We start from the raw sequence: 72,089 nt of genomic DNA, 5'->3' as shown, positions 1-72,089 counted from the left end.
CTTTTGAGACCTTGAGACATAGATTGTGTGAGGCGTCGATTCTGACCCTGTTGGAGGTTGTTGAGGATTTTGTGGTGTATTTTGATGCGTTGATCACGGGTTTGGGTGAATTTTTGATGCAGTGGGGTCATGTGATTACTTACGCTTCAAGGTAGTTGAAGCGTCATGAGGTGAATTACCCTACGCACAATTTGGAGTTGGGGGTAGTGGTATTTCCCCTCAAGATTTGGCTACATTACCTCTATGGGGTCCACTGTACTATCTACACGGATCACAAGAGCCTGATGTATTTGATGGATCAGTCGAATCTGAACATGAGGCAGCGTAGATGGTTGGATGTGGTAAATGATTATCATTGTGAGATCCTTTATCACCCGGGGAAGGCCAACATCGTGGCCGATGCTCTCAGCCGCAAGGCGGTCGTAGCTCCAATCAGGGATATGTGTTTGAGGATGACAGTGATTACCCCAATCTTAGAGCAGATCCGAGAGGCTCAGGTTGAGGCTACGAAGGAAGAGCACCAGAAGAGTGAGCTTATACTGGGTCAGGTGGCTTCCTTCGATTATGATAGCTGGGGGTTATTGACCCTTCATCGGATTGTGTGGGTTCCATATTGGGGTGGTGCGCCCTAGGTTTTAATGGAGGAGGCGTACAAGTCTAGGTTCTCTATTCATCATGGAGAAACAAAGATGTATAGAGATCTATGACTCGACTATCGGTGGCCATTCATGAAGTTAGATGTGGCCTAGTATGTGGAGAGGTGCATGACTTGCACGTAAGTCAAGACCGAGCATCAGTGACCTCACGGCAAGTTGCAGTCATTAGAAATTCCTGTTTGGAAATGGGAAGAGATTACTATGGATTTCATCACGAAGTTTTCGTGGATAGAGCGCAGAGTGGAATCGATATGGGTTATCGTGTAGGGGTGTTCGTTTGGATGGATCGGTTCGATCTGATCCAATCAAGTGAATCCAAATGGATTTCGGTTTTCAAAACATGGATCCGAACAGTCCAAACTAAATTCAAATCCAATCCGAACCAACCAAATTACAATTCGGTTGGATCAGTTTTTACAATTCGGTTTTCAAGAGGGGAAACATTTAAAACTTATAAAACTTGAATGTTATACAACTTTAAACAAAAATAAATTGTTTAGTTGTGAATTAAAATTTATGAACAACCGTTAAGAAAAATATGTTATCATTTAATAGTCTATAGATAAAAATATTTGAGAAGTACATATTTAGGTTTTTTATTGGGTAATACAGTCAAATCTATTAAAAAAACAATTTACACTTAAAAAATAATTAAAAGAAGTATATTAAAAACAAACAATGTATACAAATAAACAAATGATAAATAGTTATTCGGTTTTTTGGACTATTCGGTTTTTATTTTATAAACCAAAACCAATCCGAAATCCAAAATAAAAACTCGGTTTTGCTAAAAACCAATCCAAAAATCCAATTATCCGAACCAAATTGTCCAATCCAAATTGTCCAATTGGACAATTTGGTTTTATTCGAATAGTGAACAACCCTATTATCGTGGATAGATTGACCAAGAGCACGCATTTAATTCTGATTCAGGAGAGTATCTCTGCGGAGAGGTTGGCTGACATCTACATCAGGGACGTTGTGGCACGCCATGGGGTTCCAGTTTCAATGATTTCATACAGGGATGTCCAGTTTACTTCTAGGTTCTAGAAGAGGTTTCATGAGGATTTGGGTGCTCGTCTGCATTTCAGCAAGGCTTCCCACGTGCAGACTGATGGAAAGAGTGACAGGACTATCCAAACCTTCAAGGATATGCTTCGGGCATCTGTATTGGATTTCGGCGGGAGTTGGGATATGTATCTCCCTTTGGAGAATTTTTTGTATAACAACAGTTATCACGTCAGCATTGATCGACCTCCTTTTGAGATGCTCTATGGGAGGAAGTGCAGGACCCCGATATGTTGGGGGGAGGTCGGTTAGCGGGTCATGGGGAGTACTGAGGTAGTACTCAAGACTACTGAGTTGATTCAGCAGGTTCGGGGTAGACTTTAGATATCACACAGTCGGCAGAAGAGCTATGCCACCAAGCGCCAATCAGATCTAGAGTTCCAAGTTGGGGACATGGTACTCTTGAAAGTGTCAATTTGGAAAGGTGTCATCCGATATAGGAAGAGGAGCAAGTTGGGCCCCAGGTATATCGGTCCTTTCAGGGTTTTGGCCTGGGTGGGAAGGGTTGCTTATTGCATGGATCTACCCGAGGATATTAGTCAGATCCATAACATGTTTCATATTTCTCAGCTACGGAAATGTTTGGTTGATGATTATGAGGTGGTTCCTTTGGAGGATATTTAGGTGGATGATCGTCTGAATTATATTGAGAGACCTATTGCCATCCTTGACCGGAAGACGAAGGCTCTGAGGAACAAGACGGTCGTTCTGGTAAATGTGCAATGGCAACACCGCAAAGGTTCATAATGGATGTGGGAGCTTGAGGTCGAGATGAGGAACATTATCCAGATTTTTTTATAGTGACGGACTTCGATGACGAAGTCTGATTCAAGTGTGGGAAAATTGTAACATTCGTATTTCAGGTAATTCTATTTTTTCCCTCAAACTTAAAATCTATTGCATTTGGGTCCCAGGCCAGTACGTTGGGCATACGCTAGGAGTACGTTGGGCGTATGCCAGGAGTACGCTGGGCGTACTGGGTCGAAAGGTTGGTCACGGAGGCATCCACGTACGCTTTACATACGTGGAGTAGGTGGGGTGTACTACCATCTGGGGCAAACCCTAATTTTTAGGGTTTGAGCCCTATTTAAACACCTTAAGTTGCTCTTGGACCTTTTTATGACCATCCTCCACCTCTCCAAACCCTGAGAACGAAACCTTAATGTGACATCCTCAAATTCATGGTCATTTTAAAAATTTTATTTATGCTTATTTAAAAATGAGAGTACCCTTTTTAAAGAATAATATTGCGTAATTTATTCCCAGAAAACATGATAAATAATATTATCAAAGAATTTCCGATGAAATGTATTTTATATTAAAACTTTGGGATGCCATTGTCAATATAGAAATATAAGCATAACCAGACCTTACATTCGTTTACACTAATGATTTACATCTCCTTTAATTTCTCAGTGTAATGTATCATCAGATCGACACATGTGATATAAATAAACTGAGTGGGTTAGGTTGGGAAACCTGGTGAGTACATAGGGTTTTCAACCCACCATAATATAATTAATTTGTTTCTTCACATAATTCATGTCAAACAATTAACCCTACTTCCCATCCCCATTTTCTTCCTTTAATCATCCCTAAAGATTTATCCTAAGGGTCATCTCCTACATCGTATTTACCTCTCATCTCCTTACATCGAATTTCCATATATGTTTGATCCTAAGGAATTTTCGTAACGATCATCGCCTACATCAAATAGACAATATTGATTCAGGGATTACTCCCCCAATACGTGTTCGGTAAGGGTCTGGGAATCATCACATGAATACGTAGTTACAACATCGCCTGAACTCGTAATTCAAAGTAGGGGTTAGAGTATCATCGCATGAATACGTATTTACAACATCGCCTGAACTCGTAATTCATAGTAAGGGTTAGAGTATCATCGCATGAATACATAGTTACAATATCACCTGAACTCGTAATTCATCACCTACAAGTTATGAGCCTGCTGGTGTTTCCAAATGATTGTCTAGAATAGTCTGTGGTCGCCATCTATACTCTGGTAGATGACTACATCGCCACATCGTCGGTCAATGTTATGGTATCTCCTCTAATATCACATAACCTACTTATCATCACCTATCTATCATCACCTAATTATCATCACCTTTCTATCATCACCTATCTCTCATCACCCGTCGCTACCCAATATATATTTATAAGTATAAAATAAGTATACAGTTTAAATCACGTAAACATGTATAAATCGTTCATCTAGCATAGATATCAGGAACACGGATAATATGCACACATAGCACGTAATTTATATTAAATACTTCATATCTATGTGTAATATAAAAGTAAATATGCACTCACTTGTTAAAGTGATGATTCCAAACTCGGACAGCGCTTCACTTCTAACAATTCTATTTTCCTTCGACGAAACCTAGTATCATTAGGGCTAGATTTTAGTCTAATATTTATTATGACTATTTACGAGCGATATCATTTTATAAGTGTTAAACAATACTTTTCAACCACTATGTCCAGACAGGGACCAGACATGAAACACCGGAGGGCAGGACCGTTTTGGCATTATAGCACTTCTAAAATCCAACAACCCTATGCGGCCCTTCAAACCAGATTCCCCATACCGCGAGTAGTTAAAAGATATTATCATAACACTTTGTATATTATATTTTATAATATATATATATATATATATATATATATATATATATATATATATATATATATATATATATATATATATATTGTTTATAAGTTCATAATAACGATAATAAATTAATACATATGCTATACTTAAAGTAGGGCATGCATAACTTACTTTGTAGGAGGTTTGGTTAGGATCCGGGCTCTGTGGGGGCAGAACTTCCGAGCCGAAAGCTCTTCTTCTCAGAGCCTTCTGGCTATCTGGGACTCGCCTCTAACACTTAGGAAGTGCTAGGGAAAAGCCTTCAGGGTTTGGGGGTGTTGGGAGAGAATGGGTTAGAATGGTGTGAGAAATGAAGTGATTTGCACCTCTATTTATAGGCTATGAAATTGGCCAACTCGGAGATTTCTGAGGCTCCAACTCGTCGACTTGAGTGACAAGTGTCACCATCTAGTGGCAAGGCGTGGGGAGGAAGCAGTGGTCATGATTGTGCCACGTGTCACTCACAGATTACTCCAAAAACTAATAATCTTTTAAAATCCGTAACTTTCGCATACGAGCTCCGTTTTTTACGTTCTTTATATCCACGCGTAGACGACAACTTGATCTACAACTTTCGTTTAGACTTCGTCGGCTAATTTTGAATTTATTTTTAAAGTTATATTTTAACAGGCTTAGATAGATAAAGTTCCTTAAAAATCCATAACTTTGTCATCCGACGTCAGTTTCATTTGTATTTATATCGTTGAGCTCCTATTAATGAGATCTTCAATTCTCATTTAGGTTGTGTCGGCTAGAAATCAATTGATCTAAAATTCGAATTCCGGGCTACATACTGCTATGCTAAAGCTTAAAAAAAATCATAACTTACTCATACAAAGTCAGATTTGGACGTTCTTTTTATGCACACTCTTGGGTTAACGTATACTACGACTTTCGTTTAGATTGTTAAGGCTAAAAAGTATTTTATCGTAAACTCACTTTTTACGTCACACAGCATCGTGCCGGTTTAACCGTAAAACTTCGACAGGTCATAACTTCTTCGTTATAACTCGGATTTCATCGTTCTTTATATGTACGGAATCCTTGTGACATATACTATAACATAGTTAAGATTATTTTTTATAAATAATATTTTATCAAAAAGTCATTTTTGACGCTTATTGTTTCTAAATTGACTAGCCCGAATCTGCGGGCGTTACACCTAATTGCCATTTTAGTGTTTTGAGCTTAGAAGTGATGTTTGAGGGTGTTTTTGGTGATCTTGAAGGAAGAAGAGCTCTTGGAAGTTGCATTGGTGTAGTTGAAGCTTGTGGATCCAAAACCATCACCAACTTGGAAAGCTTGTAGAGGTATGAAGCTCTTAACTTGATGGTTTTTACGATAGATCTAGTTTTGGGCTTGATTTTGTGAATTTTAGGGTCCTTTAAGTCATGCTTGAGAGTATGAGCTACTCCAGAATCTAGGAATGCTATATCTTAGCCTCTCTGATGTTCATTGTGCATAAAAATGCTATCTTGATGTGTTATATTGGACCATGCATGATTTATGGCTCTTATTATGGGTTTTAATGGTCAAAAACGAGTATTGGCTCCTATTAAGACATGCAAAACTGTAAAGTTGCCAACTTTACTTGATAAGACAATAAAATGATGTAGATCTAAAGTTTAGACGTTAAGAACTTAAGTGGTTAAGTCAAAAGTTGAGGATTTGCCCTTTGGCCAATATGTTGGGTGTACATTTTGGTATGCTAGGTGTAGTAGGTCAAGCACCCTCTTTTTTAGTCAACGCTCGTATGCTACGCGTAAGAGGAGTACGTAGGGCGTACGCTCTGAAGTGGGCTTTTATTGTTTTGGGCCTCCTTTTTGGGTTTTGGGCCTTAGCTGGATTTTGGGCTTTGTATCTGTTGGGCTATAGTTGGGCTTTGTGTACTTTGCAAACAATCTATGGCCTCCAACCCCACAAAGCGGGGTTTCTTCACTAGCTAGACATTAAATATGTAATTTAGTTTGATTTAAGATTTGGTAGAAATTTAGAATATATATATATATATATATATATATATATATATATATATATATATATATATATATATATATATATATAACCATGACATACAAAGTATGTCGTAAAAATATGTCAAAAATCATATTGTACAAAACATATGTCGTAATTTGAAGTCGTAAATGTCTGTCATAATTGCAAAAATGTTACGAATTATAACATACAAAGTCAGTCGTAAATGTATGTCGAAAACGCATGTCATGTATGTATGTCTTAATTGGTGTTCATAAAAGTTTGTTGTAAATTTTATGATAGACAAAATGTCTTTCATTTTCCTTTATGACGTAGCTTTCAATGACAGACATTTGTCTGTCATGTATAGGCATTTATGACAGACATTGTATGTCAAGAAAAACCTTTTTTCTAGTAGTGTGGGTTGGGCCATTTTTGGGCCTTGGGCCACTATAGAGTTATTGGTCCAAGCTAGTTGGGCCTAGTAGGGAAAAAGGTGAAATAGTCTTTTAACCTAGAGCTTAAAGGATGATGAGTTGGGACCTCGGTTATGGTTTATGACCTAATTTCTAATTATTGTTTTATTATTTGTGATTTAGTGAGAGGATTTCACGATTAAGCAGCTCGAGTGTGATTTGATATCTTCAGTCTGAGGTGAGTTTCCCTCACTATACACATAGGTCGAAGGCACCAATGCCGGTCTACTGGATTATGTTAATATGATGATACTTGTCTTCGTAACAATTCCCTGTATTAGTTGTATATGTTTGTTGTCTCTGTGACTCTTACTGTTATGATTCTTTACTAGTCGTATGGGGTGAAATAAACCCGATACCAGTTGAAAGAGACCGAAGGGGTTGAAATATACACAGTACCGGTTGAAAGAGACCGAAGGGGTTGATATTTACCTAGTACCGGTTGAAAGACGCCGAAGGGGTTGAAATATACCTGGTACCGGTTGAAAGAGACCGAAGGGGGTGAAATAGACCCAAATATGCTTTGAGTGTATGCGTGTATGGTATGAGGTATTTTTGGCAAGCTCACTAAGCTTTGTGCTTACGGTTTTCAGTTTATGTTTCAGGTACTTCCAACTCGAAAGGGAAGGGCCTGGCTTGATCGCACCGCATCCGCCCATGTTTTCTGCAGTATGTGATATTGGGATTTGTACTCTGATATTATTTCACTGTGATACACTTTTAGTTGTTTTGATATGGTTACTAGATGCATTGAAATGAATTAAAAATGAAATTTTTGTCTGAAAATTTTGGGATGTTACAAGTTTACTCTGGCTGATCTTCCGTTGATGAATCCTGTAACACCGTAAATTTCAAAACAATTTTTCGCTTTTTAAAATATAATTTCATTCATAAATATTCTCGAATTCCAACGTATCACATATCAAATCCATAAAAACACATCCCAAGATCATAATATATAAAACTCCAATAGTGTGTACTGATCATGCCGGCGCCTTCCCGCGATCCTCACTGGTACCTGAAACACATAACACAAAACACTGTAAGCATAACTGCTTAGTGAGTTCCCCAAAATACCACACACAACACATATTAGCCACTCGAGGCTATAACTCTATTTGACCCTCTGGTCAATATGTCTCAGTGGGACCCTCCAGTCCCATAACTCTGCGGGCCCTCTGGCCCTAACTCTGTGGACCTTCCGGTCCTAACTCTATAAACTCTGAACATACATAGCATAAATAACATAGAAATCACATCATGCAAAAGCATACAAAATACTCTATCACATAACTCTAATTACCACCGTAGGTAAAGTATAGTGAGAAGACTCACCTCGAGTAACTCGGTAAACCTCAAACTCTGAAATACTGCACTAGCCTTCACCTAATCACATAAATAAATTCTCTAATTAATACAACTTCTAAAGGCTAGGCCAACTCCTCTCTATAAGTTCTCTAAGAGGGGTAAAATACCATTCTGCCCCTCTAATGGCTCATAAGTCCAAACACTGACTAATCCCTAAATGTCAACAGAAGTCAACAGTCAACATTGACCAGATTCGCTGAGTGCACTAGAGTGACTCGGCGAGTACATGCCTGCCTCCTCGTCCCTGGTCCTTACTTGACTCACTGAGTCAACCCTATACTCCCCGGGTCGTTACAGATCGCGAATCACGGGGCAACCCGACTCGACTCGTCGAGTCCCTTATGGACTCGGCGAGTTCCTCCCATGAAAACTCTCAAAAGATCTCTTGAGGTCAGATCTGCTTCACCAAACAGTAGATCCATCCTTCTAAGATTCAAAAGTCACGTAAAGGGGCAACCTTTAAGTGCATGCAACCCATATCAAGCCTCAAATGGAGAAATATCACTAGAAATGGCAACCTAGTCTCCAATTGCTTATTTGCTTGCAAAAAGCTCGAAGGTAGTGACTCTATGGACCTCTCAAGGTCCAGATCTGATATCATCAACACAAAGGGGACCTCATACTCACTAGATCTTATAAAAAAGGGAGGTAAATACCCTAAAATCATGAAATCTATCATATCAATACGAAATAGAAGGGATTATACCTCCAGAGACAATATCTCAAGATGATTAGCTCCAATCCAAGCTCCCTTCACGTTCTAGATGGGTCCTCTCTTCTTTCTCTAGCAAAAATCACCCCAAAAAGAAGATTATAAGCCCTTTCTTGCACTCAAGCCTTCCTCACTCTCTCTAGGGTTTCTCTGGAACAATGTGGCCTCAAATGACGACCATAAGGGCCTTTAAATAGGGCACAAGCCCCGAAAATTAGGGCTTCATTTAACAGCGAGGACTCGCCGAGTCCACGCATGGACTCACCGAGTCCCTTCATAAATCCAGGCTGGCAGAAGCGCGATTCCACTCGGCGAGTCTGAGCGCCTACTCGCCGAGTCCCTTTCTAAAATTCAACAAAATACTTAAAATAAGATACCTGGGTATCCGGATGTTACAATTCTCCCCCACTAGAATTAGACTTCGCCCTCGAAGTCCTGGTCGGCAAACAACTCTGGATGCTGCTCCCGCATCTCCGACTCCAGCTCCCAGGTTAGCTCGGACCCCTTCTGATGTTGCCACTGGACCAGCACCAGTGACACCTCCTTGTTCCTCAGAACCTTGATCTTCCGATCCCGATTCGCGATTGGCCTCTCCGCATAATTCAGGCTCGCATCCACCTGAATATCCTCCAGTGGCACCACTGCCGACTCATCGGCTATACACTTCCTCAACTGAGACACGTGGAAGGTATCATGAATCTGGCTCAACTCCGCAGGTAGCTCCAACCGATATGCTACCCTGCCCACCCTCGCGGTCACCCTGAACGGACCGATGTACCGGGGCCCCAGCGTGCCCCTCTTCCTGAATCGGATCACTCCTTTCCAAGGAGATACCTTCAGGAGTACGAAGTCTCCCACCTGGAACTTAAGATCGGATCGTCGCCTATCCGCCTAACTCTTCTGACGACTCTGGGCCGTCAGTAACCTCTGTCTAACCTGTTGTATCTGCTCTGTCGTCCGAAGCACTATCTCAGTGCTACCCATCACACGCTGCCCTACCTCTCCCCAGCAAATGGGAGTCCGACACCTCCTCCCATACAACAACTCGAAGGGATGCATACCAATACTCGAATGGTGGCTGTTGTTGTAGGAAAACTCAGCCAACGGCAGATACGTGTCCCAACTTCCTCCGAAGTCTAACACACATGCTCGGAGCATGTCCTCGAGCGTTTGAATCGTCCGCTTACTCTGTCCGTCCGTCTGGGGGTGGTAGGCGGTACTGAAATGCAATCTCGTACCCAACTCCTCGTGGAACTTCTTCCAGAACCTGGAAGTGAAACGTACATCTCGATCTGACACAATCGAGATCGGTACACCATGACACGATACCACCTCCCGCACATACGACTCTGCCAACCTCTCAGCAGAAGAGCTCTCACTGATGGCAGGAAAATGCGCGCTCTTCGTCAGCCGATCGACGATCACCCAAATTGCATCGACACCCCTTGCGGTCCTCGGCAATTTGGTGATGAAATCCATGGAAATATGCTCCCACTTCCACTGGGGAATATCAAGCGACTGCAACTTGCCATGCGGACGCTGGTGCTTGGCCTTAACCTTGCGACAGGTCAAGCACCTCTCCACAAACCACGCGACATCCCTCTTCATACAGGGCCACCAATAATCTTTCTTCGGTTCCAAATACATCTTAGTGGCCCCGGGATGGATCGAGAACCTCGATCTGTGTGCCTCCTCCATCAAAGTGATGCGCGTCCTGCCCGTATACGGCACCCAAACCCGACCCTGAAAGGTCATAAGCCCACGACTATCGGTAACGAACTCAGGTGCCTACCCAATCACCCGCTCCCTCTTGCGGTTCTCCGGTCTCACGGCCTCTGCCTAGGCCTCCCGAATGGTGTCCAGCACCGGAGTCATCACTGTCAATCTCAAGCAAACATCTCGTATCGGGGCACTCTCCGCCCTACGGCTCAGGGTATCAGCTACAACGTTAGCTTTGCCCGGGTGGTATAGGATCTCACAATCGTAATCCTTTACCACGTCCAACCATCTCCTCTGGTGCATATTCAGGTTGGGCTGATCCATCAAATACTTCAAGCTCTTGTGGTCCGTGTATATGGTACACCGAACCCCATACAGATAGTGACGCCAGGTCTTGAGAGCGAACACCACAGACCCCAACTCCAAGTCATGAGTGGGATACCTCGTCTCATGAGGCTTCAGCTGCCTCGATGCGTACGCTATCACATGCCCCCTCTGCATAAGCATTGCACCCAACCCTGATATCGATGCGTCACAATATACCATAAAATCCTCCATTCCCTTTGGAAGGGATAACACCAGGGCTTCGCACAACCTCTGGCGAAGAGTCTCAAACGAGGCCTACTGCTCAGGACCCCACAAAAAAGTAACGCCCTTCCGGGTCAATCTGGTGAGGGGCACGGCGATCTTAGAGAAATCTTTAATAAATCTCCTATAATAGCCGGCCAACCCCAGAAAACTCCTGATCTCGGTGGGGGTCCTCGGCACCTCCCAGCTCATTTCCGCCTCAATCTTGGCCGGATCGATCAATATCCCATTCTGATTAACGAGATGTCCCAGGACCTGGACCTCTCGCAACCAGAAATCACACTTGGAGAATTTGGCGTAAAGCCTCTCCGATCTCAGAACTCCGAGGATCTCCCTCAAATGCTCCTCATGCTGCTCTCTGGATCTCGAATACACCAATATGTCATCGATGAACACGATCACCGATCGATCCAACATCGGTCTACACACCCTGTTCATGAGATCCATGAATGTTGTTGGTGCATTGGTGAGCCCGAAGGGCATCACCACGAACTCGTAATGCCCATAACGAGTCCTGAATGCCGTCTTCTGGATATCCTCATCTCGCACTCTCATCTGATGATATCCAGACCTCAGATCAATCTTGGAGAACCAAGACGCTCCCTGCAACTGATCGAACAGATCATCGATCCTCGGCAATGGGTAACGGTTCTTGACCGTTAACTTGTTCAACTCCCAGTAGTCAATGCACATCCGGTGTGACCCATCCTTTTTCTTGACAAAAAGGATCGGCGCTCCCCACGGCGAGCTACTCGGCCGTATAAACCCCTTTCCCAGTAGCTCCTGAAGCTGCGAGGATAACTCCTGCATCTCTGGAGGTGCAAGGCGATAGGGCGCCTTGGCGATAGGCGCTGCTCCCGGAACCAAATCGATACGGAACTCCACCTGCCTCTCAGGAGGCACACCCGGCAACTCCTCGGGGAAAACATCTGGGAACTCACGCACTATCGGGACCTCATCGACCAACCTCGGTCTCTCTGCACCTACTCTCGTATCCACCACATAAGCCACAAACCCACTACAGCCCTGCTATAGACTCTGCCTCGCTCTTGCGGCTGAACAAAATGCCGACCCAGAACGGTTACCCTCGCCATAAACTGTAAGAACTCCCCCACTAGGGTCTCGTATGGTCACCAACTGTCGCTCGCAGTCGATAACCGCTCCAAATCTGCTCAACCAGTCCATGCCCACGATGACACAGACATCTCCCATAGCAATCGGGACCAATTCAATCGGGAACCCAACGCCAAATATCTCGAGTACACATCCTCGAATCACATCAGTGGCATACACTGCTCTCTCGTCAGCTATGGAAACTCGCAAAGGTCGATTCAACGCCTCTCGACGAGTAGTGATGTGCTGACTAAAGGCTAACGACACAAAAGACCGACTCGCACCCGAGTCAAATAACACCAAAGCAGGTACTGAACACACAAGAAATGTACCTACGCATAACACAATATAAGCATAACACCACAAACCAAAAATAAGCAGATGAAAGAATACATACCAGCCACGACATCGGGTGCTGCGCGGACCTCCTCCGCTGTCAACTGGAAGGCTCTCCCGCGAGCCTTTGGCGCCTAAGCCTTCACTGGCCGACTCTCCGTAGCTCGCACGGCAGCAGGGACAGATCCCTGAGAAGCTCCCTGAGCTGACCCTCGCAACTGCGGACACTCTGCCTTCCGGTGTCCGGTCAGGTTACAGTGAAAACAAACTGCAAACCCCTTGGAGCAATCCTTGGCCATGTGCCCCTCCTTGCCACACTTGTAGCAAGACCCTGCTCTACAAACTCCCTCGTGACCCTTGCCGCACTTGCCACAAGTGCGGCCCTTCTGGTTCCCTGATTTTGAATCGGCGGGCTTGGCCCGCTTGGCTGCCGGCTGGGACTGTGCCGGTCGCCGATCTCTCCCCTGAGACTCCGACTCCTCTCTAGCCTGAGTCTCTAGCTCTATCTCCCTCTTCCGGGCATTTTCCTGAAGCTCAGCAAATGTCCGGTATGACGAGTTCGCCACGAACTCTCGTATGTCCCTCCTCAGAATACTCAGATACCGACTCATACGTGCCTGCTCGGTAGACACGTGCTCAGGGCAAAACATCGCCCTCTCATGGAACATCCTGGTGATCACAGTAACAGACTCAGTACCCTGCTTGAGGGTCAGAAACTCCTGGGCCAAACGTTCCCTCTCCACCGGGGGAACGTACTCATCACGAAACATAGCGGTGAACCTCTCCCAGGTCACTGCGGCAGACTCTGCAGGTGTGTAGTGCGCTGTCACAAACTTCCACCAGTCCTTCGCTCCCAAGCGAAGCTGGTTCAGTGCGAACCGAACTCTCAGATGCTCCGGACAAGAACACGTATAAAAGCATCCCTCAATATCAGAAACCTATCTCATCGCAGCAATCGGATCCTGCGTCCCATCAAACTCTGGTGGTTTCGTGTTGCTGAACTCTCGGTATAGCAACGAGTCACCCCCCTGCGGCCTGGCAGCAGCGACGGCTGCGGTGGCCGCAGCAACAGCACCCTCAGTGAGAGCAGCGTACCGCTCATCAAAAGTCTCGATCAACGTGGTCTTGATAGACCCGAACATCTCTGGTATCTCAGCTCGGATGGCCGCGGCCACCTCCTTGTGAATCAGCCTACAAATCTCCTCATCACTGGTACCACTGGTGCCACTGCCCCCTGGGTGATGGCGCGTCCCAACCATGATGTCTCTGAAATACAACACAAAAGGAATCAGAGACTCGCTCGAGTATATCCGCACCCGATACTCGACCCTACTTGCTCTCTTAGTACCCAAAGGATTCTTACTTAGAGTGCGCACTGCTCCGGTGTCTTCAGTAGTACGGGCCCTATATTACCGTCCACACCGCATCAGTATTCACCCTAAGTCCTCCTCCTTGGATCCCAGGTCACCAGTACTCCATATCTCACAAAACTCAGGTTACTCTCAAGTAAACCACTCATAAGTTCCTCGCTGCTACCTACTTACTCTCGAAGCATCTCATAGTAGCAGTAACTCATAGGCTAAGGCATCACAGATTAGGCCACTCTAGTCCTAATAGTAACACCTAGCCTACTCTAGCATGCATATCATATCATAACACATCTTATAACACATAATGTAAGGGTATTTTGGGAAATCACCGTTCAGGCGCTAGTTGATCGTACACACTGCTCTGCCCTGATCTTTTCAAAATCTTTTTACTCTTTTATAAAATTTGTTTATTTTATGAAAACTTTTTCAATTCCTCAGTTTTAGTTCAGATTCATCCGAAGACGCACCCGAATCCCTCAAACCAAGGCTCTGATACCAACTTGTAACACTGTAAATTTCAAAACAATTTTTCGCTTTTTAAAATATAATTTCATTCATAAATATTCTCAAATTCCAATGTATCACATATCAAATCCATAAAAACACATCCCAAGATCATAATATATAAAACTCCAATAGTGTGTACTGATCATGCCGGCGCCTTCCCGCGATCCTCACTGGTACCTGAAACACATAACACAAAACACTGTAAGCATAACTGCTTAGTGAGTTCCCCAAAATACCACACACAACACATATTAGCCACTCGAGGCTATAACTCTATTTGACCCTCTGGTCAATATGTCTCAGTGGGACCCTCCAGTCCCATAACTCTGCGGGCCCTCTGGCCCTAACTCTGTGGACCTTCCGGTCCTAACTCTATAAACTCTGAACATACATAGCATAAATCACATAGAAATCACATCATGCAAAAGCATACAAAATACTCTATCACATAACTCTAATTACCACCGTAGGTAAAGTATAGTGAGAAGACTCACCTCGAGTAACTCGGTAAACCTCAAACTCTGAAATACTGCACTAGCCTTCACCTAATCACATAAATAAATTCTCTAATTAATACAACTTCTAAAGGCTAGGCCAACTCCTCTCTATAAGTTCTCTAAGAGGGGTAAAAGACCATTCTGCCCCTCTAATGGCTCATAAGTCCAAACACTGACTAATCCCTAAATGTAAACAGAAGTCAACAGTCAACATTGACCAGAGTCGCCGAGTGCACTAGAGTGACTCGGCGAGTACATGCCTGCCTCCTCGTCCCTGGTCCTCACTTGACTCACTGAGTCAACCCTATACTCCCCGGGTCGTTACAGATCGTGAATCACGGGGCAACCCGACTCGACTCGTCGAGTCCCTTATGGACTCGGCGAGTTCCTCCCATGAAAACTCTCAAAAGATCTCTTGAGGTCAGATCTGCTTCACCAAACAGTAGATCCATCCTTCTAACATTCAAAAGTCACGTAAAGGGGCAACCTTTACGTGCATGCAACCCATATCAAGCCTCAAATGGAGAAATATCACTAGAAATGGCAACCTAGTCTCCAATTGCTTATTTGCTTGCAAAAAGCTAGAAGGTAGTGACTCTATGGACCTCTCAAGGTCCATATCTGATATCATCAACACAAACGGGACCTCATACTCACTAGATCTTATAAAAAAGGGAGGTAAAAACCCTAAAATCATGAAATCTATCATATCAATACGAAATAGAAGGGATTATACCTCCAGAGACAATATCTCAAGATGATTAGCTCCAATCCAAGCTCCCTTCACGTTCTAGATGGATCCTCTCTTCTTTCTCTAGCAAAAATCACCCAAAAAAGAAGATTATAAGCCCTTTCTTGCACTCAAGCCTTCCTAACTCTCTCTAGGGTTTCTCTGGAACAAGTTGGCCTCAAATGACGGCCATAAGGGCCTTTAAATAGGGCACAAGCCCCGAAAATTAGGGCTTCATTTAACAGCGAGGACTCGCCGAGTCCACGCATGGACTTCCCGAGTCCCTTCATTAAATCCAGGCTGGCAGAAGCGCGATTCCACTCGACGAGTCTGAGCGCCTACTCGCCGAGTCCCTTTCTAAAATTCAACAAAATACTTAAAATAAGATACCTGGGTATCCGGATGTTACAAATCCTTTTGATTGGATTTCAATTCTTAACATTGTTTCAAGAGAGCCTGTCAATTATGAACCCATGTGTTCGCATATGAAGAGGTTGATAAAAGCGTATATTGATGAGATCGCAAAGATGGAATTTGAAATCTCATCAGTTTTGAACAGAAGGCCTATCATAAAACCAATGGATCCTCCTGAAAATATTGATTCTATGAAGGTTGGGTTCATTGAGAATGAAAACTGGGAAGTGGTATTCAAAGTGATAGAAAATGAAGTTCCAAAGAAGTGTATGTTTTATTTGATTAATAAGAACTTTTATTCTTCTGTGCCTTTAAATCAAATCTTGTCAAATGCGGAGAAATATAAGAAAATTTCTTCTGATGATTTGAGATGCGTTTCGGATATGATCAAGTGGTGGAACGGAGTTCGTTGTGTTCTGTTGAAGATAATGCCGAAAGTGTTTGATTCTACGAAGAAACCAGAAGTAAAGTCAACTGAAGCAAATTGACACAAAAGGGGAGATTGTAGAGTTCGTAGTTTTTGTTGTGTTAACTTGTATTGGTCTGTTTGTAATGTCTTTACTTTGTGTTAGTCAAGTTGCGATCTCGCACTTTTTGTTACCTTAAGTTTGCACCGTAGCTGTTGACTTGAGATGCATTTCTTATATTCCTATGATGCCTATATATAGGAATATTAAGTAAAAGACCGGGTAAGAGTTTTGCAGATAAAATAGTTCTTTACCATGTATCCAATTGTTCTGACTTACTCGTTAATGAAATTGAAATCTTATTTACATCGTGTGTTCCTGTGAATCTTATCTTTATTTGAATCGTGAATCTAAATGTTCCTTCAAGCGAAAACTATGTGCTCAAGTTGTCCATAAAGACAACTTGGCTTCAAGCTTCATATACAACTTAGGCAATCAAAACAACTAGGGCTACCAATTAGCTTGGTTGTCAACAACTTTGGCTATCTAGAAACTTGAGTTATCTCAAGAAAAGCAAATATTTTTTGTTTCTTCAAGATAACATGAATCTAAGCATGTTTTTCCACTATATTCCAAGTCCAGAATTCCATTGGGATTTTGGGGCATTACCCCAAAACCTACGAGGGTGTTGCCCCTTGAATTTAGCCTTTCGTTGTGTTCAGTGTAAAATCGCACTTTATACAATGTACACTTCGGACCTCCTCAATTGTATTAGATCATAGGTTAGCATCATTTTAATTCTAGTGACACTAAAACAGGATAGATATGAATTATATCCAACGTGCAACGTGTTTGATCCTTAAGAGAACAATACATCCTGTAAATGTAGCATCCTATACATGAAGTTAGCATTTATGACTTACGGACGAAAATACGTTCATATGATTTTCTTGCCCGTTTAGACGATTAAAAACATGAATAGTATTTTTTACTGATCTAGAACACACCAAAACATATATTTTGAGTGAAAACAACATAAATAACAAGGATGTGTCCATTTCTTCTAATTAAACATCAAATATTTTACACATTGTAGAAACGGTTCATATACATGCTAGCATGCATGCACTAAATATAGTCTTTGCTTTCCCTTAATTCCACAAATGCCCGAAAAGAAAAGAAAGAAAGAGAAACTAAAATACCAATGCGTCATCCACATATTAAGCAAGTAACATTATCAACACAAATTTGTTTTCTTTTTCTTTCCTTGCCGGGCATTTCAGATTTTGGAAACAACACAAGAGCATGCATCAACCAGATGAAAACTGCTGGTGTAGTAGCAGTAAATTTGATGAGCGCTGGACTTCAAAATACACCAAGCAATTAAAGTCCACCACCAAATGCTGGAGTCCAGAATTCGGCACCATTGCTGGTCATATTGGTGGTGTCAATATGATCTATGTAAGTGGTTGGGACCAAGCATAAACCTCTACTCCCCAGGTCCTTTAGTGGTGCCTTTCCGTCCTACATAAAACTATTTTAAAGTTCCTTTTCCTTAAAAGAGAATTAAAACGCACAACTAAATTTAATGTAATGATCAGCAATCAAGAACTTAGTTGGAAGTCAAATTAATTAATCACTAATTAACTGCCTTTTGATGCAATCCCGAGGTAATTAAGTAAACCATTCGATTGATTAATAATTTCATCGAACTAAAGTCGAGAATCATGTCTCCCACTTTATGTAAAATGATATTTTAAGAGAGCAAATAAGTGATGGATCCAATAATGTAATTAAACCTGATCTGGCTACTTTCTCTACTTTATATAAGCACATTTAATAACATTTAGTTAGTTAATATGTAATTTATTAATGTAGGTTGAGGTGTAAGATCCTGCATTGGGAAATGGGTATTAAAGAGAAAATGGATATATGGGCAACTTACAGCAGAATGTTGGTGTCTCGTGCCTCCTGAGACATTATTGGCCAAGTTCATGTACGGGGAGCTAAGTGCCTGCATGTTAATTTGCAGTTGAGGAATGTTGAAAAAGCAACAACTTTTAAGTGCACGCTCGTCTCTAGTATGGTGTCTGTAAAACTTCGAAAAGAAATAAAGAAAAAATGTCACCTCAATTTGACCCTCAAGGAATCTGATATGAGCTGTGGCTTCAAACAATACAGAAGCTGTGTCAGTCTGCAAAAAGTCCCACACAAATATATATATCCTTTTCAGGTTCAGATCCTTTGAATATTTGAAACTCAAATAATTAAATTACGGGCGAATTATTCAAACAAATTATATGATTACATCTCACGATTGTCAGCTTATTCGCCACTTACTTTTATGATTTTATGTTATCTAAATAAGATGTCCAAAAAGCATGTGTGTATATAGATAAACACACACAGATATATATTTTTAGGACTTTGAGAGTGGGTAGATATATAATATATTTGGGGTATTAAGTTTAATTTAAAGAGAAACGTCCTGAATATATAGATTAAGAATACATAACATTTGATCAGAGTAATTTATGGATGAAAACACTAGCAATTTAAATTTCTGTATCAATATCAAAGTAGATAGATTTATGTAGTTAATTATATTCACATGGAAGAGTTTCCTTACCTTTCCGAAAGGTGAAACAAGTTGGTGCAAAGCCGATATTCTGTCACCCAATTTCTCCTTTCTCACCTATTATATATATCCATATTGTCAAAGTTAGAAGAAATTGTCAGTCATTCACATAAAACATAAAAAATCAGTAAGGGTATAAAAGCTAGATATAAACATAGTATGGTGCTCATTTTTTTTTATGGAAAATGCCTACTTTAATGGACCACACCTCAGGTTGTAGGTGAAGTATACATACACACATACAAAAATTTATCTCCATTGAAGAATGTCAATTATTTTTCTACGCAAAAATTGTCAAAACCAACGCAAAATAATCATATAGGTGAATGTCATAACATATCGCGTAGATTTTTGGCATTCTAGTGGTGCAAAAAAAAGTGCCATACTGAATTGTTGATATATGTAGAATGAACGTCAAAAATATATGCTTAGGAATTAGGAAATATATATATATATATATATATATATATATATATATATATATATATATATATATATATATATATAGAGAGAGAGAGAGAGAGAGAGAGAGAGAGAGAGAGAGAGAGAGGTTTCCACCTTTAGAGGGGTTTGGGTCGACGAGTGTTGTGCTCTAGTCCTTTTAGAAGCTCCACTTGTAAATGTGTCGTTACACTGCTTTCATAACAAAAGTACAGCTATCAAAGAACTAGCTTTGCTATATTTATAGTCACCCCAAATCAAGAAAAGAAAAACCAATGAGAGGAAAGAGTTTCGTTGATTAGATGTTCTGTACGTATACTTACCATTGTAGAAGGTTGGGTTGAAGACGATTGAAACCTGGGCTTTTTAGACGCCCCACTGGTAGATGTATCGTCATACTTTGATATAAAAACAAGAACCCATGGACACCAAGCAAGAATAAAGAAATTAAAACCCCAACGTTAAGAGTAAAAAAAGCACACTATGAACGGATATCGTGCAGTATATAATCTTTTTGGCTGGATTACATATGTATACGTACCTGAGATGAATATTGATTAGCATTGTGATTTCGGCGATCGGTTTTACATGTGAAATCAACCATAGTGGTGGTGCTTAAACTCATGGTAGAAGATGAACCAACAGATGGAACTGGATTTAGTTGAGGTGACCAAGAAGAGCTACAAGTTTGTAGATCTTCTTCGTTATTGTTCTCATGATGATCAGGTTTATTATCATAAAAATGTTGTCTGCTTTGTTGATCCAAAAATCCGTTCTTTACTTCACCACCATGCCCATCTCCCATGTTGTGTTCTTCATCGTTTGCTAATCCAGTCCTGGATGTATACAATAAAAAATACATGAACCCACTTTTGAAGATAAATTTGCTCATCAGATACAATGAGCCCAATGATATTATATAAGTTAAATATCGGCAGAGAGCATATCAGAGTGATGGAGAAAAAGCAAAATAACTTGGAAACCATGCATGATTGAAATAGTGGAAAGTAGAAAGAAGCGTTAATTACAGAAGTAATTGGCTCCATGAGACTGGGAAATCTTGGTTATCATGGTGATGATGATCACCCAAAGTATTAGAGTTTGCAGCAGGAAGTAGTAAAGAAGAACCAAAAAGATACGGAGGATTCATGATGGAAGATGGCGGTGCTACTGGAACCGGCAACGGTGGTGTTGATAAGAAAGTAGGGTAAACCTGCTGTGAGGGTGGTGGTTGCAGCCTCCCATTCAAGCTCCACCAATAATTAGGGTTTTCTCCCATCATCTCCAAACAATAATTCTCTTAGCTCTCAAATACTAGAAGTGAATAACCATAACAGATCAGCTCATGCCTTGTCTGAAAAAAACAAAAAAACAAAACATCTTTAAGGGTCTCTTTTGCTTTAAAGAAAAAACTTTTGTCATAAAATCTTTAATAATTTCTTTGTTTAAGCATCGAAACAAGCCCTTGATAGAAGCTCTCAGGGTTTGTGTGTTTTGCTTTCTAGTCATCATACATATCAGATTAGATGAGATTAAATTGATCACTAACCCTATACCCCACCCCCCAAAGGTCTCCATCAATAAAGTCATTTTTCAAGTTGTGGGGTTGAGAAGTTCGCTACCATTTCTTCATCTTTTCTTTAGTTTAATGATATATTTGTTTTTTGTATTAAAATATTTTACTGTTCTTTAGCTTTTAGCTGTATTACAAAAAAGGTTGGGCACAAAAAAAGGTGGAGGGCAATGGTTTGAGGCACAAAACAAATTACATTTTGGAGCTTCCTTGATTTGGGGGTGTTTTAAACTAGCTAGGAAGTGTTTTGAGTCCTACTATTAGGGTTAGGGTTAGCCTCGCAATATTGGAACACAATTCGAATGCTAATTGTTTCCATAGTAACTCAAGTATCCAGACGTCTATTTCAATTTTTAAAGATCAAGTTACACACAAAAAAGTATTTATCCTAGAAATTACTTTAAAATCAATAACTTAAAACCAAGAGAATTATCTTCATATCTCTTCTTCTTACTTGTTTTCTGTTAATGTAAAATAGTGATAAATGTGATAAAACTAATGATATTTTAAAATATTTGTCATTATTTCATATGGTTATAAGGATAAATATAAATAAAATTAGAACCACATATTTTTGCCAAAGTATATATATATATATATATATATATATATATATATATATATATATATATATATATATATATATATATATATATATATATATATATATGAGACTTCGAAATTAAATATTTTTTTTTTGCAAAAGAACCTTAAAATACAAGAAATACCAAAGCATATTCCTATTTCTTGCACTTGGGACAAAAACACAATTAAGAACATATAATTACCAAATCAACATGTTTTTATTGATGTCAAAATGTGTTGTTATTTTTAAACTAGGGACCAAACACCAAATTACATTGTTATTTCTTGCACTTAAAATATAAACACAATTACCAAATTAACATGCATTTATTGATCATTATATAAATATATGAGATTTTGAAATTAAATAATCTACATTTTTGTGCTAAAGAACCTTAAATATAAGAATTACCAAAGTACATTGTTATTTCTTTCACTTGGGACAAAAACACAAATACAAACACAATTACCAAATCAACATGCATTTATTGGTGCCAAAGGGCATTGCGATTTTTAAACTAAGGACAAATAAACGAAGTACATTGTTATTTCTTACAGCTAAAACATCGACACAATTACAAAATCAACATGCATTTATTGATCGTTATATGGATATATGCGACTTTGAAATTAAATAATTTTCTGTTTTTGCTAAAGAACCTTAAATACAAGAAATACCAAAGTACATTGCTATTTCTTGCACTTTGGACAAAAACACAACTATGAACACAATTACCAAATCAACATGCTTTTGTTGATGTCAAAGTGCATTGGTATTTTTCAACTAAGGACCAAAAACCAAAGTACATTGCTATTTCTTGCACTTAAAACATAAACACAATTACAAACACAATTACAAAATCAATATGCATTTATTGATCATTATATAAATATATGAGACTTTGAAATTAAATAATCTACTTTTTTGTGCTAAAGAACCTTAAATACAAGAAATACCAAAATACATTGCTATTTCTTGCACTTGGGACAAAAACACAATTACAAACATAATTACCAAATCAACTTGCATTTATTGATGCCAAAGTGCGTTGTGTTTTTTAAACTAGGGACAAAAAACAAAAGTACATTGCTATTTCTTGCACTTAAAACATAAACATAATTACCAAATCAACATACATTTATTGATCATTATATAGATATATGGGACTTTGATATTAAATAATTTACTTTTTTATGCTAAAGAACCTTAAATACAAAAAATACCAAAGTACATTGTTATTTCTGGCGCTTGTGACAAAAACACAATTACCAAATCAACATGTTTTTATTGATGTCAAAGTGCATTGCTATTTTTAAACTAGGGATAAAAAAAACCCAAAGTACATTGCTATTTTTTGCACTTAAAACATAAACACAATTACCAAATCAACATGCATTTACTGATCATTATATAGATATATGAGACTTTGAAATTAAATAATCTACTTTTTTTTGTGCAAAAGAACATTAAATACAAGAAATACCAAAGTACATTGCTATTTCTTGCACATGGGACAAAAACACAATTGCCAAGTGAACATTTATTTATTGATGCCAAAGTGCATTGCTATTTTTAAACTAGGGACGGAAAACCAAAGTACATTGCTATTTCATGCACTTAGGACAAAAAAAAACAATTACCAAAGCTTTTAGTAAATAATCACCACAAACCAAAATTACCATGTATTCTCTCCAAAGTAGCTTTTTCTTCAGGAAGTGTTAAATCTCTTTTACCTGCTGGCCCTTACGTTTGTTCTAAAAGCTCTTCCGCTAACCGATTATGTTTTTTCCAAAAATGATTAACAATTAAGTATAAATAAGCACTTAATTATATGATAAAATTATAAATAAATAGTTACGTAATGTTGTTCCGCCTGGTCATTAAAAACTCCACAATTCTTATCGGTATGAGCTTTGCCGAACGTTTCAACTCTCCTGACGTTCTTCTTAAAATTAAACATTAGATTATATTTTAAATAAATAATTACATATATCGTACGATATATTTTTATTGCAACTACTACTATACGAGCTTGACCCCACACGGTTCACGGATGTTTGCGGTACGCAGACTTTTTTGTTTCTTTCCGAAGCAGCTAGGTGTTCATCCGTTTAGAAATACTCAATTGTTTTCCTCCAATTATCAACATCCATATCATCCGATGGGTAGCTAATGCTATCATAATATCATCATACCATCTGACTTTCAAAAACTATGCTTCTGCGTCAGCTTTACGCTCTTGATAACCTTTTAACAAAGTCGCTTTAAAACTCTCTAACAACATAGCAGCCGATAAAAATTAAACTTCGTCTACAAAAAAAGTAGCCTATATCGGCAACAACATAACCTTTAGCGGCGACATTAAAAAATAGCGACGACTTACACGGAGGGAACGTATGATGCATTTTTTTCGACCTTTAGCGGCGATATTTTTGGCCATTAGCGGTGACTTTTTGTCACCGATATTGGGTTTATGCGAAAACGAGACTCCAACCATTGGATTAGATGTTTAATCGAATGGTTCGGGTTTACCAGAAGGGGGTAACATGGATTCGGTCCACAAGGCATTACCGACGATGCCTTTAGCAGCGACAATGGCCTTTAGCGGCAACAAATTGTTGAGTCGCCATTAAAGGCATCGCCGGTAACGCCTTTATTTTTTGTAGTCATATATATATATATATATATATATATATATATATATATATATATATATATATATATATATATATATATATATATATATTAAGCCCATGTTCCACCAAAAGCAATAAAAAATTATTCACCATCTACAAATGTTGATGATATAGTAAGCCCATGTGAAACACTCCAAAAATTTCAATAAATTTTAATCTTTCAAAACAACCCATTCACTAAAGAGATATTTACAAAAACCATCGTTTCTAAAACATTATTTAAAATAAAAATCATTCACAACATAACTTTCAAAACATTTTCATTATCAGAGTTTCTCAGAAATCATAAGTTCCAAAGCACGAGGATGTGTACGGCCACGCCTTCATCTTGTCACGGTCCACTAATCTACCTGAAACCATAAACCACAACTGTAAGCACGAAGCTTAGTGAGTTCCCCCAAAGCACCAATCACACCAATAACACATACATAAACAACATGCATACAGAGCCTTCAGTATAACTAGAATGCCCCATCGGCCTACAATCTATCTGGTACGCTCACAGAACCTATTGCATGACTGGTACACCACTTCAAGCCTTCAGCCTATCTGGAACGTTCTCCGTGCCTTCGGCCTGACTGGTACGCCCGACTAGCCTTCACTCTATTTTAGGAACGCCCTGTGTCTGTTGGCCTTCACCTAAAATCAAGACTGCCTCAACCCAACCACACATAACATGTCGACATATACATTACACATAACATGCGGTTAACCAGCTAATAACAAACAGACATATCGAACAGATCAGAATAGCATAGCAACATCCTATCTACCAGGATACCGATCTAACAGGTCATAACAACATAACAACATCTTATCTACTAGGATACCGATCTACCATATCAATAGCATACAAAATAGGATAGCAATCCAAAGGGGCCGACATTGGTGCCTTTGACCCGCAAGTACAGTGAGGAAAAACTCATCTCTCAAGTAGCGTAGAACTGATAAGGTCTGACTCCGAATCTCAGCTCCCGACCCAAATTCCCACCACCACCATGTGACTAATTCCATCAAAACACAAATATACCCAAAATACCCTTAGAAGTCAAACTTGGTCAACCATGGTCAAAGTCGAAGTCAACGATCAAGGTCAACAGTCCATGTTGACCTAACTCGTCGAGTGCACCAATACACTCATTGACTTCCTACCGTAATCAGAAGGTTGGGAAAATTTCAACCAACATGTCGAGTTGGCTTGCAAACTCGTCGAGTTTGCCCGAGCTTAATACATTTAGCTGATCCTACGATTTCAGGGATTCCAAGACTCAGATCTAACCTCAAAAACTATAAAAAAGGATAGAGTTTCAAGCTTTATCCTGTGGGGCTACTCCAAGTGCTCAAAAACCCATCCACAAGGCTTGAAGATTCAAGGGCTTAACCAATAAGCACAAAATCCTTGAAATTAGGAACCCAACCTTTCCAGAAGAGATTCTAGCATCAAAATCGACCCAAAGGTTGGTGGTTTATAGACATGCATGTCCAATGCATTTCTTGAACCCAAAATGGATCAAAAAGGGGGAAATATGACTTAAACTCCATGCATGGCATCAAAACTTTACGAAAGGCCGGATCCAAGTTACTACAAGGTCTCCTTGACCCGGAGATTCATAAAGTTGCAAACTTTATGAGGTCCATCCATTGCAACATCCAATAATAAGGAGAAAAAGGGATAAAAACTCAAGATCTAGCTACATAGAGGAATACAAATCGGATCTTGGACACTTACAAAGATCCAGAAGAGTGCCACACTAAAGATGAGAGCTTTGCTTGCTAGATCCTTGCTTCCTTTTTCCAAATTTCTTCTTCTTTTGCTCCAAAATACCACACTAGTTCACAATATGAGAGGGAAGGATTATTATGGTTCATAAGGGCCGATATGAGGGTTTGGATGCTGATAAAAGATCAGCCCTAGGGACTTAAGGGGATTATATAGGGTGCATAACCATAAAATTTAGGGTTTCTCACACGTCGAGTTTCCTCACCAACTCGCCGTGTTAGTCCATAAAATACACGACCCAAAAGTCCTTTAATACGCCGTGTTGAGGATTCCAACTCGCCGTGTTCCAATGGAAAAAAATGCTTAAAGAAATAAATCTCATACCTGGGAATCAGGATGTTATAACTCTCCCCCACTTAGACTAGATTTCGTCCTCGAAATAATTCCTTACCATTCCCAAGCCCACCAGACAACATGAACAACACACAACCACAATTCCGATGAAAACAACGGCCTTCCCAAGGTTATCGAACCCAACCATAGCAGAACTCTCCAAATCCGAAGAAGAGGAATCCATAATCCCATGCAGACAATTAACTCTACCTTACCTGAAACCTGAAATCTCGAATTCTCAAATTTGTCTGACTCCCTGACAGACCGCCCATACTGAATCATTACCATATCGAATCCTTATTGAATACCAACATAAACCTAAACACTTCTAATCCTGATTATTTTATGCCTCCAAAGGGAACAAAATCACTTACCATAAACATCTATAAAACATGTATACTTGACAGGAGGCTCAGCTAATCATTCGAGTAGAAGATTCATCCCTGCAACGGTTAGACTCAGACGAGAGCTGCACAGCAGGACCAAATCCCCCACCCTAAGACCATTTAACCCATGCAGTATGTGACGTAGCGCATTCACTCGATAGCTAGTTCATACATGAAAGAGTCATACTAAAATCAATAGGGTACTCTACAAGAGATAAGGTATCAAATAATAGGCAATTCTATCATAAGATTCCTTAGGATCCCTATCCTATCACTAGCATCTTGTTCTAATGGCAACATAACGTAATACCAAATAACCGTGTGGTAATTTGGGGGCTACTTATTGGCTCCGGTTGATTATTTTGAAAACAATTTAAAAATTGTTTGAAAAATCTTTTTCCTTAGTTTGAGATTGGGTTCACATGATTGTTCCTCCAATTCATTCAAACCAAGGCTCTGATACCAACTTGAAACACCCCAAAAATTTCAACAAAATTTAACCTTTCAAAACAACCCATTCACTAAATAGGTATTTACAAAAACCATCGTTTCTAAAACATTATTTAAAATCGGAATCGTTCACAACATAGTTTTCAAAACATTTTCATTATCAGACTTTCTCAGAAATCATAACTTCCAAAGCACGAGGATGTGTACGATCACGCCATCACTTTGCCACGGTCCACTAATGTACCTGAAACCATAAACCAAAACTGTAAGCACGAAGCTTAGTGAGTCCCCCCAAAGCACCAATCACACCAATAACACATATACAAATAGCATGCATACAAAGCCTTCAGTATAACTAGAACTCCCCAACGGCCTACAATTTATTTGGTACGCTCACAGAACCTATGGCATGACTGGTACACTACCTCAAGCCTGCAGCCTATCTGGAACGTTCTCCGGGCCTTCGGCCTGACTGGTACGCCCCACTATCCTTCCGTCTACTCGGGACGCCCTGGGTATGTTGGCCTTCAGCACAAATCAAGACCGACTCAACGCAAACACACATATCATGTCTATATATACATTACACATAACATGCGGTTAACCAGCCATTAACAAACAAACAGATCTAATAGATCATAATAGCATAGCAACATCCTATCTACCAGGATACCGATCTAACAGGTCATAACAACATAACATCTTATTTACCAGGATACCGATCTACCATATCAATAGCATACAAAATAGGATAGCAATCCAAAGGGGCCGACATTGGTGCCTTCGACTCGAAAGTACAGTGAGGAAAAACTCACCTCTCAAGTAGCGCAAAACTGATAAGTTCGAATCTCAGCTCCCGACTCAAATGCCTACCACCACCATGTGACTAATTTCATCAAAACCCAAATATACCGAAAATACCCTTAAAGTCAAACTTTGTCAACCATGGTCAAATTCGAAGTCAACGGTCAAGGTTAACAGTCCATATTGACCCAACTCGTTGAGTGTACCAATACGCTCGTCGAGTTCCTACCGTAATCAGAAGGTCGGGAAAATCCCAACCAATACGCCAAGTTGGCTTGCAGACTCACCGAGTTTTCCTGAGCTTAATACATTCAGTTGATCCGACGATTTCAGAGACTCCAGGACTCAGATCTAACCTCAAAAGCTATCCAAAAGGATAAAGTTTCCAACTTTATCCTTTTGGAGTTACTCCAAGTGCTCAAAAAGCCATCCACAAGGCTTGAAGATTCAAGGGCTTAACCAATAAGCACAAAATCCTTGAAATATTGAACCCAACCTTTCCACAAGAGATTCTAGCCGCAAAATCGACCCAAAGGTTGTTGCTTTATATTCATGCATTTCCAATGCATGTCTTGAACCCAAAATGGATCAAAAAGGAGGAAATATGACTTAAACTCCATGCATGGCATCAAAACTTGACTAAAGGCCAGATCCAAGTTACTACAAGGTCACCTTGACCTGGAGATTCATAAAGTTGCAAACTTTATGAGGTCCATCCATTGCGACATCCAATAATAAGGAAAAAAGGGACAAAACTCAAGATCTAGCTACATAGAGGAATAAAAACAAGATCTTGGACACTTACAAAGGTCCAGAAGAGTGCCAAAATGAAGATGAGAGATTTACTTGCTATATCCTTGCTTCCTTTTTTCAAATTTCTTCTTCTTTTGCTCCAAAATACCACACTAGTTCACAATATGAGAGGGAAGGATGATTAGGGTACACAAGGGCCGATATGAGGGTTTGGAGGCTGATAAAACATTAAACCTAGGGACTTAAGGGATTATATAGGGTGCAAAACCCTAAATTTTAGGGTTTCTCATGCATCTGCCAACACATCGAGTTTCCCCTCACCAACTCGTCGTGTTGGTCCATAAAATACGGGGCCTAAAAGTCCTTCAAAACGTCGTATTGAGGCTTCCAACTCGCCGTGTTCCAATTGGAAAACATGCTTAAAGAAATAAATCTGAAACATCCCAAAAATACAGTCCGAAAATTTCATTTTTAAATCATTAATTAAACAAGAATTACTAAAAATCATTTACCAAAACATGAACCATATTATCTCAAATGTCAAAACAGTGTATCCATATCAATCACATGTCAAATAAATCAGAGTAAAATATCCCAGGCTGAAACATAAATGGTGTGTGCCATGTAGTCATCCCGAGCTCTTCCCCTTGCTACCGGAAGTACCTTAAACCAAAGATGAAAACTGTAAGCATGAAGCTTAGTGAGTCTCCCCAAACTACCACATACCATACACATATCACATAATCACATAACTTAGGCCTTGCTCGCTACATCGGGCACTCGCCCGACATCGGACCGAAATTCGGTATATATATAAACATATGAACAATACATATAACATAAACACATAACATAAACATAAATTGGGCCTAGCCCACTACATCGGGCCCCGCCCAACATCGGGCCCTGCTCGGCAGCGGACAAGTTCGGCATCGGGCCCCACCTGGCATCGGACTGAACTCCGGCATCAGGCCCCGCCCGGCATCGAGCAAAGCTCAGTGTACATAAGCATATTAACAAATACATAAAACATAAACACATAACATAAACATATAAACATTCCTCGGACTTGCCCCGGCATCGGACCGAAGCCCGGAACATATAAACATAACATATAAGCTAAACATTCCTCGGGCTTGACCCGACATCGGACCGAAGCCCAGGACACATAAACAAACACATGCAAGAAACACGAAGACATCAAGCATACAAACATTCCTCTGGCTTTCCCTGACATCGGACCGAAGACCGGAATACTAACCTACATCGGGCTAACCCCGGCATCGGACCGAAGTCCGGAATACGCTATCATACATAAATGGGCCAGCATTCGTGCCTTAGACCCGTTCCTACTGGAGGAAAACTCACCTCAAACTGCTGAAGTCTCACGAATAAATCTCTGAATGTTGGCTGATAGATTCCCGAGCTGTCAACATCAAAACAAAACCCAATTAACCATTTGGGTTTCAATTCATAACCATAAACCCACACTTGGGGTAAAAGGACCATTTTACCCCTAACCTAGCTTGGTCCAATACCAAGGCCCAAACTCCTTCTTTGAAGGCCCAAAAGTCAAACAATGAACTAAAGCCCAACATATGGCCCAATTTTCTAAATTGAGCCCAAACCTCTACATGGTCTTAAGTTAAGATCCAAACATATATTCTGATCCAAACACTTGGCATTCCAATGGTCCAATATCTCATAATCATCAAGGCCCAATTATGGGCCATTTATGGCCCAATTTTCCAAATAGGGCCCAAGCCTTTCCAATGGGCCTTATCCTAAAGCCTCATTCAATATCCTAGTCTATATACTTGTTCTTGGATGGCCCATCAATAGCCCATTCACCAAAGCCCAATATAAGGCCCAACTAGAAGCCCAAACATAATTAGGGTTTCTCACAAGAAATGACGATTAGGGTTAAGTGTTATTACTTAACCCATTAAGGACTTAACCCATTAATTCCAATATTGCGTTAAGATAATTATAGGGGCATTATTATGTATTATTTAGAAATTTAATTAACGAGTTCAACGCGGGTCCCGACAATCCAAAACTAACATCTTCCAAAAGTAGGGTTTTATAAACCCTAGTTAGGGTTTCTAACTCAAACACGAGCCAACCAAGTCCAAAATTAAGCTTTTAGGTCCATTAGGGTTCCACTTGGCCGGGTACCACCCACTACCACCTCGGGTAGTGGTGGTCAACGGCGGCTCACGGCGACAGCCACCACCTCGTGGTGGTGATGGTTGATTTTCCTTGATTATCCCGGTCACAAAATTATAATTATACAGCATATTGTTCCAAAATAAACACACACATAAAATAACACACACACACACACACACACTCACCCACCCTTGTGGCGGCAGGCGGTGGTCGGAGGTGCTAGCCACCACCTCACGATGGTGGTGGTGGTTTATTTTTGATTCCCGATCACGCAACACATCCTTAACTAAATACATCAGCAGCACACGACACTAATGCATATTAGAACACAGAAAACACACCCGCCATGGCTGTCCTCGAGGTGGTAGCAGCGTTCGGAGTAGCGGCAACACTCTTCAGCCGCTCAGAGTGGCGGTGACAATGGCGCATCGAAAGCAAGGAACGGAGATGAGGAGGTGCAGCATTCTCCGGGGAGGAACAATGGCAGCGACGTCGTGTATTGTCTCTTCAGCCTCTTCAGCCCCGATGTCCAACCACCGACTCGTCAATCCCTCAATCGTCGACGGCACTGAGGTGGCGTGGTTGGTGGCTCGTGACTTCGACAACGGCTAGGAGGCGACTGCGACCGACTGGAGTTGTCATGGGTGGCGGTCGGTGGTTAGGAGATATAAGATGGCAGCTAAAGGGTTACATTAGGGTTAGGGTTTAGCATGGATGGGTTTTAAACAGGAACAAGATGCCACCGAGTTCAAGTCCCGCATTCTTTTCAAACTTGTGATCTTTTATCCAATTCTGGCCCCTCCCCATAAAATCTTTTTCAAAACAACTCCCATATTTACCATTCAGCCCCTCTCTTCAAGATCTTTTTCAATTTAAATCCAGAATTTACCCTTTAGCTCCTGCCTCCAAGAAACCTTTCATAATAAGTCCAATATTTTACCAAACACCCCTGTCTTCTAAAAATCTTACAAAATAAATCCCGGAGTTACACTTTAACCCCCGAATAATCCAAATTATAACATTTGGCTCCCAAAAACCAACAGCTCGCTAAATATCATGGACTTTAGGACCACTATTCATTTATAAATCTTTATCTATTTATTTATTTAATAAACGGGGTGTTACAAAATCTCATACCTAGGAATCAGGATGTTACACCATGTTTCATGATTTACATGTTTTGGATTAAATTAATAAATATATTGAAGCTGTCCGAAAAATGGAAATTAGGAATTGTAAAGATTAGTAGCGTATTTTATTCTCACTACCACTACCTTATTTTATACACATATTAGAAAGATACTTTTTATTTCTTTACCACTAATGTCAATGCACAATGTCTTTTAGATAAAATAGAAACAGACTTACATTCAGCTACCAATTTAGTCATTTAACTTTATTTGTTACATATTTCTATTATGGGTAAAGAAATATAAGTACTTTGCTATTATGAGTAATGAATTATAAGCACGTTGTTATAATGAGTAACATATTGCTACTATCAGTACAAAAGATTTGTAATGTAGATTGTAGATCATGGTTATATGATAGCTAGAACTAGTTACGCTACTATGTATCTTAGAGAAGGTTCTACATTTTACTAGAAGAAAAAACCCACCATACTATGACTAGATGTAACAGGGAAGACTTCTAATAATCTACCATCTATGATACTATCAGGACCCAACTAAGTTCTTAATTTAATCGTGGACCAAATTAAATTTCTTAGATCAAGGGCCTACAACCATAAACACCTATTATTAAACCCACAATGGAAACATAGTTAACATTAATAAGAAGGAATATAATGGCAATTTTGGCATGGTGATACTTAAATATTAGATAAGTGTTGAGGATTTTGTGTGAGGCGTTGATTCTGACCTTGGTGGAGGGTGTTGAGGATTTTGTTGAGTACTGTGATGCATCAATCATAGGTTTGGGTGTAGTACTGATGCAGTGGGATTATGTGATCGCTTACACTTCGAGGCAACTGAAGCTTCATGACGCGAATTATCCTACGCATGATTTGGAGCTGGAGGATGTGGTGTTCGCCCTCAAGATTTGGAAACATTACCTCTATGGGGTCCGTTGTAATATTACATGGATCACAAGAGTCTGAGGTATCTTATGGAACATTCAAATCTGAATATGAAGCATCATAGATGGTTGGATGTGGTGAAGGAATATGATTACAAAATCCTTTATCACCTGACAAAGGCCAATGTGGTGGCCTATGCTCTCAGATACAAGGCGGTTGTTGCCCTGATCAGGGATGTGTGTTTTCGGATGACAGTGCTTAGCCCACTCTTAGAGCATATTTGAGTGCCTTAGATTGAGTCGATGAAGAAAGAGCACCGGAAGAGTGACCGCATATGGGTTAGGTGGCTTCCTTTGATTATGATAGTCGAAGATTATTTACCCTTCATCGGAGGGTGTGGGTTCCATATTGGGGTGGTGTGTGTTAGGTTTTGATGGAGGAGGCACACAGGCTGAAATTTTGTATTCATCCTGGAGTGAAAAAGATGTATACAGATCTCCGGGTTGACTATTGGTGGCCATATATGAAGCCAGACGTGGTCTGGTATGTGGAGAGGTACTTGACTTGTAGGAAAGTCAAGGCCGAGCATCAACGACCTCATGGAAAAATGGATCCATTGGGTGTTCTCGTATGGAAATGGGAAGAGATTACTATGGATTTTATCACAAAGTTGCCATGGACGGCACACGGAGTGGATTCAATATGGGTAATTGTAAATAGATTGACTAAGAGCGCGCATTTTATTCCGATTCAGGACAATATTTCGGCAGAGAAGCAGGCCGATATCTAAATTAGGGAGGTTGTGGCACGACATGGGGTGTCGGTTAATGTGGTCTCTGATAGGGATGTTTGTTTACTTCTAGGTTTTGGAAGAGATTCCATGAGGATTTAGGCACTCGACTGTATTTCATCACGACTTTCCAGCTGCAGAATGATGGTCAAAAGCGAACTGACTATCCAGACATTGGAGGACATGATGCGAGCATGTGCACTGGATTTTTGCGGTAATTGGGATAAGTATCTTCCTTTGGCGGAATTTTCGTATAACAACAGTTTTCACACAAGCATTGACTGACATCCTTTTGAGACGCTCTAAGGGAAGAAGTGTAGGACCCCATATGTTGGGGTGAGGTCAGCCAGCGAGTCATAGGGAGTACGGAGTTCGTACTGAAAATGACGTAATTGATTCAGCAGGTTCGCTGCAGAGTTCAAATAGCATAGAGCCGACAAAAGAGCTACGCAGATAGACGCCGGTCAGACTTAGAACTTTAGGTTGGGGATATGGTACCCCTGAAGGTGTCACCTTGGAAATATGTTATCCTATTTAGGAAGATGGGTAAGCTAGGCCCCAAGTATATTGGTCCTTTTAGGTTCTTAGCCCGGCTGGGCAGGGTTGCATATCGTTTGGATATGCCAGAAGAGCTCAGTCAGATCCATAGCACTTTTCATGTCTCTCAGCTGCGGAAATGTTTGGTTGATGATTTTGTAGTGGTTCCACTAGAGGACATTCAGGTGGATGATCGCTTGAATTATATAGGGAGACTACTTGTGATCCTTGACGGGAGGATGAAGACTCTACGAAACAAGGGGGTGGATCCCGTGAAGGTGTAGTGACATCACCGAAAAGGATCTGAATGGATGTGGGAGCCTGGGGATGAGATGAGGTAGCATTACCCATTGTTATTTGTGACATTGGACTTTGAGGACAAATTCTAATTCAAGTGAGGGATAATTATAACACCCGATTCAAGGTATCTTTCATTTTGACCCGTGGTGTGAATATAGTTTGCAAATTTGGTCCCAATGGGCATTATTCTAATTTTTTGGAAGGGAGTGCGTACGCTGGGCATACGTAATCCGAGGACGAACCCTAGTTTTAGGGTTTTGTCCCTATTTAAACTACCTTATGCCCACAGTTTCCACCTTACCAACCCCCATATCCTCTTTTGAGTCCCATTTCGAAACCTAAACCCATTTTAAGAGAGAGTTGTCATTTATGTATGTTTTGGTGTGTGTTTGGTGTATCTTTAAGAAGAAGACGCTTGGTTAAGGAGTATTGATCAAGTAGGAGCTTGAGATCCAGATTCCATTCATTATTTCCAACTTCATAAAGGTATAAAGCTTTAACCTTGCTTATTATATGCTTAGATCTAGATCTAGTGGAGTTTTGGTCACTTTTTGGTCCCATGAATGAGATCTAGTGGGAATTTTCCACTCTAGAAGTTATGAGTTGCTCCTCTTGATGTTTCTGAGATCCCTAGTTCATAAAGTTTGCATCCTGATGGTTGAGAATCAACCATGCATGAGTAAATGTGCATTCAGAGAAAGTATGATGCTAAATCAAAGATTTGAGTCCATTTGAGCCATTCAAAGGCATCAAGTTAGTGACTCTATGGGTTCAGACATTCCCAAGGTTAGGATCTGAAATATAGACATTCGGTCTTAAGCGTTAAGTGCTTAATAGACAAATTGGCTGAATGGGTCCTACGCCAGGCATACAAAAGCAGAGGCTGCGTATGCATTTGGATCCCCGATCATGTGTAGCACCTTGTACGTCGAGCGTACTAGTGGTACGCTGAGCGTACTAGATCTAGGCTTGGGCGACTGACTTTTGGGCTGCCATTGGACTTTAGGTTTGTGGCCCTTGTTAGGCCACAAGTCTTTCTGAGTGGGCCAATGTTAGGACTTGGGCCTTAATGGATTTGGACCCATATTGGGACTTGAGTGTCTTTTGGATTTGGGCCATTATTAGGCTTTTAGTACCATTAAGTTTGGGCCACAGTTATTGGGCCAATTGAGGGAAAGGTAAAATGGTGCTTTACCCTGGGAGTTGGGATTAATGAATTAGACTCCTAGTTATGGTTTTTGACATCATTATTTATTAAGGTTATATTTTTTGGTTAACGTTGGGATTCTACGGTTCAGTAGCCCGAGCACGTATTCGATTGTCAGGAAACTGAGGTGAGCTTGCTCACTATACTGTAGGAGACTAGGGATTATATATGCTTGTATTCTTTGTGACTCCTGTTGATGTGACAACCCGAAACTTCTAACTTGTAAGATAAGTTAATGTTATCAATATAAAACTCGATTTTATCATCATTTAACACTGTTTAAGAGTGTAATGATACTTTCTAAGCCTCGTATAATCAAAGGTTGAGTTCTAGGTCGAGTAATACCATGTCGTAGTACAACATTCGGGCCATACACCCTCTCGGGAGGAGTGTACGGCCGTACACATGAGTGTGCGGCCGCACACCCACCCTCCAGCCGCACACTCACCTTTATATATATAAGGTGACTTCATCCTTCATTTCTTTCCTTTGGCTTTCTCTCACTACTTTCTCTCTTTAAAAACTTCATCCAAGGACACTCTAAAGGGCTCAAAAACGTGAATTACTTCATCAATCAGCTTGTTATATTGGTAATACATTCGAATCTAAGCCTAAAACTCATAATGTTCTTCGTGTTCTTCATCCTTTGAAGGTGTACGGCCGCACACCTTCATAAGGTGGCCACACACGCCTTAAAAACTCTCCAAAGTGAAGAGTTTGGCCTCCATTTGCTAGTTAGACTTGGTATAGACTCTAGAACACCTCAAAATCGACGTTTCGGACACAAATGAGGAGTGTACGGTCGCACACCCCTGTGTACAGCCACACACATCCTCTGTACGGCCGCACACTCTTGTGTGCAACCGCACACACAATCTGGCCGCACACCCTGGCCGCACACACATACTGATGGCTGCACACTTCCTTTATTCGATCATTTATGGCTCCGACACTTAGTGCCAAGCATTCCCAAGTCCTTAGGGTGGTTTCCCATCGTGTTTTATCATGAAATGCCTTAATCTAATACGTATAATCATTATTATATGTTAATAGGATCCACTTGTGTACAAAACATCAGTTGACACTCAGTGCTCTAAACCGATCGTACATCCGAATTCTACGATAAACAGTGAGTTCATACCCCTACGCTTTTATAAGTTTTATAACGTTTTCAGGGGGGAATACAAGCCAAACATAAAGGTTTTTGTAACTTAAAAACTGATGCAATTACAATGGTTTTATGCTAAACATTTAGATATCTTATCCCTTTTGTAAAATGCAGAGCATAAGGGACGTTTTCTAGACATAATTGCATAGTTTTCCGAATAGTACATGAACATAACTAATCAATCAAACTATAATAGGTATAGTTTGGAGATTACATTTCCAGTTTTCAGAATCGAACTCCATGCAAGTCAAACATATAAACTATGATCGATTTAGTTTATTCATACGAATAACGAGAGTATCTTACTAGATAATTATTTTGTATAATTATTATACTCCACATTGTTTACCAACGCTTTCAAACTCGAAAACAACTGAACTACACGTAATCTAGTTAATACAGGATTGTGAGACTAATCTTCGTTATGCCCTTCGAGATACTAATAAATCCTCTCCGGAAGTATAACCAGAATCTCCTGGAGGGGGAGCGTGAAATTTGTGAATAAATCTATTCGAGACTGATAATCCCACACCTGCACTGTTAGCTACAGTGGGGCGGGCACGCCCGGGGTGACAAACTTTGTAATCGTACGACGTCTAAAGAAACGTCAAGGAGGTCACAGGTCATATTAGCATGGTTATCCGACTCACAATATGTAAAACTAACCTTTGTTTACGGGATTACTTCTTCCATGGTTTTATTTTATAAAACTACCTACCTACTTACTGGAGGGTATTCCAACGATCAAATTCCTAGTTTTATTTGAGTAATAAAACTACTTATCTACCGGTGGTAACCAGGGTTTTCGAACGAAACTTACTTTTATTCAGAACTCAACTAACATGTTAGAAAATATTGGATTTTCTTGGGAAGCATGCATACATATTTTGGAACTCAATAACGAAGGTTTTCGATACAAAACGATATTTACTGATAGTAAAAAGGAATAGATTTTACAAATTCAGTGACTAGTTTCCAATACAAAAATACGCTTATGAACTCACCAGCTTTACGCTGACCCGTTTTCAAAAATCGCTTGTATTCTCAAGGCATCGATAGACAGGTACCTCCGATCACTTTTGGAGAAGACGGAGCATCTTGAAGTCCAGTCTTTATCTTTTGTTTCTTTTGAATATAATGATTTGTACAAATTATGTTTTCCGACAGATGTAAATATTCATAATGCAATGTAATGGTTGTGTTTACTTTGATTACTATGATACGATTGTTGTGATACTACGCATGACGTCCTCCGCCCCGGAACGTTTCCGCCTTCGGTCCCGGGGTGTGACATGTTGTATGTATGTATGCATGTGTGCATGTTTGCTATATGTATGTGGAGTGAAACAGACCAGGTAAATCCTTGTGCTGACATATGAGTTGAAAAAGACTCGGGGGGTGAAATAGACCCGACGGTGAAATAGACCCGGTATAGCCTTAGGCTGACATATGAGTTGAAATAGCCTCAGGGGTGAAATAGACCCAGTACAGCCTTGAGCTGACGTATATGTATGGTATGCGGTATTTTACGGAATTCACTAAGCTTTGTGCTTACGGTTTTCAGTTTATGTTTTGGGTACTTATGGTTTGAAGGGGAAGAGCTCGGGATGATTGCATTGCACAGACCATGATTTTCCGTTTTATTGACTTTGATGTAATTTTGGGATGTTTATTGATATACACTGAATACTTTATGGTTTTGACAAACATGTTCGGTTGATGGATTATTCAATATAAAAATAAAATATTTGGTTATGAGTTTTGGGATATTATAGTTCATTTTATTGGAATGTTAAAAAATTGTTTGTTTAGCTTGATAGAGTAGAATGGAGCAAATGTTGTCACTACTAGAAAATAGGCATTTAGTGACACACACTGATTTATGATACGAAAAAGTTGGCATCGTAAAGAAAACATCATCCATTATAAAATTTTAAGGATTTAGGACACACATTTTTGCGTGTCCTAAAGCTACATGTCGTTTTATAGTTTTTTAGGAAAACACACATCTCATCCATAGTAGCTAGTCGGCGGAAAAGAAATACCGAAATTTTAAAAAACCTTGCCTTGGGTGATTTAGGGTTAGTTCATTCCCTTATTCGTTTTTGACCGATTCCCTCTCTCGTTTTCCGATAACTGCTACCGCCCTCGAAATGGATGAAACCCAACCGCCTTCATATTGTCGTATTTATACATATTTTTAGGCAATATTTAATTACATTTTGATTAATATTTTGGCTATTTGCATAGATAAATGATACTTATAAGGTTAAATTATATTGTGCAGCCAAAAAGAAGACATTTTGAAGAAAAGGGACTAAAACCGTTACAGAATGGAACTTTGGAGGATAAAGGCTTGAAAGATAAAAAATCCAGAAAAATACGTACTCACGAAGTGAGTATTTAAGACTCACGACGTGAGTAAGGACTTCTAGAAGATAAACATTGCGGATCAAGAGTCCTTGTTTAACACGGATAACTACTAAACTCACGACGTGAGACGTCTATTCTCACGACGTGAGTGGGGGTATTTCGAAAAATATATAAGTCCTTGATCCCTACGACTTGAAGGAGGTTGGCTGACTTGAGAAGGGTTCCAGGAGTCGAATTTTAGAAGAGAGAAGGCTTGGGAATTGGTTCTAATACCAAGGAAGAAAGAAGAAGTTCATAATCCACTTTTTCTAATTTGGTACATTATGATGTTTTCAATTATGACGTGCTTATGTTTGTTTTTTAGAATGAGTAGCTAAATCTAGTTGCTTCTGTTATTTAGATGAAGTTGGAACTCATGGTATGCTTATAGTAATTTATACTTTTTTTGTTTGTTAATGTCTTGTGTTTGATTGATTACACCTAGCATGCTTAATTTGATAATTAGATTACTTTAGATTCTTATTCTGTGTAGTTAGTGATCATTAATTTACATGAATTTGATTACCTAGTAATTTAATGAATATTAGATTATTAGAGCTAAGATCGAACAAATCTTAGATAAGCAATTGAATTGTTGAATTTAGCTGTGCTAGAGAACTTATATTGTGACCATAATTTGTGTTTGTCACCTCAATCTTACATAACTCCAATTCAATTTAATAATTGAATATGTGTTAAAATATGTGTGATTATACATAGCTCTACATGAATGAATTGAATATTATAAAATTTGGAATTGAATTGCTAATAATGTTTTAATTGGTAACCAACAGAATTTTCATAATTATTATTTAAAACCATTGAGGGAATGTGGATTCAAACTAATAGAAGTGTTTTTATTAAATGATTGAATAGTTGTTAAGGAATTAAGTTCATCTAAACTTGCAAAATTAGATAAAAACCATTACTTTGCTAGAATCGTAGGATAACTCAATAGTAGTTAAATTAATTAATTAAAACCATTCCCTGTGTTCGACCCCAACTTACTTAAACTACATTATAATCTGACTAGGTACACTGCCTTGGTGCATATTGGTTAGTTAAGTTAGTTAGGAAATAGATTTAAAACTTTTAGGAACTTTTGTGCACATCAAGTTTTTGGCGCCGTTGCCGGGGAACGACTATCTTAGTTGTTTATTTAATTGCTTTAGGTTAATCGATGTGGGGAAAAACCTGCAAAAAGTTAATTTTCATCTTATTTTTTTTTGTTCAGAACTTAACTCACGACGTGAGCTTTTAAGGCTCACGACGTGAATCCAATCGTTTTTCTTTTTCTTTGTTTTTGTTCAGTTTTACGTTTTTATTTTTGTTTCTTTTGCAATAGTTCATGACCAGACGTTCCAACACGCCTTTAGTGCCACCACTTGCAGATCCAGTGTCAGCCATTCACAAAAAGACGGATAAGAACGCAGGAGTGAATGAAACACCAAAGAAGTCACCTTTCAAGGATCTCAAATCAGTCTTTGGAAAGAAGGCAGGAAAGAAAGTGGGAGAGTCAGGTACATCAAAGGACAAAAGAAAGGTACAAAGCTTTGATCAAATATCTAACCTGCAAGAATCCGAGTACGAATCCGAGCCTGAATTTGAATTAGAAAGGATTGAAAATGAAGACGAGCTAGAAAATGAGATGGCAAACATTGCGGATATGTCCATGGGAGCATATAAAAAGAGGATAAGAGACGATGTCGGTCCCGGTCTAGTACAACCTACAATTCCCGCCACTGCAACATTCGAGTTGAAAGGACACATTCTTGTTGCACTTAAGGATGTACCATTTTATGGAAAGGATCATGAGGATGGATACAAGCACTTAGATGAAGTCAATGACATTGAGGATTATTTCAATATCCCAAATGTTCCAAGAGAGACCGTGTTGTTAAGGATGCTTCCCGTTACTTTTAAATGGGCTGCAAAAGATTGGTTGAAAGCACTTCCCCCCGGTGCAATTACTACTTGGGCATAGATGCGTGATCAATTCTTGGAGCAATTCTACCCACCATAAAAAATATCTAAACTCAAGAAGGCTATAGCCAAGTTTGAGCAAAATCTGGGTGAATCACTTTATGAGGCATGGGAGCGTTATAAGGGGTTGCTAAGGAATTGTCCTCAAAATGACCTCAACATACAACAAGAAGTATCTATCTTTTATGACGGGGTGAATGTCATGACAAGGCAACTCCTTGATTCTCAAGGACCACTTACTAAGAAAAATCTGGGTGAAGTGAAGGAGTTGATTGAAGAATTTTCAAAGCATTCTCGTGAGTACCACAATCCAAGAAATGAAGGAGCCAACAGAATTGGGGGAGGCAATTCTGAAGACATGGTTGCTGTACTAGTTATGCTTGACACCATGGACAGAAGAATGACAAAGATGGACCAGTCAATTCATGCTATTAGAGTTAGATATGAAAGATGCAATGGTCCACACTTGACAAAAGAATGCCACTTGGATGAACAAGGAAATAGAAAGGCTCAAGTTTGCTATTCTAGTGGGGATAAATATGATGAAGATTAGAGAAAACCCAAGAAGGATTGGTTGCCGTATGAAGAGTATAAGAAGCAAAAAGAAGAAAAATATAGGCAGACAGGCTGAGGCTTCTACCAAAAGGAACAACCACCAGCCGAAAAGAAATTTGACTTAGAGAACGTGTTAGCTCGTTTTATGGAGGCTTCTGAAAAAAGGCACGATGAGACGGATGCAGTGATAAGGGAACATCAGAATATCATGAAGGAATAGCAAGCTTTGCTAAGAAATCACCAAGCATCGATCCATAATATTGAACTCCAACTAGGTCAACTAACTACTCTCGTACAAGATAAGTTATCTACAAAAATCCCCGATAAAAAACCTCATTCGCAAGTCATGATGATTGAAACTAAAGAAGAGGCTATTTCTGAGTTCTTAGAAGCACTAGAAGTGGAGCCACAACCGTCCGAACCAAAGCCGAAAAAGTCAAAAATCAAAGAAAAAATTTATGCTGAAACACAGAACTCACGACGTGAGCCTTCAAACCTCACGACATGGGTTGAGTCTGAGGAAGAAAATTTAGCAAAAGTTCCGGCTTATCGTCCTCCTTTACCGTTTTCGTCCCGAGCTAATAGTCATCCACTGGAATAAGAGCATTTGGAATTTATGAAGCAAGTCAAGGGTATTTCAATAAATACTCCTTTTATTTAATCGTTGTCTAAAATTCCCGAATATGCAAGGTTCTTACAAGACTTGATAGATACTCGTCGGCCTTTGAAAAAAATTCCAAGGTGGTTCTTAGTGAGCAGAGTTCAAAGGTTGTATTGGGGGAGTTACCAAAGAAGATGGGAGATCCTGGATGCCTCATTCTTCCGTGTGAATTTGGGAATAATTTGAAGACTTATGCTTTAGCCGATTGTGGGGCTAGCATAAGTTTAATGTCTTTTTCATTTTATCAAAAGCTCAATATTCCGAAGTTGAAGGCTACAAGAATGACCATTCACATGGCAAACCGTTCAGTGACACATCCTAGGGGCATTGTGGAAGACATTTTAGTCAAAATTGGGAAATTTGTTTTTCCAATTGACTTTGTGGTTATGGACATGAAAGAAGATCATGATGTTCCAATCATCTTGGGTCACCCTCTACTTAATATTGCTAGTGCCTTGGTTGATATTCGCGAATCCAAGCTTACCTTGAGAGTGGGAGATGATGAAGCTACTTTTGGAATAGAGGATGGTTTCCAAGGAAATGATGTTCAAGGTGAAGTTTTTAATATTGATAAAGAAGAAGATGAACTTGAAGAATTGGAGAAGCTTATGGAAGAAGAACTGAAGACAATTCAACTAGTCAAACATACCAAACCAAGAGCATCCGTTCCATTGGTATTTGAAGTAATTGATTATATAAATCCAACTTCTTGGGTGAGTGAGGAAAGCAAAGATTTATCAAGTGACGAGGACGAGGTTACTTCTAAGGAAACGAGTTAGTTCTGGATGAAAAGATGGTTCCCGTAGAGCAAAAAAATAATAAATTGGAAAATAATGGGATCAAACGCAAGCTTGAAGTAAATGAAGTGAATGCTAAAAAAGAAAACTCTAAAAAAGCATATATTAGATGAGTCCAAGCGTATAAAAGGAGATGGAAGGAGCAAAAGGTTCAAATGGTGATGGACACTCCGGATAATTCAACGTGAGGCGACACGGAGTCCAGCTCATGAGTCCAAGAAAAATAAGCGCTTCTCGGGAGGCAACCCAAGCTCGGTTTGAAATTTCTTTTCGTTTTACGTTTAGCTTAGTTTTGCATTTTTTGTTTTTTTTAGGATATTTGATCATCTAATTATCTAATAATCTTAGTAAAAATCAAATGTGGGGTAATTTAAAATTAAGTGGTAAAAAAAGACATGGGTTTTTAATAAAAAATGGAATTGATAATAGGACCAATTTTATGCTTAGACATAATATAATCCGTAGTAGGCTGCTTTCATGATATAAATTTTTATGGCTCAACTAGTGTTAGAATAAATTGGCCCAGCTGTTAAGCCCAGAGGGACTCACGACGTGAGTCATAAAGAACTCACGACGTGAATTTTGAAATCACAGGACCATAGATTAAAAGATTCAGAAACACTTTGACCCTAATTTTCTTTATCACACTCACGAAGTGAATCTGATTCTTGGTCCCCCCCACATCCGATTTTGGCTATAATCCACCACAAACAACCTTTGTGCTTACGTAAACTTCCATTTAAGGTAAACAACTCCTATTTTTAGTGTTCTATTTTTACTAATTGGTTTATTTAGGGGATAAGGTTTATGTTCATAGTTTAGAATTACAAATTGTTATGATTATGCCCATATTTTGTTATGTATGTCCTTGTAATGTGCTTGAAATTGTTATTAAACAAAACCCTTAGCAAGTATTGAACTAGAATGGTTTGGAAATGGCTCGATTTTGTGTCCATAGTTCGCTGCCTTCGCACCCAATTCACGTCGTGGGTTATTAATCCTCACGAGGTGAATTCTGGTTTTGAGCATAGTTGTCAATTATGTTTTATATTTAATGGCTCTTTGTTTTTGGTTTTGTTCCTTGGTTATTCTTTTGCAAAAAAATGGCACCGAGGCGTGAGGTTCAAGATGACCAAGGCGGGGTTGCTAACTTGCACCCGTTTTATGTGTTTCCAACAAACATCTCTCGGGATGTCCTTACTAGATACAACAACACATTGGGGTGGCTTCACAACCGAGAATTTGTTGTAGCTCAGACTGTTAACTAGCACAAACTTAGGGAGGTTGGACTCCTTGATTGGTTACACCCATTTCTTATTAAAGCTTTTGTGGGAAATGGGATTTCTTTCACAAGAAAGGGATGGAGCAACTTATTTGCCATTCAAGAAAAAGTATACAAGGAGCTGTGTGTGGACTTCTTCTCTACTGTGACTTTTCATGAGAATGTTCAAGACCCGAACTTCCCGCAGGCGTTGGTTTTCCGGTTGGGTGAGGAGTTCCGGGAATGTAGATTGGTAGAATTTGCTTGGAGGATGGGCTTATATGAGGCCCATGAAGCCATGACTCCCAATTTTTCTGCATTCTTACGGGAGGCTGTCCATACATATTCCAGGGGAATGTCGGGACACGAATTTTGGGCCCACATTGCTTCGGTAGTTTTTAAATCCGGTGTGTCGCCGGAAAGTAACATCAAATCACCCATCCATCGCTTGATTCACATGCTTATCACATTCTCCATTCACCAGAAAAGGCATGGGGACAAGGTCACCATGATTAATCTATTCTTCTTGTGGACGATCTTACAGTCGGGGGTTTGTTGTAATTTCCCCTATTTCTTGGCCCGATATTTGGCGGAGCATGTGGTGAGTTCCCGACCCGGGAGCCCAATTTGTGGTGGTTATTTTGTTACCCGTCTTGCCCATTCTTATGGTGTGATCATCCCGACCATTACAAGAACACTCACTTGTAAGGAAGGGAATGAGTTTTCTATTGGATATCTTGAGACCATCAGAGTTGTGGTCAATTATGGGCCACATTGGGGCATACCGAACAGTGACGATGAAGGTGTTGAACAACCATCCGAGGATCCTGAGCAACAACCAAGGCCCAGGAGATGGAACGTGAGAGCCCGAGGAGATATGGGAAGATCACAACAACCCACTCAACCATATAAGGGTGGAGTACCCACCGACCCGTTCCAAAGTCGGGTGGGTTCATACTTGGATAATATCCGCGGTGGGGTGACGTACAACACCCAAATCCTTGAAGCCATGTTCTCCCACATGAATGTGGTGAGACCACCCACCGTGCCTCCCCAATTCCCTTATATTTCGACTTGGGAGGAGCTATGGATGACGAGAGGATACGGAGCCGGGACGAGTGGAGCGAACATTGATGAAGAAGATGATTAGATTATCTTTTTAGTTTATTTAGTTTATTTTATTTAATTTTATATTGTTTTTGGTGTGTTTGGGATTGTAATACTTTTAAATTGGTTATGTTCTTCTTTACTTCCTTGGTTATTATTTTCAGATTTTGCTAGAAAAAACGCGGGACAGGATGTCGAGATACGAGTGCGAACACGTTTAGCCGAGAGTTTAGAGTCGAGAGTCGAGACCCACGTTAAAAATAAGTGTGGGGTGAGTCAAGAGAGAAGATAAAGTTAGACAAAAGAGTCAAAAATAATAGAGTTAGAAGAGTCTTAATTCATTAAGACATTGGGTTGCGTGAAAGAATTGAAAGAAGAATTAGAGGACAATTATTTCTGGGATGCCAGTTCCCACTACGTGAATATTTCCTATTTCACGTTGTGAGTCAGTTATTGAAGATTTCTCAGAATTCGCGTAAACGCGACCTCACGTCGTGAATTATAATACCTCACGCCGTGAACATTAAATTTTCTCAAATGAGAAGACTATTATTCCAATTTCGTTACATGGGTCACTACGATTCTTCTTGGAATGATTATGAAGATAATTATGGCTCATTTTCTCAACCGTACATTGTGGCGTTAGCTTTCCCACATTGTTCTTTTTGCTTTGGAGATTTTTCTACACCACATTTGTTGAAGATTGAAGGCTCGATTCCTAATTTTTATCGGCACATTTACATATCTCAAGTATTGAAGATCCAAGTTCCATATTTGAAGTTGTCCATATTCAAGATGCACCAGAATCCACACTTTTGGAGTTCGATCACGCTACTACTATCCCATGGGAGTCTGTTCCTTTTTCTCCCTTTTATTGCTTTTGAGTTATTTCCATGCATACAATGAGAGCATTGTATGTAATAAGTGTGGGGTAGGGGGTCGAAAAAGTAAATTACTAGAAAACTTAAAAAATTTAAAATTTTAAAAATTTAGAAATAGATTTGAAATAATAATCTAATAATTAAATCTAGTAATAATTTGAACTTAAGTTGCTTGTGTTTTATGGGATGATCCAATGAGAGCTCAAATGTTTAATTGAGCCAACATATGTTGTAGTATATTTGTGGCTTCCTAAGTCCTAGTGACAAGTCATGAGTTATGAAAAAGTAATCTGGTAGTTTATATGGAATAATAAGTTTTGCAGTCTGTACCTGAAATCTATCCAGGAAAGCTTATGTATTCATTGCACATAGACTAATACCTTTAACCAATAAAGGTTGAAGTTAAGCACCCTTGCTTAACCTTGTAGGTTTTAAGCGAAAAAAGTGAGTTACATGAAAAGAGAGAGAGAGAGAGAGAGAGAGAGAGAGAGAGAGAGAGAAATTACCAAAAAGTTGAAGAATTTTGCAGCTATCAGGTATGAAGATCAAAACATCAAAATTCCAAAGAATCAAAAATTGAAGATACCAAAAACCAAAAACATGGTGAATTCAAAGAAATCAAATATCAGATATCAAAGAAGTGAAGAATTCCAAGAGCTCCATTATGGTATCTAAAGTTGTAATTTCTAGATTATGTATGCTTGGGTAGCTTAACCAAAAATACCTTGAGGTTGAGAAAGATTTATGTGGATTGATTCGGAGGGTTGCAGAAATTAGTATCATATAAGCTAAGGGGTGAAGTTTCATAAGGAATGTGAGTATTTAGAATTGGGATGTTATTAGGAGAATTAGACACAAATATGCGCATTGAGGTCTTGGTATAATGGCTGAGTTCGAAATGCATTGTTATATATGATGCTAGTGATGAAGGTTTGAATTTAAAATAACTAAATTTGCTTGAGGGCAACCAAAGGATAAGTGTGGGGTATTTTGATATTGTCATATTTATACATATTTTTAGACAATATTTAATTATATTTTGATTAATATTTTGGCTATTTGCATAGATAAATGGTACTTATAAGGTTAAATTATATTGTGCATACAAAAAGAAGACATTTTGAAGAAAAGTGACTAAAAGCGTTAAAGAATGGAGCTTTCGAGGATAAAGGTTTGAAAGATAAAAAATCCAGAAAAAATACAAACTCACGACGTGAGTAAGGACTTCTAGAAGATAAACATCGCGGATCAAGAGTCCTTGTTAAACACAGATAACTACTAAACTCACGACGTGAGACGTCTATTCTCACGAAGTGATTGGGGGTATTTCGAAAAATATATAAGTCCTTGATCTATATGACCTGAGAGAGGTTGGCTGACTTGAGAAGGGTTCCAAGAGTCGAATTTCAGAAGAGAGAAGGCTTGAGAATTGGTTCTAATACCAAGGAAGAAAGAGGAAGTTCATAATCCATTTTTTCTAATTTGGTATATTATGATGTTTTCAATTATGACTTGGTTATGTTTGTTTGTTAGAATGAGTAGCTAAATCTAGCTGCTTCTGTTATTTAGATGAAGCTGGAACTGATGGTTTGCTTATAGTAATTTATACTTTTCTTGTTGGTTAATGTCTTGTGTTTGATTAATTCCACCTAGCATGCTTAATTGGATAATTAAATTGCTTTAGATTTTTATTCTGTGTAGTTAGTGATCATTAATTTACATGAATTTGATTACCTAGTAATTTAGTGAATATTAGATTATTAGAGCTAAGATCAAACAAATCTTAGATAAGCAATTAAATTATTGAATTTAGCTGTGCTAGAGAACTCATATTGTGACTATAATTTGTGTTTGTCAACTCAATCTTACATAGCTCCAATTCTATTTAATAATTGATTATGTGTTAAATTATGTGTGATTATACATAGCTCTACATGAATTAATTGAATATTAGTAAATTTGGAATTGAATTGCTAATAATGTTTTAATTGTTAACCAACAGAATTGTCATAATTATTATTTAAAACCGTTGAGGGAAAGCGGATTCAAACTAATAGAATTGTCGTAATTGTCATAATTGTCATAATGTTTTAATTGGTAACCAATAGAATTGTCATAATTATTGCTAATAATGCTTTTGTTAATTGATTGAATAATTGTTAAGAATTTAAGTTCATCTAAACTTGCAATATTAGATAAAAACCATTACTTTGCTAGAATCTTAGGTTAACTTAATAGTAATTAGATTAATTAATTAAAACCGTTCCCTGTGTTCGACCTCGACTTACTTAAACTACATTACAATCCGACTAGGTACACTGCGTAGGTGCATATTGGTTAGTTAAGTTAGTTAGGAAATAGATTTAAAACTGTTAGGTACTTTTGTGCACATCAAATTTTTGGCGCCGTTGCCGGGGGATGACTATCTTAGTTGTTTATTTAATTTCTTTTGGTTAATTGATCCTTTTTGTGGGGTAAAACCTGCAAAAAATTATTTTTCAACTTAGTTTTTTTGTTCAGAACTGAACTCACGACGTGAGCTTTTAAGGCTCATGACGTTAATCGAGTCGTTTTTCTTTTTCTTTGTTTTTGTTCAGTTTTACGTTTTTATTTTTGTTTATTTTGCAGTAGTTCATGACCAGAGGTTCCAACTCACCCTTGGTGCCACCACTTGCAGATCCAGAGTCGGTTATTCACAAAAAGATCGATAAGAAGGCAGGAGTGAACGAAACACCAAACAAGTCACCTTTTAAGGATCTCAAATCAGTCTTTGGAAAGAAGGCAGGAAAGAAAGTGGGAGAGTCAGGTACATCAAAGGAAAAAAGAAAGGTATAAATCTTTGATCAAATATCTAACCCGCAAGAATCCGAGTACGAATCCGAGCCTAAATTTGAATTAGAAAGGATTGAAAATGATGACGAGCCAGAAAACGAGATGGAAAACATTGCGGATATGTCCATGGGAGCATATGAAAAGAGGATAAGAGATGATGCTGGTCCCGGTCTAGTACAACCTACAATTCCCGCCACTTCAACATTCGAGTTGAAAGGACACATTCTTGCTGCACTTAAGGATGTACCATTTTATGGAAAGGATCATGAGGATGCTTACAAGCACTTAGAGGAAGTCAATGACATTGCGGATTATTTCAATATCCCAAATGTTCCAAGAGAGACCGTGTTGTTAAGGATGCTTCCCATTACTTTTAAAGGAGCTGCAAGAGATTGGTTGAAAGCACTTCCACCCGGTGCAATTACTACTTGGGCACAGATGCGTGAGCAATTCTTGGAACAATTCTGCCCACCATCAAAAATATCTAAACTCAAGAAGGCAATAGCCAACTTTGAGCAAAATCCGGGTGAATCACTTTATGAGGCATGGGAGCGTTATAAGGGGTTGCTAAGGAATTGTCCTCAAAATGACCTTAACATACAACAAGATGTATCTATCTTTTATGACGGTGGGAATGTCATGACAAGGCAACTCCTTGATTCTCAAGAACCACTTACTAAGAAAAATTCGGATGAAGTGAAGGAGTTGATTGAAGAATTTTCAAAGCATTCCATTTAACCCCATTCCCTCCATCTCTTAAACAACACCACTCTTTATATTGAGATATCATTTCACAAAACCTCCGCCAGATAACCACCACCGATTTATCCATGGCATCTTCGGTTATTTGTCATATCGATCTTGAATTGGTTCAGGTAGCGGCCATCCTCAGTCAACTCACACAATTCGAAACCCTAATCTCCCAAAATATCCGCCGCTAGCGAACAACATTTACAAGACGAGACCCTATTCAAGCTCTCCTAACTCCTTTATTCTTAATCCGGTGGAGTTATTTGCCAAACCAACATCTCCCATCACTACACTACCACCGACTCCGGATTCTTCGCCGACATATGTAATTGATTCAGCCCCGAGTTCCACCTTCAGCTCCTACGACTCCCTCAACTTTATCACCAGTTTCTAGTGCTCCACTCGCAGATAACCCTATTGTCGACATGGGAAGAAACAATATAAGTTGTGATGATATAATTCTAACTCACTACTTCTTGAAATCTTAACCCTAACCATTTATTTGACTGGCGATTTCTTTTCATCTGAAAATCAATGAAAGGTTTTGTCTGCTTAATGTTTCCGAAAGTTTATGTATGGTTTTGATAATCTTGTTTGATGTATGCATGTATTTCATAATATGAATTCTAATGTGAATATGTTCTGATGATCTGTAATCTGAGACATATATGTTTTTTTGAAGTTTATAAACTTTTAATGTTTCTGAATCTTATCATACTTTTAGCTAAAAATTTTGATTATTGTAGATGGATTACTACAAAGGCTGTATGTAGGATGATAAGATGAAGCTACTATAAACACTAATATTCTGTCACTCGAAAGATTGAGCAGTTTCATTACTGGCATATTAGTATGTGCAGATAGAGAATCAGTGCTTTGGAAGGATTTAAACTAGTTAGAAAAGAGAAGGTTTGATTTTCATCATAAAATTTTGATATATGTTAGGATTTAGATAAGGTCAATTCAATGTTTTAGTAGCCAATGTTGTTGTTGCTTGTGGTCTTGATGTGCCTAATGTTAATCATGTAAGCCCCTTTTTCTTATTTAGACATCATAGAAGTGAAACTTGGTTTCTATTTCAATGCATTTTTTGTAATTTGACATACAAATTAATGAAAGTATGTTGCTATTTCTAGCATCTTGTGATACATTATGAACTTCTATCCTCTTCATAAGTATTTGTTTAACGGTCTGGTAGGTAGGTCGTGCTGAAAAGAAAGGAGGGGTAATCTTAATATATTCAACTCATCAATTAAGAGATGTGAAGGGATATGAACGTGAAGTGGGATGCGGGTTTTAAGAAGTATAAAATATAAATAAATGTAATGGAAAATCATTTCTTATATACAATCAATTAATAGCAACGTACTTCCATGTGCTCTCCTTTTTTTTTTTTGCTAAATTATTGCATATTGACCATTTTCCCCTTGATGATGGCTAAACATTGTTGTCTGCTAGTGACTCCTCTCACGGTCCTTGTTGAAGTTTGAGATCTATAACATAGATTCTTTATTGGATTAGCTCAAAGTGTTGGCATTTTCTTTGTACTATTGTTTTGATGATATTACCCTTCATTGGTTGTTTACTCACAGAAGCAGGAGTTAAAGTGTTACTTTTCTACCATGCCTTCTTCCTACTTATGTACTTTTTCTCTATTTTCTTTCTATCTACTTCATGGACTAATTGTTCTGCTTATCACGTGTTTTTGGATTGTCCTGTAGTTAGCATCTGAGCTTATAAAGGCTAATTAGTACAGGGTTTGTCTGTAATATTGTGCATATTTCAACCCTTTTATCTTGTTTACATCAAGGCAAAACAAATGTATTGAGCAAAATGCCACCATGTGTTAAATTGACCAAAATACCCCTATTTGTAACTTAATGTTTTTTGTGAAGTTATGTTTATGTCTGTGACTTAATGTCTATTTTAGCCATTACATCTCGTCTACATCATGGGCAAACCAAGGTATTGACCAAAATACCCTTGTATGTTAAACAAAATTATGTTTTGCCAATAAATGCTAAATTTTTTGTAATAGTGTTAGAACATCATTTAAAGTGTTTGTATGGAAATTATCTTAGGGAGTATCCAATTTTTTTACCAGTCATGTTTTGACATGTTTATCCATAATAAGATTGAGAAAGAGTTGGAGAAAGCAAAATTAGAAGCTGCGTAATCGTCAGATCTTCTGAGAGTGTATCTAAAATCCAATCGTTGCCATCAATCCAAGTCGATTTCGATCCAAATCAGGGTCACCAAGGGTTGTTAGTTTTATAGGAATATGTAACTCATATTAGCATTGTATTATTTTTGTTTATCGTTTGAATGATTATTTGTATGACATATTATAATTTGTGAAACATATTTTTTATTTGAATGGAATTTAATTTAATATTATGAGACAAGGACGTTTTTTGAGGATAAAATAAAGTTAAGGACTGAACTCGATTGGTTTTGGAACCACAATGATGGCTTTGTAGTTTTTTTTTTAAAAATATAACCAATAATAAGATAATATTTTCTATTTAATAACATATTTTAAATTAATAGGTTAATTATATTAATTTGTAAATTGAAATGTCATAGAGGTTTCAAATTTATAATATGATACAAAAAGTATTTAATTTATAATATAATATGATATGATGATTTATGTATGGACTTGGTTTGTTTAAGTTATTATGTAGATTCATGGGTTACACTAGTGTCATTCACATTTAGTAATTGGAATTACACTAGTGTCACACTAAATGTCAAATGAGGATTTAAACGATGATCGAGTATAAGTTACAATTTGCAAAAGCGGGAGGAGTTTGTTCCTAAACAAGACGAAAGACAAGGTTAAGAGGCAGGACACCTATGGGGTCGAAGGTGCAAAGTTTGGGTCCCTTCGAGGGCAACTTAAAGGTAGCTCAAGTTGCCTTGGCAAAGTTGGCCATCCAAACTGTGTGTAACAGCTCCAACCCAAGCTATCAATGGCAGTTCAAATTGTTTAAATGGTTTTTTCGAAAACCATTTTTGGCGCCTTTAGATTTTTCAGTTTTCATCGTACTTATCCAATTTTCGAATAGATAGTATACATACTCATCTTTCTTTTATTTGGAACTCTCTTATGAAACCTAACATCATTATATTCTCTACTACTATTTTTAGCGAAGAACTTTGAGTGCTCCTCACTGATATTAAAAAATGTTTTCATTTTTCTACAAGTATTTCAATTTTTCAAAGATTTGAATCGATATATCCCTATTTAAGACGGAACAAGATTTTAAAGAACACCACTATATAACCCAATTTGCACTAAAATTAAAATAAAAATAAGAAAGTCTAACAAGTTTTTGAAAACTTGAAATTGAAACCTTACAAACGGATTTTGGGGTTAATGGTGGGCCACGCAAGACCAATAAACATTTATTGGTTGAAAGTAAATTTAATCTTGTTCAAAAGTTACAACAGGTTGATATTTGGATGTTTTTTGTTACGCTTTCTTTCTTTTCACTGTTTATTTATCCCTTTGTATAATACCATAACAAATAGAAATTAAATCCATGAACCGTCCATCAATATCAAAAACCTATTCCCAACAAGTGGAAGGTGACCATATCTGGAAAAGTTTGTGCACTTGTATGTGTTCTCATATAAACAATTCCAACTTGAGGAGGGTGAGCAAAAAAAAGCAACCATAAAGAAAATATTTAAAACCATCACTCTCCAAGTCCTACCTAGCCCATCATACACAAGAAATGAAGCATAAAGGAAAAAAAAATTAACATTTCAAGGTTGCTCTTTATAAACCAATTTAACTCTAATATGCTAAACGTCTACGCCAAGTTCATTACCCAAAAGGCCAAAACTAGTTAAACGTCTGTAAAAATACAAACCCATCAAAACAACGGAATATGAATCTGTACGGGTTTCTTGATCACAACACAAATAGTTTAATGTTTTGATTGCTTGTACTAGTATTGCATTAAGATAAAGGGCACACGCAGTTAATTGGCTAGGGCCGGTCTACGAATCGACACAAAATGATGAAATTAAAAGATAAACTCTTTTCACTTCTTTTTGTTCCTTTAAGTAACAAAAAGAAAGAGGGAGTTTGACTTGTGCAAGAAATGAGTACTGTTCTATTATTAAATTCCACTGTGCGCAATGTAAAATGTTAATCATGAGCGCACTAAATGAATCAGAATAATTTCTTTCTCTGAACGAATATTGTTTCTTTGAAATTAAATATAGGGCCAACTTGTAGCACTATCTTTTTTCATGTTTTTTAATGTAAAGCTGCAACTTTTCTTACCTAGTTACCTTTCTTTTTCGTCGTATGAATTACTGTAGAATGTTAGTTTTTTCTGTTGATCTTTGCATGCCAACTACTGGTTAAGTGTATATGTAACACTCGGATGGTGGAAACGCGATCGACCTTGCTCTAAAACCTTGCAACGATGAAAGTGGCATTAGTTTCAAAATCATTATTGAGTCAACAGGAGAACATGATAGGGCGGCGACCAAGGCCATGGACAGACATCAGAATCATGGAAAGAATCTTAAACAGCTACTGGTAAATTTCATCTTTTTCATGTTACGCCTTCCATTCATCAAATCAAGCTCCACTTAGGTTAAGAGTTTAGTGATCTTTCAGAACCCTTTCTAGTTCTTCGCAAAAGGTCTTGCCTTTCCACTAAGGTCTTACCTTATCCAACTTGTATCAAGTGAAAGAAAAAGAAAAAGAGAAGTTGATCATATAAGATCAAATGCAATTAAACATCATATTCAACTTTGGCAATTTAGGTCTTCTCTTTTTTTGATGTATTGCTTCTGTTGCCGATGTAGAACCATATGAAAGTCGTAGATTCATTCACCTGCATTTTCCAAAAAAAAAAAATAGTTTTATAGTGTAAAAAAATGGTTATTGTAGTGCATCCGGTGAATCAGATTTATTATGATGGTGCATAGTGGATCAGAAATCCTGGATATGCCATTGGGATTTGGGACTTACAAAGCCTGTAACAAATGTGCTGCAGTCAAAGTGAGGACGGAACACGCTGTTTTAAAAGCTGCAACAAACAAAGTCATCAAACATGAAAAATCGTGTATTAAAAACTAACACGTGTTCATACCATTTGTATTTGATACGTTTGTTTTCTCGCACCGGATGCAGTGAACCTTCTTAATCGAGTACAATGGATTATACATATCAATGTTATATCCCTAGATCTATAGATATAGTTTTCAAAAGAATTGATTTTACCATATAAAAAGGCATATCGACAAAACTTGTTACCCGTTTGTCATCTCACTTGTTATACGATGATAACTAAAATATATTATTATTACTTCCATTAAATTTGCTAAGTTAAAAAGATCAAACATATTTCTAGCAACAACGGAAAAAGATGTTTAACCCAATATCTCATGCTAGTGTGGAGTGGGCAGGGGTCTCTCCCTCCATAGTCCACACTAAGACCATACAATATTTACAAACAAAATATACTCAATGCCACACCATTTAATTTTCATGTTCTTTTTTTCATAATTTTCTAGAAATTTTTTTCTTTTTTTCAATATTTATAAAAATAAATTATATAATATTAGAAAACATATCATTTGAATAAATATATAACATTTAATTTGAAAATAAAAACATTACAAGACCAAAAAAAAATCTATAATAATAAAACATACAATGATAACAAATTTAAATTTTTGTCTTTAATTTTTTCACAAATGTGTGCCTTCAACGCTTGCAACACTTCAACTTTATCGTAGGCCAAAGGTGTTTGTTCTAAGAATTGTCAAGTCATTGAGGAGTTCTTGTTGTTGATGGATTGCTTCTCTCGCTCTCATCGTTCCTGATTTTCCCTTCTTGTCTTCGAAGAATCTCTAAGTTCTCACATCTCAACAAAATTTTCTTTTATTGTCGTACTATGTGCTCCTTGAATTTGTCTTCTATTTATGCCATGTGTTTCGCTTTCCTTTTACTATCCTATGCATATTTAGTCGCTCGCTTCGCCTTGTTTCTTCCTATCTGTCGCTCAGGAGATGAGATCTCCTCAATGTCATCTAAAATTTCATTTGTATCGGTGTTGAAGGTCAATGTGAGTTCGTGCATCGAAAATATTGATCAAAGTCGAATTTCTTGACCTCTTAGATAGCACCTCTTACGACGTTGGACATTGACTTCATTTTGGATCTATTCTCAACATCTCCCATGGTCTCTCAAATTCGAAAACATGACCCATCTCCACTCGATACTGCGCTTTTGAGGCTTTAAAAACATCGACGTCATTGCAACCATTTTCCTTTTCTAAATAAAGTTTGTTGTAGATCGAGCTGAATTTGGTGCACCTTTTGTTCAATTCTTAGCATTTGCTACTTAGCGCATTGGTGTTGTGACACAAAACTTTTTTTTTAGCAGAGCATGAAAGTCATGGAGCGCCGCCTCCTAAAAAGCTTTTTTCTTCATGCCATTTCCTTGAATGTTATTTTTTGATGTCCACACCATGCTTCCGCTAATGCAAATTCCTCATCTGGCGCCCACCATTGTGGACCATCTTGATTGTCATTGGTTTTCTCTTTTGATTTTGATTTCTCTTTCCTTTTCTCACTACCTTCAGCTTGAGTTTTGGTAACAAATTATACCCATGGTTGTGTAGGTGTTGGTTTTTGGGTAGGAGTTGGTTAAAGGGTTTTTTATGTTAGAAAAATTAGTATGGAAGATGATGTACCAAAAAGGTTTTGATGAAAATTTGGCCGTTGTCCAAGAACCTTTTGTTGGAAGTATGTTGGTGAAAAAAATTATATCCGATGTGAGGTGAGGTTGAAATAAATTTATTGATATGGTATTTGTGGTGAGCTTTGGGCGTTTAGTAGGTTAATATACCCCTCAAATTGAGCAAATCCCATACGAGTGGTTATGTTCGTGTGTAGGTTTGGGTTTGGTGGAGGGGCATTTGGGTTTTGATCCATTTTTTATTTTTGAGGTTTTGAAATTTTGTAAAATAGAGAGAAAGAAAATAATTGTGTAAAATATGAGTGAGGTATATGTAACACCCCAAATTTTTTCAAAAATTTGTAACTTTAAATTGCTACAGTTTTAACAAAATTATTATATATATATATTAACCCACATTTAACAAAAACGGGTCCCATAAAAACATTTATGCTTAAAACATTGGGTATTACCATTAAGCATCATACAAACCATAACAAAAAAAATAATAATTACATAAATACAACAAATAAGGAACTTAACAAGTTCCACTCCCATCTCTATCCTATAACTTGTACTTCCATCTATAATATTTTCTCCTTAATTGCAACCTGTGATACATGGCATTAAAAAGAGATACGTGAGCTACGCAGGTTTGTTACCAAAAACATTTATTAAATTTTCATTAAGAACATTTCACCTTTGCAAACACATATTTTAAAAAGACATTTTCCACAATTTGTTCCATATGAAAACATTTCGTTATTCATATGATAATTCAAAAGACATTCCTTTTCACAATTCATTCATTTTATCATTAAGAGCTAATTTCGAGGTTAAATCGTTCCCATTTTTATACTTAGGGTCCATGTCTAATAAATAAATTACTCCCAAGTCTAGACTACGGTGGAAAGAATAAATCAATCCACCAAGGCATCATTTCCATTAGGACATCTACTTCGCAAAGGGGAAGGTACTACCCCAGTAGATTCTTCTAGTGTCTCTTATGAGGTATCACGGCCCGGGCAGTTTTCATTTCATTACTTTCCATGCTTTACATATTTTAGTATCAAAATACTCATTTCAAACACGTTATCAACACATTTTTCTTCCAAAACGTTCTTTACTTTCAAAACATTCTTACTTTCAAGGCATTCTTTCAAAGCATTCCTTTCAAAAACATTTAACACTTTTATTTCAAAACATTTCATACATCAAAGCATTACATTTCATTATCAAAAATTCATTTTGCCATGTACCTTAAATAGGGAAAATAACAACATGTACTCACCTCAATCACAAGTAGCTTAGCTAGTGCTCTTCCAGTTCCTTTCCCTAGAGCAATCCTCTTCAAACACTACTTACACCATATATGGACACAAGTCATTAAAATGACCAAACTACCCCTCAAGGTTTCCATTACTAAGTTTTATTGCTTCAAACCATTCCTTATGAAAAACTATGAATTTAGGAGAAAATCGCGTGTAAATCCGAGTCCGTATGCAAAAGTTATGAACAAATACTAAAATTCAGATTTTTGGTCAAGCTGGGAAATCTGATGCATGTGCACGGGCCGTGTGCCTGGTGACGCGGGTCGTGTGTCGTAGCAATCCAAACACCCTCAAAGGGTCACTGTTTGAGTCTTAAACTTGTTTGGATGGTTTTGGTCTTTTATGTAACCAATTGTATCACTTTTAAAGATTTCTAAGCACTACTAGATGACATTTTATCATGTCAAAACATTCAACTTAATTCATCAAGTCCTCTATCAAAGTTATATGTTCTTAGTGTTTATAAATACTCAAATGAAAGGGTTAAGAGCTCAAGTTTCTCAAAAACACTCTTGCATCATTATGACTTATTCCCAAATCATTTAATACATCATTGGGTATTGTTAAGTACATAGAACCACAATTTATCTCATTGCAAGTACTTCATCCAACTATGGAAGTCCTAAATTCCATTCCATGTTCCCAAATTACCCTTGGGTCAAAATAATCATTAGAGGTAGAACTTCACTAGAAATCCTTCATCTTAATGTTCCAATAACATATCTAGAGTGTCAATTCATGTTCATGAATGTCAATCACTTCTAATATGATAATCATCATGTGGTTATCCCTAGATTTCACAAAATACCCTTATGGCTTGATCTTCCATAAATTCAAGTGGAGATCATTCAAGCCTTTATGTATTTTCATACAAATCATTCCAATAGTATCCATTCATGATAATGAACTTCCTTTACTTTATTAGCTTTCAACTAATAGGAATTCCATTGTTTTCATTATAATTCTTCCCACAACATTATAATTTCGCTATCAAATATCATCTAGGTCATAAAATCCAATCCAATTTCATCATCTACTGCAATATCCCCAATATGGGTTTTCTACGATTCATGAGGGTTTTCACCTAAATCCTCCAATCCACCAGCATAGTGATTGGTTTGAGGTTGGGATAATAAAATCTACTTAAGGTATGTTAGAAACCGAAACCCTAATCAATAAATTCCATAAAAATCGACATTAGGATTCTACCCACTTCACATAATCGAATTAACTAGGTTAAAGGAACTACTAGAAAACAGCCCTTTAATGACGTGCAAACAATGACACACAGTGATTTACGATATGCAAAAGCATGCGCCCTAAAAATAATGTCATCTCTTCTAAAATTTAAAGAATAGAGGACACGCATTTATGCGTGCCCTGAAATTAGTGTCTGGAAAAGAAAAAAAAGAAATACGGAGGGCACCTATCATAAAAAGCGTGTCGTCTAAAGGTGTCGCTTTATATTTTTTTTAAGAAGGCGCGTTCTCCGTATTTTTTTGAGAAATGAAATCCCAAAAAAATTAAATACCCCGCCTGATAGTCCTTCTTCTCCTTCTAAAATCCTTTGCTAAGAACCCAAAATCATTCATAACCATTTTCCATTCCCAAAAAAAAATTAAACATCCCGCCTACTACGACTCCCCAAATCACCCTAAATCATAAATCCCTAAATATTAATAACCCTGATTTGTTCTTGAGAAATGGTGCCTTAGATCAAAAACTGTGAATTCAACTTCGAATTAGTTCAGGTTCTCTCAATCAAGAACCTCCGCATTATATAACTCAGGAAAAGCATCAATGCACGCATATTGCACCTGCGCCGGAGTCAGCCGTTCGTTATCCCATATGGTCATCGTCACAGCCTCGGGCTTTATCAACTCCTTCCCCAAGATCTTTCTCGTAAATTCTATCAATCCTAACCTTTCTCTCAATCAATAAACCCTAACCTTTCTCTCTATTCACGAGCTAGTAATCGCGACAAAGAAGATCAAGTACAAAGACCAACTAGTTCGATTTCTCCCTAAAACTGGTACAACTTCTCCTAAATCCGACTTCACTCCACTCTCTGACTTTGTTTTCTCCCTAATCGATGCATCCACCAAGTTTGAATTTAGTACGTTTTTGTCTCTTAAAACACACGATTTTGACTGATAAAGTGGTGTGCTTTCTTTGGCTGTGTTATTCCTGCGGTTCCAGTATGAATGTGAAGTTTAATATCATTATGATTTTCCTTCATGAAGTTTGGACTCAACTAGCAATTTCAATTTAGAATTAGTCCATGTACTTCCCTAACAAGTGATATAATTACAACTATATATGTCAAAGTAGGGACGTAAGTTATCAGAGTCTAAATCAGATAGTATGAGCTCGATTGCATTGCACTTTGATTACACACGCGTTTAATTTCGAACACTCTACTTTTTTTGGTGAATTACGACCGGATTTTTAGTGAGGATTGTAGAACCGTGGATGTTTATGAGTCAAGAACTAAAGCTATAGTTTCAGCAGCTATTGGTGGATTCAATGGTAATCTTGTAATATCTGGTGGTTTATCAATGCGACCTTCCAACTTACCTGTCTTATTACCTTCTCTTCAGGCACTGTTTTTGCATATGGACAAAAAAATAGTGGCAAAACACATACAATGCGTGGGTCTATTGTTGAACTAGGAGTCATCACTTTAGCAGTACATGATCTATTTGACAAGATACAACAGGTAGCCTTACCTCTTTGCAACTTTCTATTGTCATTTTCCTCTCTTATTATGGAAAAGAAGTTTCTAGATCATGAAATGACATCCAAATGATGACTACTTAATGTTTTTTAAAGGAAACGGATCCTAAGTTTCTTTTAAGGATGTCTTACATGGAGATTTACAATGAGGAAATCAATATCATAACTAGTTTTTATTGTAAGAGTGTTGTTTCATGTCAAGTTAGGTGTCATAAACATTGATATCTGTATGTATTTTTCTCAAGTTTCAAATACATTTGTTTAATGGGAGATTCATGCTGATGAGACTAAAAGCAGCCTTCAGTTTGCAAGCAGGGCTTTACGTGTCACTAACTGTGTCCATGTGAATGAGGTTAGTTCTCAAATATCAACACAAAGTCTCGTATTACTGTCTTCTTCAAGTCCCTATGCTCTTGATTTCATTTTGTATATCTTGCTATTTGGCAGATTTTGACAGTACTGATCACTATTCATTATTGGCATATTTTTTTCTGCTTTCAATACAATCTTGTAGGGTTCTCATTCAGGGCATTTGGGAGATGAGATTCTTAACTCACGTCACTACCCATGTGAGTTTTAATTGTTTAAGTTCAACATATTGGTTTTTCTGTATGTCAAAACAGGTGAGAGAAGCAATTGATATGGTATGTATGTATATAATCAACTCAGATAGTGATGTTCAAAGTTTTTGTCATCAGTTGGTCCAAATGTGCCAAGAATCTGGCATGGTATGTATATAATCAACTCAGATATTATCTTTCATAAATTAAATATTTAAATTATATTCAAAATGTTGGAAATTTCAGGAATTTAAAAGTGAAAGTGTGGTTCCAGTCTACTCTGCAAGACCAGATCAGGTCAAAAAGGATTTAAAGCACGTGTATACAGCCACTGTGTAGCTCTTTCCATAAACATCTTGTGAAAATGGTTTCTCAGTGTTTCTTTCATGGATGCAGTTTCTTGGAAATTGATCTAGGCCATTTAAAAGTGACCAATGAAGTTAGTTGGCATGGACCTGCGGAGGATCAAGCATCTGTTCATAGTGACATTATGCACACACAGGTACTACTTTCTTGGATTTCCTTTCACCAGCTGTCTTTCCATGAATTTGGGTGAACAACCTAACCTCCCCCCTCCTTTTCGTGACATAAGCTCTGACAACTTGGATACAATACGCCTCCTCGCTGATAAAGTCAACATGACCAGTCGAGTTTTCTTGTCACGTTCAGTCAACATAATGGCAGTTCAGATGGATCATGCACTGCTAGAGTTGTGCAATGACATTCAAGAGGATACACCTTTAGCACATATCACTGTAAGTAAAGCAAAACATGAGACGTCATGTCCCTTTGTATATCTTTTTTGAAATCTTGGTTATTTATTTTTTCTTCAGCTGGAGGGTATTGATGGATCTCAGAATGAGGGCATCATCTCAACTGCTTGTGGTTCGGATTCAACTCCCTCGAGTTCTTGTTGTTCCAGATCTCCTTCTTGCAGTTGGTGAGTTTTTTGTCCCAGCTTTGGGAGCTATAACTGGAAAAGTGGAAGTCATGGATCCTAAAAATGACCCAATCAGTAAAAACAACCCGATAGTTCTATCTAGCACGATGTATAAACAGACTGAAGATGAGGTAACCCTCACACCAAATCGCCAGCTAGTAGTAGATGTTGCAGGAGTTGATGAATATACTTATGATGGATGTGGAAAAACTATAATTCTGAATGAGGAATTTGTTGAGTTTTTTGTAGTTGATGTTATGTGTAGAAAGGTTTACTAATCGCCCTAATCTCTCTTTCTTTATATGTGTGTATATATTAGTTCTCATCTGATCGCACAACAAGAAAATGAACCTTTAGGGACGACAAAAAGCGTCATAAATAGTCAAGAAAGTCGTCCCTAAAGGTATTAGGGACGACATGTCGTCTCAATTGGGTCGCCGCAAATACCTCGTAGCTAATACTCCAAAGTCGTCCCTAAAGGCGTTGTCTCTAATAGTTATCGTCGCTAATACCAGTCGTCGTCCCTAAAGGTGTCGTCCCTAATAATATTCCGGCCACCGACCAGTATTATTCCGGCGGGATGTGTCGTCGCAAATGCTTAAGATCGTTCATTGTTTTTTTAGATAAAATTTATATTTTATATTAGTTTATAGTATAAAAATGCAGAATTTAAAAATCTGCATTACATAAAACATCAAATAACATAAACAAAGTATATCCCATTAACATCATCTAAATCCATAATAACATCATCCATAACATAAAACAATATATACTAATCGTTTTCCCCATCATCGTTTTCATCGTCGTTGTTGGTCGCATTGTCGACTTGTTTGCTAAATGAGCGGATAATATCTCCAATTTCCGTCACAAACGTCGGGTTTTGGAGAAAAGCATTAATATCCACATCCTACAAAGTAAGAATATAAGTTAAAATATATCATACTATAATAACAAATTATTCTTACTTAACAATTAAGTCACCCTACAAAAGTTTTATGCGGTTCTTTTTTTCTATTAGTCATACATATTATTTATGAGCAAAAAGTTGTTATTTAAAAATGTTGCCCTGATGTTATATTTACATTTGATTTTTTTAGTTTATTTGTAACAATATTTTATATTATTGAAATTTAAATAATAGATACTCCTATGTAGTTGCACTTATCTTTACACTCCTTTTATCTTAAATCAAACCATATACATTTTTGCAATTATAACATCATATATACACTAAATTAATATACAATCAAACACGGTTTCTTGAAACAAATTTTCACATGCACATACATACATATACACTTACCAAATAGACATATACCCATACCAATTCAATACCAAATACAAAATACCAATTATACATATACAAATACACATATACAAAATACCAAATAGACATATACACATTCCAAACATACATATACATATACACATATAGACATACACATATATCAAACACATTTTCTTGAAATACATTTTCAAATAGACATACACATATATCAAATTCCTTATAAAAAAATAAACATGCAAACATATATCAAATTCATACATACATATATACACAAAAATTGAACGCATATGTGGTTGTAGAGCTGAAAACAGTGGAGCCGGTGGAGAAGTTCGTCGGAGACGGTGGATGTCGCCGAAGTTAGTGGTCGTCGCTGGAGACAGGCGGCAACAGTGGCGTTGATGTGGTGGTTCTAAAAGCCGGAGATTAGAGAAATCTCCTTAAAACCACCAAAATCAAAAAAATTAGAGAAGAAAGAAAAGAAAGAGAAAGAGAAAGAGAAAAGACGGTGGAAATGAGAAAGGGAAACGCACCTTCGCCGGTGGAGAAGTTCGTCCGAGACGGTGGTGAGCTGAGGTAGTGATAGTCGCCGGTGAAGCAACTGGAACCCGGTGAGAAGCTGCAAATCCCTCCGGCGGAAGAAGTGGGATGCACTGAAATTCGCCGGAAAATGCTTCCTGATTGTCGCCGGAAAAAATGAGAGAGAAATGGAAACTGGAAAGTAATCAGGTTCTGCGACATGATCGGGAACAAAATGTGGAACCCTTTAGGGGCGACACCTTTAGGGACGACTTTGAATATTTAGAGACGACAATTTGGAGGGAAATTCACGCGCTCATATTTTCGCCACCTTTAGTGGCGACAACGTCATCCAGTGGATCAGGATGCAATCGTAGGGACAAAAATTGATCCGGAAGCATTCACACGGATCGCCGATCAAACCCTTTAGTGACGCCCTTATTAGCGACGACGTGAGGCTTTAGCGACAACAAAAACGCGTATTGTTAAGTGTCGTCCCTAAAACTTCGTCTCATCCCTAATGGTGTCGTCCCTAAAGCTTATATTTCTTGTTGTGTGAGTCCTACAGTCCTGAAGATGATGACTATGAAGGATATAACTTTATCTTGAGTGGCAAACTTTCTCCCATTCGTATTATTTTCCTCAACAGTTTCATTTAAGAGGTTTGTTTTGACTTTCTTTCTCTTCATTTCAATTGAATGACCAAGTAAACTCACTGTACGTTGTCTATGTGTACGTATTTTATTACTAAAATGAAGTTAATTCATGTTGCAGCTCCTTACATTATGATGACATTAACTTTTATATACGTGGGTTTAGACCATCTGTTCTGAAGTTCCCACATGCAGAAAAGTTCAGTGAAATTGCTAAATTTAGTGGAACAAAGTTTTCTTCTTCAGAATCCATTAACTTCACTGCTGACATTTCTAAAGGTGATGCAGACTTTTTTTCTTCTTGATTTCTTTTACTATGTTTTGAAACAGTTGTACATGATTAATGTTTAAATTTTGTTGACATGTTGCAGAGACTACAAATTTATCAACAAAAATGTGAAGCGTTTGAGACTGTTATACATTCGTACACATCTTGCCCTTATGCATGGGATGAACCTTCTTACCCACATCGTCTAACTGTTGAGGTATGGATTCCATCTATCAGTCATATATTGTAATTATTAATTAAGTACTCAAATATTTTAATCTCCAAGGTGTTTGTTGAGAGGGTAGAAAGGTCTTATACTCTTGATGATGCCAAAGAGTACAAACCTGTGGTTTTACCTTCAACTTCTGAGGTATATTTGTAATTTATACAAAAATGTCTACATGGGGTAAATCCGTAGTATCCTCGTTTGGACATTTGACCCAACTTTCCTTCAAACTAGCTTTCAATTTCATTATCATTATTAACTTATTTCATGTTAATCCTCACTACTTAATATTGTTAATGTATTTTGTTTCCATATAATCATCGATTACAAGGATATGAAAAGAATCCCTTTCCTTGATCAATGGATGAATGAATTCAATGAAGGGAGAATAAACCCGAGGTAAATTATTTGGCAATATCATGAATGAATTCAATGAGGTCTGTCATTGGGCAGCATATTATGTGAGTTCACTCTTCATGCTGTTGTCCCATTAAAGTTTTTTTTTAAAAAAAAAACCATTATTCTTTTAGTATTGATATTTCTTTTTCTTTTTTTAGGAACATAGGATGCGCCTTGGACAGAAAGCCATATTTCACACTGAAGGTACTTTTTCTATCTTTTGTATCTCCTTGATGTCATAGCTCATGAGGGTTGTTTGTGTTTATAATAAGAAATGGGAAGTAGCTTTTGGTTGAAACTCTTTTTTAAGTTATGTTTTATTTTCATGGATTTATATCTTTTTCATAAATTGTGGCTTTTGAGGTGGATATAGCTCAATATTATTGTACTAACTTTTTTCAAATATCTAAAATACCCTTTAGTAAAGTTAAAGTAAAGCAACCTTATGGATCCAAATCAATTACGTTTAGTTCATTTACTTATTTACAATGATGATAAGGGGTAAATATGTAACTTCCATCCTAGAACTTCTTGAAAATGGAAATGTTACAACTTTCAATTAAATAGATTGATGTTTTATTTCTGACTTGTGATTTGCAGCATTTGTGGCCAAGTTCGTGAGCATCTACAAAGGCTTTCTGATTGTGACATTTGGCTGAGCTCAACATCATTCTCTATGAACCTCATATGCTTCAAACTTCATCAATGTTGGCTTTGGATGACTGAGTTTCAATTGACTTGTTAAGAACCCCCCCCCCCCCCCCCCTTCCTTTTTGTTTTGGTATGTTGTTTTCTTCTTAAACCATCTATTGAAGGGGATAGATTTTGTAATGGAATGTAAGAACCCTTTTATATGAAAGGCAAGATGCAACTCCACTTAGTTGGAATTTGATGTTTATCATCTTTGTGTGTATCTTTTTAGTTTGTATAGCATTACATTGCAGAAGGTGTCCCTTAATAGCAATGTAGTATTAGGTTATATAGTTAGGGAAAACATCTTAATAACAATGTACAATTAGATCCCCTTAATATCAATGTATTACAATTTTTTGACATGATGTTATTGGATGAAATTGATTGTTTTAGTATATATTTGCTTACATATTGTTTGTATTATGCGTAAATGGGTATCGTAAAGACGCGTCGTAAATGCATATCGTAAATGGTTATTGAAGTTTATGACACGCAAATGCGTGTCATCTTCATTTATGACAGGGGCTTCCTTGATACGCATTGTATGTCATAAACACGCACGTCGTAAGGTTACGACACACAAATGCGTGTCGTCTTCCTTTATGACAGGGCCTTCCTTGATACGCATTGTGTATCATAACTGCGCGTCGTAAATGCGCGTCGTAAATAGACAACGCACAAAAACGTGTCGTCTCTCGTTATGACAGGGCCTTCCTTGACATGTATTTGCGCGTCGTATGAGCGTTTTACGACACGCATTGCGCCTCGTAAAAGGCTGTTTTTCTAGTAGTGAGGAGAAAAGGTTATACCTAACAAGCCTTTGTTCTTCCCTTTTTTTCTTGGATGCTCAATTCCCCACTTGAATCAAACTCTAGATGATGAAGAATAGTGAAATCACCATTAGGTCTTCTCCCTTGTTGCAAAACACGATCCAAAAGAATGAGGGGAAGAAGATGATATGCATCTTATTTTCTAAAAGGTTGCTATTTGGTCCCTCAAGTTTGCTTATTTTTCCAATTTCCATCATAAACTCCTATTTTGAGATTTTAACTTCAATTTGTACATAATAACTCCCTCCCCATCCATTATAAACTTTTGTAGTCTAACCCATTAATTGAGTCAACCATTTGGTCAAATTACTTTACCAACTCAACACTTTTGACCCTTGAACTTTTTAAGTGTTATTATTTTCACTTCTAACTTTCTAAACTTCATATAAAATAATGATATGATTATCCCTTGATTATTTATTTACGAGAGTCAACATCACGTCGTGAGATGGGGGTGGTTTTACAAGGGCCTCAAAGGCATTTAGGTAAGCCAACTCAGCCACCTACATGTTGTTTCCGATCCATACCTAGTACCCTCAATATATCTAATACGTCCTTGAAATTTAAACAATGTAAATTAACTTTATACTAACCAACTCATTAAACCTTTTTTATGAAAATAACCAAGTTTTTTTTTATTTTGCAAAAGAACCATATAATACGGAACGCTGCATTCCATACTCGTTTTTTATCGGGCCACAAACATTTTTAACCCGACCCACTAATCAGGTCCCCTACATATAATATTTTGGAAAATCGGTACATAATCGTATTTCACATTTAAAGGAGTCTCTCCAGCAGACATTTCAGACTATAAGGAAATACATCTTGGAGTTATGATTTTGTCAAGAAATGTCGTCTGATAGTAAAGAGCACAAGTTTTTATAGGTATGTGTTGTTATTTTAATCATATTATTTCGTTTTTTTAATTATTATTTGATGTATGAAATTTAGTGTGTTGTTAGTACTTTTTTAGATGAAGTATTTCATTTGAAGTAGATATTGTTTCTATTTAAGATTTTTGTGTGAGTAATAGTTGTATTCGGAACAATTAGTACTAGTAAAATCCTAGAACATAGTCTCTATAATGCACAGAACTAATCAGGAATCTGTAGAACTAGTCTGGAATAAATAGAACATGTTCATAACCATACGAAACACATTAAATGATAGTCCAAAACAATATGTTAATGTTAATATTTTACATCATGTCCTATATATGAATCATTTGTCATTACAACCTATAAACCTGAATTAGGTCTGAAAATTATAGCTAGGCTGCAACACGAACGACACTTTTAGGGCGTCATGTTTTGGTCGATGGGTCGATGTGTCGATGGTTGTAGAATATCACACATTACTTTATCATTACTTGTTATACACAGAGGTAGTGATCCATCCTCAGATTAATATTGAAGAGTTGTTATTTCCGATAAAAGACTACCATATATGTTTTGATAAAAATCTTTCAAGACTTGTTACTGCTTGAAGTTAGGGGAGTATATAACGACTCATTTATCATCTAAACATTTTAGGAATCACGTGTTTCCATTTGTCCTTGCAAAAAAATCTGTGAAATTTTCTAACTTGTTGCATGTCTTCAATAACTTACTTAATGAGTTATTCGATTAACTAGATGAAGATGCAATCCTATATACTTGTTATATATATATTTTATGGTAGACACCCTAGGCAGAGCAGCAGTGCAGGAAGAATACGTTATACTGATCTTGGATCACTAGTACATAAATGATTTGTTGATGCGGTTAAAATAGTTATTTGATGCGGTTATTGAACCGCACTAAAAAATATCGCCTCAAAAAATATCCTCATTTAATAGTGCGGTTATAAAACCGCCTCAAAAAATAGTCAAAACCGCACCAAAAAATAGTAGAGGAAAAATACAAACCGCACCATAAAATGATGAAAACCGCCCCAAAAAATGCAAACAGCACCAAAAATAAAACCATCCCACCGGAAACCACCCTTAAACCACCATCATCTCTACCGCGTGTTTGTTGCCGAGAACATAAGATTCACCAAGCCACACCATTTTTATCGCCATTAACCACCGTCGAGCATCTCTACATTGACCTCCTTTATAACCGAGCATAAACCACCACCAGTTGACCCCATCGCCGTCTGCCCTACCTTTGCTGGAAACCACCATTACAGCCACGAAGAACACCCAACATCCCTGGTTACCATCGTTTTTCCACCTTAAACAAACCAAACATAAATCAGTAAAAAAAAGGAAGAAGAAAAAAATTAGTTTATCTGCATACCTTCCATCTCCACCACTAACCACCGTCAACACCGACCACAAATGTCGTGCCTTTACTGAGAACTATCGAAGCACCACCATCTCCTACATATTTTCGATCAACCAACTTATTTCACCTTAAACAAACCAAACGTTAATCAGAAAAAGAAAATAAGGAAGAAGAAAAGAGATATGTTTCTTGTGTTGTCTGTAAAAAGGGGTAAAGCACACGCAGGGCACACATATTTTTAGAGGGAAATGAAAATATAGAAGGAAAACGAAAATGTAGGAGGGAAATGAAAAATTCGAAGGATCAACCAACTTGTAGCTTGCTTGAACATGAAAATTTTGAACAAAATTTGGAGGGATCTCGTGAAGAATGAAAAATTCGAATGAAATTTTTAGAGGAAAGATTAATGGTGCGGTTGAATGTTTTTTAGTGGGAATTATTTTTTGATGCGGTTCAATGTTTTTTACTGCGAATTATATTTTGAGGCGGTTTTTGAAATTATTTTTTAGTGCGGTTTTGGGAAACCGCCTCAAAAAAGCTTTAATGGTGCGATTTTGGGAAACCGCACTAATAAAGCTATTTTATGGTGCGGTTATCTTCTTTTTTGATGTTGTAGATATTTAATAAGGCGGTTTTTAGAAAGGACCGCATCAAAAAATAAAAATCATTCGCTCTATTAAATGACTTGTGTAGTAGTGGATTTAGACTAATTCAATATGTATCGATTATGTAACATTAAAATAATGATTTTATATTATATTTAGTTTTTATAAAATGCCAAATTTTTTCTAACATGGATATCCTTATGGGCGAGTATTCTTTCATTACATGAACAAACATATGTCCACTATCTTTGATAAAATCGATGAACATCTGAACGCCACCCGCCCAAGAATCAACCAAAGACCATCATATAATGTACAAGGCTTTATACATGTCTTTATTATGAACATATTGGCTTATTATACAAAACTATTTTACCGTAATTATGTTTACTATTTCTTTGGTATCTTAATTTTATAGATTTGGATTATGGAGACTTTTTCGTACTATAGGACACTCGACAACCTCATATCGGGTGTGATCCCTTGTGTGGTTGCATGGCTGAGGATTATGCCTTTAAGGATAGTCAAATGTATGTGCGTGCTTGATGTAACCATGTTATGCATGTTTATTTATCATTTTTCTTTAACGTGCTATAAGGGTATTATTCACCTTTATTTTTTATTATATGCAGAAATGCCTGATCAAGACCTTAAAAGCTACTCACCTGAAGTGTGGTGCTTTATGGTTGGCTAATAGTTGGCCGTGGATAGAGATGACTAGTTTACCTTTTTGTAGTGTTGAATTTAGTACATTTGAAAACTATGTTGGAAACGATTTGTTTTTTTTGGGTGTAATATAAAACTAAGGGAAGTTGATATTTCTTGAAATTTAAGAAGCTATAAATTAATACGGAAATGACGAAGGTTTTTTAGATCAATAGAAGGATATATGTGACTATGTCCTTGACTAACTTTTATCTTAGTCTTAATGCCAAATTTAGTCATTTATAATTCTTATTTTGTTGTTTATTTTGGGAACAGACCATAATAGTTTCTACTTGTGCGTCTCATGTTTTGGCGGCAACTGTTTTTTTTTTGTATCGGACCTTCTCATTGGGATGGGATACAGTTAAGGCTTGGTGGATGCCTAGCTTGTGGTTATCCATCAATGGAGATAATACAATCCTTACTACATCCATTTGTTCATAATCAACTACAACCAACATAAATAACACCACCTCTTCATATGTTGTTCGATGCATTTCCGTTGTGAATACCGTTCCACCCATTTATGGTTGTATATATATCCCAGTTATTTGAAGGTCTTCATATCATAAGCGCATGGTATACCAATAAATTGACATTTGGAACATCTTCATGTTGCTCTTATGAGTGGACTATACCATTTTCCTTTTGGGCATTCACTTGATATTTGTGTTTATCCATTTGGTAAACCCAGAAACTTACTGATTTGTGAATCCGCCTATAAATAATATCATCAACATAACTAATTTCTTATTCCTCCTATAAATAATATCCGCAAACTTGTTGAGTATTTCTTTTTCTTTAAAATCTAAAAAATAATAATAATGGTACTTTTTCTTATGGGGGTT

At 37.8% G+C, this 72,089-nt stretch overlaps 1 protein-coding gene and 2 non-coding genes across 4 annotated transcripts; all 3 read right to left on the bottom strand.

Annotated features, from left to right (window-relative positions):
- Window positions 1-17,648: 17,648 nt before the first annotated feature.
- LOC145108076 (uncharacterized) lies at window positions 17,649-21,206 on the bottom strand. 2 transcript variants are annotated; one of them, XM_079045067.1, is made up of 8 exons: window positions 20,720-21,206; window positions 20,233-20,527; window positions 20,015-20,089; window positions 19,809-19,883; window positions 19,242-19,307; window positions 18,741-18,806; window positions 18,558-18,626; window positions 17,649-18,146 (listed from the first exon to the last, which is right to left on the bottom strand). In XM_079045067.1, the coding sequence occupies exons 1-8, from the start codon at window positions 20,971-20,973 to the stop codon at window positions 18,102-18,104; spliced, it is 945 nt and encodes a 314-aa protein (XP_078901193.1). In that variant the 5' UTR covers window positions 20,974-21,206; the 3' UTR covers window positions 17,649-18,101. The 2 variants fall into 2 exon arrangements, with proteins under 2 accessions (XP_078901193.1, XP_078901192.1); XM_079045066.1 differs by having other exon boundaries at window positions 17,649-18,136; window positions 20,720-21,204.
- Window positions 21,207-41,708: 20,502 nt separating this feature from the next.
- LOC145110145 (small nucleolar RNA R71) lies at window positions 41,709-41,815 on the bottom strand. The gene has a single exon (XR_013709524.1). It is a non-coding gene; the product is annotated as a small nucleolar RNA R71 (small nucleolar RNA).
- An 8,424-nt stretch (window positions 41,816-50,239) lies between these two features.
- On the bottom strand, window positions 50,240-50,346 carry LOC145110112 (small nucleolar RNA R71). Its single transcript, XR_013709493.1, has one exon. It is a non-coding gene; the product is annotated as a small nucleolar RNA R71 (small nucleolar RNA).
- Window positions 50,347-72,089: the final 21,743 nt, after the last annotated feature.

Source organism: Lactuca virosa, chromosome 4 (assembly GCF_052849685.1).
Source record: "Lactuca virosa cultivar CGN04683 chromosome 4, Lactuca_virosa_CGN04683_v6, whole genome shotgun sequence".
Classification (NCBI taxonomy): Eukaryota; Viridiplantae; Streptophyta; class Magnoliopsida; order Asterales; family Asteraceae; genus Lactuca; species Lactuca virosa.
The sequence above is the reverse complement of the archived record's forward strand: the minus strand, read 5'-3'. Positions and strand labels throughout refer to the sequence as shown.

Coding starts and splice junctions, on each gene's coding strand:
- LOC145108076 (XM_079045066.1), bottom strand. CDS start 20,973: ATGATGGGAGAAAACCCTAATTATTGGTGGAGCTTGAATGGGAGGCTG. Junction 19,884..20,014: donor CAACCCAACCTTCTACAATG/GTAAGTATACGT, acceptor TTATGAAAGCAG/TGTAACGACACATTTACAAG. Junction 18,807..19,241: donor TTGTTTCACCTTTCGGAAAG/GTAAGGAAACTC, acceptor GACTTTTTGCAG/ACTGACACAGCTTCTGTATT.